The sequence below is a fragment of the Triticum aestivum genome, chromosome 2B (assembly GCF_018294505.1).
Source record: "Triticum aestivum cultivar Chinese Spring chromosome 2B, IWGSC CS RefSeq v2.1, whole genome shotgun sequence".
Lineage (NCBI taxonomy): Eukaryota > Viridiplantae > Streptophyta > Magnoliopsida > Poales > Poaceae > Triticum > Triticum aestivum.
Window position 1 is genome coordinate 256042599 of NC_057798.1, and position 72089 is coordinate 256114687.

The window sequence follows — 72089 nt, forward strand, 5'->3', positions numbered from 1 at the left end:
AGGTTCGGTGATGCTAGGGTTATTAGGAAGACTTGTATGTGATTACCGAATGTTGTTTGGAGTCCCGGATGAGATCCCGGATGTCACGAGGAGTTCCGGAATGGTCCGGAGGTAAAGATTTATATATGGGAAGTTGTCATACGGACACCGGAAGGTTTCGGGGGCATATCGGTATTGTACCGGGGCCACCGGAAGGGTTCCGGGGGTCCACCGGGAGGGGCCACCCCTCCCGGGGGGGCACATGGGCTGCATGGGGAAGGAGCCAGCCCCTGGAGGGCTGGGCGTGCCCCCCCTTGGGCCCATGCGCCTAGGGTTGGGGGGGGAACCCTAGAGGGGGCGCCCCCCTTGCTTGGGGGGCAAGTCCCCCCTCCCTAGCCGCCGCCCCCCCTCTAGATCCCATCTAGAGGGGCCGCCCCCCCTTGCCCCTTCCCCTATAAATAGAGGGTTGAGGGGAGGGCTGAACATACAAGCCAAGGCGCAGCCCCTCCCCTCCCCAACACCTCTCCTCCTCCGTACGTGCTTGGCGAAGCCCTGTCGGAGTATTGCTGCACAAACAACACCACGCTGTCGTGCTGCCGTTGGAGCTGTCTTCCTCAACCTCTCCTTCCTCCTTGCTGGATCAAGATGGAGGAGACATCGTCCGTACCGTATGTATGTTGAACGCGGAGGTGATGTCCGTTCAGCACTTGGTCATCGATGATCTGAATTACGGCGAGTACGACTCCATCATCACCATCCCCTTGAACGCTTCCGCACTCGATCTACAAGTGGTATGTAGATGCAAACTCACTCCCTTGACTCGTTGCTTAGATGAACTCATAGATGGATCTTGGTGAAACCGTAGGAAAAATTTTAATTTTCTGCAACGTTCCCCAACACAAATTTCCCTCAAGTGGATGACCTAAGGTTTATCAATCCATAGGAGGCGTAGGATGAAGATGGTCTCTCTCAAGCAACCCTGCAACCAAATAACAAAGAGTCTCTTGTGTCCCCAACACACCCAATACAATGGTAAATTGTATAGGTGCACTAGTTTGGCGAAGAGATGGTGATACAAGTGCAAAATAGATAGTAGATATAGGTTTTTGTAATCTGAAATAATAAAAACAGCAAGGTAGCAAGTGGTAAAAGTGAGCGTAAACGGTATTGCAATGATAGGAAACAAGGCCTAGGGTTCATACTTTCACTAGTGCAAGTTCTCTCAACAATAATAACATAGATAGATCATATAACAAGCCCTCAACATGCAACAAAGAGTCACTCCAAAGACACTAATAGCGGAGAACAAACATAGAGATTATGGTAGGGTACGAAACCACCTCAAAGTTATTCTTTCAGATCGATCTATAAAAGAGTTCGTACTAGAATAACACCTTAAGACACAAATCAACCAAAACCCTAATGTCACCTAGATACTCCATTGTCACCTCAAGTATCCGTGGGCATGATTATACGATATGCATCACACAATCTCAGGTTCATCCAACCAACATAAAAGTACTTCAAAGAGTGCCCCAAAGCTACTACCGGAGAGTCAAGAACATGTGCCAACCCCTATGCATAGGTTCATGGGTGGAATCCGCAAGTTGGTCACCAAAACATACATCAAGTGGCACATGATATCCCATTGTCACCACAGATAATCACGGCAAGACATACATCAAGTGTTCTCATAAAAGACTCAATCCGATAAAATAACTTCAAAGGGGAAACTCAATTCATCACAAGAGAGTAGAGGAGGAGAAACATCATAAGATCCAACTACAATAGCAAAGCTCGGGATACATCAAGATCGTGCCATAGAGGAACACGAGAGAGAACACGAGAGAGAGAGAGAGAGATCAAACACATAGCTACTGGTACATACCCTCAGCCCCGAGGGTGAACTACTCCCTCCTCATCATGGATAGCGCCGGGATGATGAAGATGGCCTCCGGTGATGGTATGCCCCTCCAGAAGGGTGCCGGAACAGGGTCCCTATTGGTTTTTCGTGGCTCTGGAGGCTTGGCGGCGGCGGAACTCCCGATCTCGGTTCTGTTCTAGAAGTTTTAGGGTACAACGGTATATATGGGTGAAAGGAGTACGTCGGTGGAGCTACGGGGGTCCCACGAGGCAGGGGGCGTGCCTAGGGGGCGCGCCCTCCACCCTCGTGGACAGCCCGGGGCTCCCCTGGCGTGCACTCCAAGCCCATCAGGTTGGTTTCCTTCCAAAATTAACTTCTCCAGTTGATTTCGTTTCATTTTGACTCCGTCTGATATTCCTTTTCCTCGAAACACTGAAATAGGCATAAAACAGCAAATCTGGGCTGGGCCTCCGGTTAATAGGTTAGTCCCAAAAATAATATAAAAGTGGATAATAAAGCCCAATATTGCCTAAAACAGTAGATAAAGTAGCATGGAGCAATCAAAAATTATAGGTACGTTGGAGACGTATCACCTAACAGTCAAAGAAAATGGTATTTAGGACAGGTACCTTAGGTACGACGGTCATCGCAACCTGGGACTAGAAACAGAGGATTTCTAAATTTCACTAAGAATTTTCCCTTTCATGACAGTTGCGAATTAACATACATACTCGGAATCCAAAACAATATCTTAGATGATAGTGTGTTCATTGCAACTCGTCTAGCACACCATCAAATCAGATACCATATCATGACTAGAGCTTCAGAACATGAACCATGAGCCGTGGTACAGCTAAATTGATGTTAGAATTTTCTACTGGCAATGCCTTGAGGACCCACAACCATGCTACTTAGAGGAAATTTCGGTTTTCATGAAGAAGCTCCTCGCCATCTCTTCAGTCACATCGCTGCGTGCAAATAGACGGGGAAAATTAATGGTAAGAATAGGAAGCATAGGATCATGTTAACCGGATTATCTGCAGTAGAGGCGTAGGGGTTTCCGTACCTGTCAGGCGCTTCTTCTTTGTATATAAGCAAAACATTCTTGGATGAAAGAAGTTGAAAGAATTTCACCACATCATCCACCTTCTTCAGTCTCTCGTAAAGCTTAGTCACAAATTGGATATATTCCTCCAGCTCCTAAGAACAAATGACAGATTAGATACGTCCCCGGCCCCCGCCTCGTCGCCGACGCCCAACGACCGAAGGGCGTCCATGCGCCCCGCGAGGGAGGAGGCGACATCACAAATGATGAGGAGGACTCGCGCCACCGCGGAGGCCAAGGGATCGGCAAGGAGCTGGATCTCACCGGTCCAGCGCGGCGGGGATCCGGCGATCCGTCTCGCCACATCCGTACATCTCAGGAGGGAGGGAGGTCGCTGGTGGGGGTGGTAGTCGGCCAGCGGCGGGATTGGAGAGGAATCGGGGGAGCGAGAGGAATTGAGTGGATCTCCAACCAGTGAGGGAAGGGGAGGTGGAGGTCATGGTTGTGGTCGCCGACGGTGTTGAAGTAGTGAGTGCCGCCACGGGAGAGAGAGAGGGGACGCTAGAGAGAGGTGGCCATGTCATCGATCTAGGGTTTCGGCATGGAGAGAAGGAGAGGGTGGAGTGGAAGGCGGAGGTCGCCGGCGGGTATGAAGTAGAGGATGTCGCCAGGGTAGTCAAGGAGTGGGAGAGGAGGTCGCCGGCGGGGCTGGGTTTGCGGGAGTGGAGATCGGCGGCGGGGCCGGGTTTGGTTTGCGGGAGAGGAGAGGATAGATTTGGGGGACCGAGGGGAGGGGGAGTGGGTGAGTGGGGGTGGCGGCGGGTGGGGATCTAGGGGATCGAGGGGAGGGTGGGTGGGTGGGTTAGGGTTTTTGACTCTCGGGAGAAGCTCCACCGTTGGATGGATGCGTGATGGATGGCTCAGATTGCGTCCAATTTGGTGATCCGCGTGAAAGCGGTTCCTCGCGTCTCATTGGCCGGCTATCTCGCACTTGAATCTCAAAATTTTGGACCCAAAACTTTGAATTTTTTTAAAACATAACAATGGCATAGTTTGTCAAAATGATCTCGTTTTTTTCATAAGTGTGCATCTTAGAATGGCAAACGATGCCATAGTTCGACGGCTTTCATTTTCTTTGCACAAAAAGATGATTTTCCATTTTTCAAGTGCATAAAAAGGTTTTTTTTCTGAAGAAGCTACCAAATATTTGTTCCAAAATAGCACAACTCCATTTTTCAAAAATATTAGACCATATTTTATGTAAAATTGACCAAATAGTTACATGTCAAAAGCTTTTGATCCACCTCTTATAAAAAAACAAACTTCACCCATTCAGTAGGAAGTGGGGAAAATTTGAACAAATATTTGTTCAAATGATTTCATATTGTGCACAAGGGTGCATATTGGAATGGCAGACAATGTTGCCTAAGGAAGTTTTCATTTTCTTTGGACAAAAAAATCATTTTCCATTTTTCGAGTGCCCAAAAAGAGTTTTTTTAAGGACGTACCAAATAATTGTTGCAAATTTGGAGCAAATCATTTTTGTAAAATACTAGGCCATATTTAATACATAATTGACCAAATGTTTGGGTGTCACAAGCTTTGATCCACCTCCGGTGAAAAAGACAAATTTCTGCCAATTCAGATGGAAGCGGGTCAAATTTGAACTACAGTTGCCTCGTAGTTTGCTCTATATTTTTTCCAAAAATCATTAATAGGTACAAAAATATCTATTTAATCAGAGAAACACCAAAAAAATTCAAGATTCAACCACTAGCTAGGAACTGTCATTCTCGCCGTTTTGACCGCATTTTGAAACGGGCATAAAAAATTCAAAAAAATCAAAAAATTGGAAAACCTTTGCATTGTGTTATTATATGTGGCCAAGTTTCCAGGAAAAATAATAAACTTGTAATACGGAAATTAGTTTTAAAAAGTGTTCTCAGAAACGAGCTATCAAGTGTGAAGATTCATGGCTTTCAAGCCAAATGATCAATCTTATGGCCACATTCATGGCATAGTTTGTTCAAATGATTTCATATTGTGCACAAGGGTGCATTTTGGAATGGCATACAATGTTGCCTAAGGAAGTTTTCATTTTCTTTGGACGAAAAAATCATTTTCATTTTTCGAGTTCCCGAAATGAGGTTTTTTTGTGAAGGACCTACCATATATTTGTTGCAAAATTGGACCAAATCAATTTTCTAAAATAATAGGACATATTTAATGCACAGTTGACCAAATGGTTGGGTGTAAAAAGTTTTGATCCACCTCTCGTGAAAAAGACAAATTCCTACTGATTCAGTTGGAAGCGAGTCAAATTTGAACTGCAGCTGCCTCGTAGGTTGCTCTTTATTTTTTCTAAAAATCATTTCTAGGTGTATAAGTATCTATTTAATCAGAGAAACACCAAAAAAATTTCAAGATTCAACCACTAGCTAGGAACGGTTATTCCCGCCGTTTTGACCGCATTTTGAAACGGGCATAAAAAATTCAAAAAAAATCAAAAAATTGGAAAACCTTCATATTGTGTCATTATATGTGGCCAAGTTTCCAGGAAAAATAATAAACTTGTAATACGGAAATTATTTTAAAAAAATGTTCTTAGAAACGAGCTATCATGCGTGAAGATTCATGACTTTCAAGCCAAATGATCAATCTTATGACCACATTCATGGCATAGTTTATCCAAATGACCTCATATCATGCACAAGGGTGCATCTTGGAATGACAAACAATGTTGCCTAAGGAACTTTTAATTTTCTTTGGAGGAAAAATTCATTTTCCATTTTTTTCGAGTGCCCAAAATGAGTTTATTTGTGAAGGACCTACCATATATTTGTTGCAAAATTGGACCTAATCAATTTTATAAAATACTAGTCCATATATAATTCACAATTGATAAAATGGTTGGGTGTCAAAAGTTTTGATCCACCTCTGCTGAAAAAGACAAATTCCCGTCGATTCAGTTGGAAGCGGGTCAAATTTGAACTGCATGTGCCTCGTAGTTTGCTCTTTATTTTTTCTGAAAATCATTTCTAGGTAAATAAGTATCTATTTAATCAGAAATACATGGTTTGATGGCGAGACATCGAGGTTTGGACGGCGGCCGAGGGCCCCAACTCTAGAGCGCATACGCTTGCATGCCGCCGCGTGGTCACCGCGTGACGGCGTTGCCATGCGTTCTGGGTGGCCTAGGAATGTCTAGTGGGTTGGGCACTCCCCAGGTAGGTGCTAGGAAGAAAATTATAACATAAGATTCTCATGAGGAGACCGAACTATGCTCAAACATGAATTAGCAGCCAAGTGTTTGATTAGTGGTACGGGAAATGCACATGGCTAATGGGCGTGAGTTTTGGCTGAGGATGATCATATACTAAGAAGAATGTCTTCACTAATTTTTAGGGAAATGAAGAATATATAAATAACGCTTCCTTCACAAAGTGCTGCTCTGAACAGAATAGGAAAATGAATATTGTTGAGTTGTTTTTGAACTAGGCAAGGAAGGTTTTTGACATATTGATGAAGATATGATCCAAACAATTTATGAGAATTTTTTGGGAATTTTTGGAATAACAGAAATATAGGTTGCTTCACAACCCAGGGCAAAAATTGACACATGGACATGACACATAGGCAAAACTGATGAGATGTCGCCTAGTCATCACAACCCACCATAATCTACAAGGCTATGACCATCTATATTGGTAGTTAACAACTAGAAATAAGGGAACGGACCAGCCCTGTTTGCTTTGTGACCATTTCGTGTAAGGAAATTACGACCTTTCTGACCAAAATGGTCGCAATGGTTTAGGGTTTGGAGCCCCCCGAATAGCTTTCGATCAATTGGTCTCAAATGGTCATAGATCTATGACCAATTCTTCCAGGGTCACTGACAAAAGGTCACTAGTTGACATATTTCTTGTAGTGTTGGCACATTTTGTAATTTTCTTTGGAACTGCACGTCTAGAGGACTCAACGGATTTACCATCGCCAATGTTCCACACAACACTTTGACCCAACAACCTTTTTGCCAAACATAATGCTACGCCAAGTATAAGAAGTCTATCTGGGGCAAGATGCATGCCGATCTAGGCAAGATGCTCCATCATTTGTTCATCGTCCTCTAAGCTCTCCTCCGACCATCTTAGATGCAATCTGACCTCTATTCGTTGCACACATCAGGCCTGCAAACCGTTCCCAAGGGCCGCCATCTCATGCTTTTGCGCCAATGAGAGCCCCTTTCAAATATCGTTGCCGCTCCCCATCATTGCGCCAGTGGTTATCATGGAAGGAGGATGAAGGGAAGCGGGGTGCATCAGCGGTCGTGGACAGAGGAGAAAGGAGAAGCGGAGGTGGTCGGTTTTATGCCGTGCATGGCTGTGTTTATATAGCTGGTGGACGGTATGCGACTCCAATGGAGTAGGAGCCGTCACGTCGCCTAGTCGGTCGCGTCGCCCTGAGCCGGCATTGGACGCGGCGCGGTGAGCGAGCAAGTAGAAGCGGCGCGGGTGACGCTCTTGGCTAACATGCCCCGTCAATGTCTGGCATGTTGTAGAGCAGTCGCGTCTGCTATGGACCGACATGAATGTGGCACCTCTTGCCGGAGGAGATGCGTGGGGAGCAAAGCGATCACACAGGAGAGGTTTTTAAATGGACGCATACGTGGTGAAGGTACGGACGCCCGGAAAAACTCCTCTAGATTTGATGCAGATTTGCGAGAATTTGACTTTTTTTCTTTCAAAAAATGAGGTTAAAATCCCATCCATCAATGCATACATCCATCCAGAGGCCAAGCCACGTTGTGGCCATGTAGTCAAGCGACTACACAGGAAATCGGTAAGTTAACTACCGACAGGTATAGCTTTGCGTGACATTTGGCTGGGCTAAAAAAAATCAATGGGAGCTTTGGACGGCCCAATTGCATTAGTGCATGTGGTTTGCCAACGTGTAAGCCTGGGCTCCCGTGATCTCATCTTTGACGGTTCGACTTTGTTTCCATCTCCTCCTTCGGTCCTCCACAGCCTCCATGACCTTTGTCCGTGCACAGCCGCCGGCCGCCGCATTTTCTCCAATCGTCATGTTCTCCGTCAGGCGTCAGCGATCTTAGCCGTGAGGAGCGAGTGACACACCGTTCCCGTCGACACCGGTGGCGTCCGTCGGCATTCGGTATTGTCGCTATAACTGTACTGATTGTGATTGGCACCGCATTCAACACCAGAACGAGAACCCCTCCAGTTTGTAAGTTTTTTTCTCTTCTAATTATTATCTTTTACGAGTTGTATAGGAACTATGATATTATAGATTTATAGACTGCTCTTCAATCTTCATTAAGAAAAATGGATCTTGTTAAATCCAAAACAGATGAAAACAAAACTTCCAGAAAAAATAAATAATGGATCTCATTTTTCATAGCACAATCATTTTTTTGTCAGGTCGTCAGGTCAGTAAATGGATAAATTCGTAAAAAAGTGGCGGTCTGAATCAGATGTAGCAAATTCTTCATGGCAACCACTGGAAAATGAGAAAGAACAGACACCTATTGATGCTAGAGCTGCTTTGGAATGGGTACTAGTTAACAGCAATGCAAGACCACGCTCAACTGAAGAAGAAGAAGAACATGTTGATATATCCAATCTTCCGCCAAATCCTGCAGACCGTAAGCCAATTTCCCAATACAAAACTGCCAAAGTTTGTGATGATGTGCGAAGAGCTTACCTCCTAAGAGGCCCATGCCAACCTGATGGACATGTTTTCCGTCAAACTGATTTCAGTGGAATTCAACGTCGTTTTAATAAAGAATGGTTCAAGACATACAAGCCTTGGTTGGAGTATAGTATAAAGGAAGATGTTGCATTTTGTCTTGTCTGCTACTTGTTTCAAAATGAAAGTATAGGACGAGGTGGTGGAGATGTATTTTCATCTAAGGCCGGAGAAATTGGAATAACCTAAAGAGATTGGATGTCCATGTTGGCGGTCCTTTGAGTACTCATAATCAGAATATGAAGCGACGTGATGACCTAATGAACCAGAATCAATCAATTGCAGCTAATGTATGCAAGAAAAAAAAATCCAAGATAGAGTACAAAACTCGGTTAATTGCATCAATAGATATTGCAAGGTTGCTTCTTGTTCTGGGCTTGCCGTTTTCGAGGTCACGATGAAAGTGGGACTTCTTTGAGGAAGGGTAATTTCCTAACTTTTTATGAGTGGTATGTTGCACGCTGTCCATATGTGGCTGTTGTTGCTTTAAAGAATGCTCCTAAGAAATTAAAGTTGGTTTCTTCTACAATCCAGAAAGATATTGTGGAAGCTTGTGCTATAGAAACAGTAAAGGCAATCATAGATGACCTTGGAGATGAATACTTTGCTATACTGGTTGATGAATCTCGTGATGTATCTCACAAGGAACAAATGGCTCTTGCTATAAGATATGTTGATAAAAGGGGGTTTTCAGTGGAGCGTGTTATTGGACTTTCTCATGTTACTCAAACAACTTCTCTTGCTCTCCAGGAAGCTATCTATACAGTGCTTAAACATCATAATCTTAGCCCTTCTTGGATTCGTGGCCAAGGATATGATGGAGCTAGTAATATGCAAGGACACTTGAATGGTTTGAAAACATTAGTAATGGAAGATTCCAGGTCAGCTCACAGCATCCACTGTTTTTCTCATCAACTTCAGTTGACACTAGTTGCAGTTGCAAAAAAACATGAAGATGTGGTATGGCTTTTTGAGTGGATGAGTGTTGTTCTGTCCACGGTGGGAAATTCTTTTAAGAACAGGGATATGCTTAGAGAAAAGCAAGCAAAGAGAGTTCATAATGCACTACAAAATGGTGAACTTGAAACTGGGAGAGGTTTGAATCAAGAACTTGGACTTAAAAGACCCGATGATACTCGTTGGGGTTCTCATTTCAATTCTCTATTGAATATGATTGTTATGTTCCCCTCTGTAATTGAAGTTATTGATGATAATGCACAAAATGCCAGCAAAGCTCTAGATAGGCTTAAAGCAAAAGGAGTTCTTGATGCTATTCAGACATTTGACTTTGTTTTCATGATGCACTTGATGAAGGTTATACTCGGGATTACTAATGATTTGAATCTGGCTTTGCAAAGGAAGGATCAAGATATTGTGAATGCTGTGTCATATCTTTGTACAACAAAAAGAAGGCTACAAGAAATGAGAAACCAAGGTTGGGAAGGTATGTTTACAAAGGTTACTCATTTTTGCCTCGAACATGATATTCAACTTCCAGATATGAATGATATGCATATTCCTCGAGGATCAAAATCAAAGCATAAAGCTCAGATTGATGGCATATCGAATAAGGATTACTACCAAAGTGTAATGTATGCTGTTATCGATCTATTACGTGTAGAGCTTGATGACCGCTTTAGTGAGAGCATCACGACATTGCTTCTTGGCATGGCTTGTTTGGATCCTTCTGATTCGTTCTCTAACTTTGATAAGGATAAAGTATTAGCAATGGCTCGTTTGTATCCTGATGATTTTGAAAGTGAAAGCAAGATTGAAGATCTTAGCGTCCAACTTGACAACTTCCTTGAAAATGTTCGTGATGATACAAGACTCTCAAATTTTAAAAGGGGTTAGTGATCTTTGTAGAAAACTAGTTGAAACAAAGAAGTATACTAGTTTTCCTCTGGTGTTTCTTTTGGCGAAGCTAGCATTGATTTTGCCAGTTGCAACGACGACAGTTGAGAGAGCATTTTCTGCAATGAAATATATCAAGTCTGATTTGCGTAATAGAATAGGCAATGATTTATTGTATCATTGTCTCATTACTTATGTTGAAAATGATGTATTCCAGTCTATTAGTATTGATGCTATTATGCATACATATCAAAGTATGCATGATCGTGGAGAGCTGCTACCATAAATATGTTTTGTACTTTTGTAATAAAGTATGATCTTCCTCGTTCATTTTAAATTGTATGTAAAAAAATTATAAGTAAAGCTTGACATCACAAGGTTTGAATCCTGGCACCGCCACTGCATCCATCTTTATTAATTAACAAAGGCCTGACAAGAACATACATAAAGCCATCCGAAACCATCACTCACACCTACAAACTTGATAATGTAGAGTGCTCTCACTCCCCATATCTAAAATTGGTGTTGTCGCCAATTCATCCACATAACGTATCGAAACCAATAGCCGGTGCAGTAGACCTAAAACGCACACCACATGCACATGTTTAGAAGCCGCCATCGTCGTCGAAACACATTTTCAGGAGAGATATCCACACATCATTCTTGCCAGTCCGGCCACCCGTCAATGCCACCACGGCGGCCAACGTCACCACCACCCTGCGCTCATTCATCCAGACACGAAGACTCTGGAAGACACGAAGACTCTGGAAGATCTGTTGTGCATAGCACCTGCCGAACATGCATGCCACAGTGTAGCACATGTCGACCAGACATGACTTGACATCTCCACCAAAGCTCCGTGCAAGACGAAGCCTCTCCACCTCTTGCCTCTGTCTTTCGGCGCCGCTCCACAAATGTTGCTCCCAAGATAGAAACGACACCGCAGTGTCTTCATCGTCCTATCTAGAAGACCAAATACTAGGGTTTCCCTCGGAGCAGCACGAGTGGGTCGACATTAGTTACATGATGATGCCTTCATCAAGATAACGACGCAGAGCGCCGCCATCGCCCGTCGTCGACTCGGTTTTCACCGGCAATTATGTCTCCCGTCCCTGACTCACATGCGGGACTAGATGACGGATCTTGAGATTCGACCAACAAAAGATCGGTTTGCTCTTAAGGAGTGTGGCACGGGGATACATGATGAGAAGAGCCACAAGTATGGTGGCTGGTTGTATGTAGAACCTTTGAAACATGTGGAAGGGGAACTGGAGCAACAACATGTTAAAAATTCCCAGGCCAGTCCTCCGAAAGCCAAAGATAAGGAGGTTGCTATTCAGGATCCGGAGCTGACTGGTACAGCGACAAGCCCGGTTAAGTGTGGTACAGTTTTGATGGAATGTGACAAAGGTGTCCGCAAGAGGCTCTTGCTGGTGGGAGAGGAGAAAACTGATGATCAAACCCCACTCCCAGTGACAACTGCCATGTTGGCTATTACAGATGGTAGTGGGAAGGATACGGAGCAAGGTTCTCCGACTAGCAGCACTAACAGTAAACATGCAAAGGTTGATGATGTGTCACAAAATGAGATATCGGCGGCCTCCCTGGAGGAGGACCGCCGAACGCAATGAATGTTTTAGCTTGGAACTGCCGGGGTGGGGGGAACCGCCGGACAGTTCGCGAGGTGTTGGCCCTCTCAAAAGCCAATTCCCCCAAATTTGTCTTCCTGTCGGAGACAAGACAAGATGTATCAAAGATGGAGAAGCTATGTTGGCGGTTGGGCTTAAAAGGTTTCGCTGGTGTTAGCTGTGATGGTTTGAGTGGAGGCTTAGCGTTGTACTGAGATAATTCCCTTTCGGTGGTAGTGTTGGATTCTTGTAAGTGATACATTGATGTTCAAGTGAAGGACATGAGTAACAATACATGTTGGCGGGGTACTTTTGTTTACGGCGAACCAATAGTTGAGAATAGGCATGTCATGTGGGATAATCTTACAACTCTACGTGCAACTTCAGCAGATCCATGGTTGGTTTGTGGTGACTTCAATGAGGCTATGTGGCAGCATGAACACATCTCACGTACTGCTCGATCTGAAGTACAAATGCAAGCCTTTCGGGACTGTCTAAACATGTGTGATATTGTCGATCCGGGGTTCTCGGGTGTGCCGTTCACTTATGATAACGGCCACACAAACGATAGCAATGTCAAAGTCCGGCTGGACAGGGCATGCGCGGACCAGGCTTGGCGGGATCTTTTCCCGGCCTCCCGTGTCCATCATGTGGTTTCATCTTGTTCGGACCACTGTGCTCTAGTAATTGAGTTGATCGCTTTACCGGATAATCCCAAACAGAGTGTGCCAAGATACAAGATCATGTGGGAGAGGGAGTCGGCTCTACCAGAGATAATCCGAAATACGTGGGCTGCTCATAAACCGGAGGCTAACCTGGGTGCGGTATCCGGTTCGCTTAAGGAGATGATGAAGCAGCTTCGCGCGTGGAGTAAGGAAAAGTTCGGCAACATTAATAAGAAACTCGAGAAGCTGAGGTTAGAATTGGCGAATCTGCACCTCACTAATGCTGATAGAGTTTTGTTATGTACCAAGATGAATGAGTTGGACGAACTCCTATACAGGGAGGAAATGATGTGGTTGCAGCGGTCACGTATCAGCTGGCCTAAGGAAGGCGAACGTAATACTAAATACCTGCATAGAAGAGCAGTTTGGCGAGCGCGGCGGAATTTTATTCAGCGCTTGCGCAAGGAGGATGGTACCTGGATCACCGCCCCATCTGATATGGAGTTAATGGCGCGGTCTTATTTCCAGGAGGTATTTACCAAAGATCCAACACTTTCACCGGAGGCAGTGCTAGAGTGCATACAACCCAAAGTGACGTTGGATATGAATGAGGCTCTCTGTGCTTCATACTCAGAGAAGGAAGTGTCAGACGCTCTATTCCAAATTGGTCCACTCAAAGCACCAGGAGTAGATGGCTTCCCAGCAAGGTTTTATCAGCGGAATTGGGGCTCCATGAAGTCTGAAATAGTGCCTGCTGTTCTTGAAGTCTGAAATAGTGCCTGCAGGAATTAATCTTCGAGAATCAGAGTGCCTTCATACCCGAAAGACTTATTTCTGATAATTCTATAATTGCATTTGAGTGCATTGATTATATCCAAGCAAAACGGTCTTCGGACTCTCCTTGTTGTGCCTACAAGTTAGATCTCTCCAAGGCCTATGATAGAGTTGATTGGGATTTTTTGGAACAAGCACTGTCCAAGTGGGGGTTTTCGGAGGTTTGGATCAAAAGGGTGATGGCATGTGTGTCCTCAGTGAAGTATTCGGTGAAACTCAATGGGAAGTTGTTGGAGGCTTTTACCCCTACGCGGGGTCTTAGACAAGGTGATCCATTGTCCCCCTTTTTGTTCCTTTTCGTTGCTGATGCTCTTTCCGCTCTTCTGCATAAATCAGTTAATGATGGTCAGCTAGAGGGTCTAAAAATTTGTAGCAGGGCACTAGTTATATCTCACTTGCTCTTTGCGGATGACTCTTTGCTTTTCTTCCGAGCTTCGACAAACCAGGCAGAGGTGGTGAAAGATTTGTTGAGCACTTACACACGGTCTACGGGTCAGCTCTTGAACCCTTCCAACTGTTCCATTCTTTTCTCCACAAACTATCCGGGGGCTGTTTCAGAGTCTATAAAGCATACTTTGGGTATCTCGCGGGAGGTTTTCGAGCCTAAGTACTTGGGGCTGCCAGTGCCGCAAGGAAGAATGCATAAAGGCAGATTTGAGAGTACCCAAGAAAGGTTGAGTAAGAGGCTCATGGATTGGAGCGAGCAATATACTTCCACTGGTACTAAGGAGATTCTTATAAAGTCGGTGGCGCAGGTGATCCCCACCTACGTCATGAGCGTGTTCAAGCTTCCGGCTTCCGTTTGTGATGACTTAACTCGGCTTATGAGGCAATACTGGTGGGGCGTGGAAAACGGGAAGAGGAAGATGGCTTGGTTGAGTTGGGAGAAGATGATCTTACCCAAAGCTAAAGGGGGGATGGGCTTTCGTGATATGTGTGCGTTTAATCAAGCCTTGTTGGCCAAGCAAGCTTGGAGGCTTATTGACACAACGGAAAGCTTATGCGCTCGTCTGCTGCGTGCAAAGTATTATCCCAACAGAAATATTCTTGATACGGTGTTCTCTGGACGAGCTTCGGAGGTCTGGAAAGGAATCAACCATGGGTTGGAACTTGTGAAGAGAGGTATAATCTGGCGAGTTGGAGACGGGTCTAAAATCCGAATGTGGCGGGACCCTTGGATCCCAAGGGGACACGATTGTAGACCAATCACTCCTAAGAGGAATTGTCGTTTTAATCGTGTGTCAGACTTCTTGGAAGAAACTGGAGCATGGAACTTACAACGGCTCAGGGATCATTTCTGGGAGATGGACATCAATGAAATTCTAAAGATCAAAGCTTCACCAAGAAGAAGGGAGGACTTCATTGCTTGGCATCCTGGAAAACATGGCTCTTTCTCTGCGAAGAGTGCCTACCACCTGGCGACCTCGGCTCGGGAGGAGAGCGTTGCATGTGGGGCGTCCAGCTCATCCCTAGATGGTGAGCGAAAGTTGTGGAAACTACTCTGTCAGTCTAAGGTCCCTCTTAAGATGCGTATCTCAGCGTGGAAGGCTTGCTCGAGAGCTTTGGCGACAAACGAGTGCAAGGTTTATAGACATATCAGCAGGCGGGGCACTTGTCCTATGTGTGGTATTGAAAGAGAAGATTCATTCCATGCTCTTATCTCCTGTGCACATGCGATATCATTATGGGAGGCGATGCAGAGCGTGTGGAATCTGCCACCTCGTGAGTGCCTTGTCAATTCGGGTCCTGATTGGCTTCTTCACGTACTTGCTGCGTGCTGAGCACAAGCACGGGATATGGTTATCCTTCTTTGCTGGCGTATATGGAATGTGCGCTCAGATGTCACTCATGGCAAACAATATTCACCAGTGGAGGCGTCGGTCGCTTTTTTGGACAGCTATCTGAGGTCGCTCGGATTATCGAAACAGTTCACTACTGAGCAAATGATCAAGGGGAAGATGAACGTGGTCCAAGAACCGGATGTCCGGCCTGAATCTGCTCCAGTGGAAGTGGAACCCTGGCCCCCACCGCCGGCTGGTTATGTTGCACTGTCTGTCGATGGCACCTTTCAGCCAATGGACGGTTCGGCAGCTACGGGTTTGCTGTTGCGTCGACATGATGGCTCTATCATCTTCTCGACCTACCGGGTTCTTTTCCACTATAAGGATGCCTTGGAGGCGGAAATTCATGCAATTATGCAAGGTATGGCGCTGGCACTCCAGCATTCCGCTCTACCGGTATGAGTACAATCAGACTCTTGAGTAGCATTATCTTCACTCGTTGATGCAAGTTTGTCCAGATCCGTCTATGCCCATCTTGTTGCTGCAATCAAGTCTCTTATGGAGGAAAGGGAGTTCATTCGAAGAAAATTACTAGAAGTCAAAATAGGGTTGCAGATTGTTTGGCCTCTTATAGCCGCACCGGGTCTTGTAGTGCAGTGTGGTTGTTAGGAGTTCCGCCATGTATAACGGAACTTGTGCCACGTGATTGTATCCCTATGTTCATGGAATAAAACTCACTTTTTTCCTGAAAAAAAAAATATCGGTTTGCACGTGGTGAGAATTCGAATGCACGAACGAGTCCGCGGACTTTTACAACGCTGCGTCGAATGAAGAAAAAAAACGTTCGAACGCGTCGGTCCGGACTTTCGCGGGAGCGTTTGAGGGGTTGTCGGTCTGCTTAAGACAGAGACAGCAGAGTAAACCGATGCCGCACTATAGCACGTGTCTGATAGCAAAAGTCTGTCTCGCGTCATGCATGACATGGAGTATTGAGGAATCACATGGTCATATAGCACGTGATCAAAAACCAACTATATAGTACCCCAGTAGTACCGTGAAAAGTCTAGCTGCCATTTATCAGTGGTCACCACTACTCGCTGGTAGGAGTACTACACCAGTCGGCATGGAGGAGGAGCTGACGCTGGTGGGATACTGGTCGAGCCCGTTCGCGCTGCGCGCGCGCTTCGCCCTCAACCTCAAGGGCCTCCCCTACGCGTACGTGGAGGAGGTGGGCCTCTTCGACGGCAAGAGCCCGCTCCTCCTCGCCTCCAACCCCGTGCACAAGAGGGTGCCGGTGCTCATCCACAACGGCAAGCCCGTCCCCGAGTCGCAGCTCATCGTGCAGTACGTCGAAGAGGCTTTCCCGGCCAGCTCCCCGCGCTTCCTCCCTCCCGACCCGCACGAGCGCGCCGTCGCTCGCTTCTGGGCCTCCTACGTCGACGGCGAGCTGCTCAGCGCGTGGCTGCCCGTCTACGGCGGACGCACCGGCGAGGAGAGGGCAGAGGCGGCGGGGCGGGTCGGCGCCGCCCTGGAGACGCTGGAGCGAGCGTTCGGGGAGTGCTCCAAGGGGAAGGGCTTCTTCGGCGGGGACACGGTGGGGCTCGTGGACGTCGTGCTCGGCGGCTTCGTCGGGTGGCTGCAGACGTCCGAGGCCATGTGCGGCGTGAGGCTGCTCGACGCCGCCGCGACGCCGCTGCTGGCGGCCTGGGCGGAGCGGTTTCGCGCGCTCGACGGCGTCAAGGAGGTGATGCCGGATGCGCAGAGGCTGCTCGAGTACAACCTGATGAGGCGAGCTCGCCTCGGGCTGCCGCTGACCCAGCCGCCGCCGCCACAGCATCAATAGAATCAGGGCTGGCTAATACACCACGTGCAAATAGCCTGTACCAATAACTGAGCACGTATACCTACCCTGTGTATGTATTTCTACCTTCTGTAATGCACTTTCTCTACCGTAAAACGTGAAATTTAGTGAATACCTTTTGCCCCTAATGGTGTACGGGTTGAGATTCTCTGCTGTAACAACATAACAATTGGCTCTCATGTTAGCAACTCTTCATCACGTACTGAGTTTGATCTCAATCCAGCAATTATGCACTATCGTGTGCTCGATCAAAGAAAAGGCAGCCGCCTGGGGTTAAGCGGCCGCTGGTTTTGCTGAATAATACTGTACCACTCAAGTTTGAATAACGGCAAAAGAAAACGAAGTGCAGGCGAGTCATGTTATAAACAGCCCTATATCTTTACTCTTAGAAGATGCCTTATAGTACGAGACAGGAAATCAGCTTGGAGAATAGGGTCCCTACAAAGAGGGTTGGACAATATGCTGACATGATGTGTGAATAATAAGCACTAATCAGTCGTTTGTCAAATCAGCTTAGAGTGGAAAATATACATCCCGAGGGGAAACTGCGAGTGGGAATATATGCGACCGGCATAAAACATGTACTCCCTCCGTTCCAAATTACTCGTCGCAAAAATGGATGTATCTAGAACTAAAATACATCTAGATACATCCATACCTACGACAAGTAATTCGGAACAGAGGGAGTACTCCCGAAATCATCTAGATACAGTGAAGAAAATCATCTCATCTTGAAAGGAGAAGACCACATATAATAAACAACACGACTGCAAAATTCTCTCAACTTTGAAGACTTGCAGTGGACGGTAGATACATCTAGATACAGTGCTCCAGATATCCTCTGTTATACCAGTGGCAGCACAATACATGCAACTGAACATGATAAGTACAAAATCAAAAGAAAACAATGTCGGCACCAAATATCAGTTTCAAAGTGGTGACTGAGATTTATAATCTACAAGGGACTTTTGAATAATTCTGAACAAGCTACATATCCTCGATGTCTTGCTCAGATGACATGGGGCGACCTTCATACCCCAATTTTGCTCCTAAGCTTCCCGTGATAATGCTGAATTTCAGTCTTATCTCCCTCATCATGCTTTGAAGTTGCTCATCCTCTGGATCAGACAAAGGATAGTTGCTCACAAGTGCAGCTAGTTGCTCCATGTATTTCCTCACCCGAGCTGAGAATGCATCTTGATCAAGGCGAATTACTGACATCCACACATCCAAGCAGCCCTGATAGAATCCCAGTTCTTCGCCTGCCTGGAAACCATTCTTTAAGCCAACCTGCCTCCCCTCTTCCTTTCCAGATACCAGGCCATCATCATACCCATTTGTATAACCCTCTTGATAATGTGTCTCATCTAAGGCTAATGTTGGTTCAAGAAAATCCATGGTATGAATCAAAGTCTAATATCGTCAAACAATATTCAGTTTGCAGAAAGATGTAATTCCAAGAAATCTGCTACATCAACAAAATAAAGGTTGCAGCAGTAAGTAGCTATATGAGTACATGTTCAAGGCAAAGAGAAGAAACTCATGATTGCAAGGAACATTATAGATCAAGGGAAATCAAACTTTTGCTAAAATATAACCTAAATGTTGTTGCAGATTGAATGATTGATTAAAAGCTCAAAAATCAAAGAACTTTGAAACATTACACATGAAAAGTGAAAGTAGTCCTAAATTCCATCCCCATTCTTCCTTTGCCCTGACAGGGATAAGCACGTTTTTTTTTGTGTGTGCGTGAACAATTTTAGTTATTTTTTAACAAATGAGTAGGGAATTTATCCTTGCTCTGTCTAATACGATTTCAACACAAAGAGATACATTTTATTTTGTTCTAATAACTAAGGCTCTATATTCTGCAGGTTATACGGTACTAATGGCTATGGGCCACAAATAAAAACAGCAAGGACTACATTCTACAGCCACTTCATATCATAATTCGTTCATCAGAGATCCCTCTTATTAGATTAACCTATCGATTTATATGGCCTCAAAACAAAATAAGTTGTCTAAAAGTTCCTATTTCATCAGCATCATGATTATCATCATGATTATCAGGACGCAACATTCCTATCTCAGAGTCATAGTCAGTTAGTCACAATCATGTATCCCGTGTTTGACAAAAGAGGGGATACACATAATCAAAATCTGGTTACTCTGTCCATCAAAATAGTAACACGCCAAAACCTAGGTCCCCAATCTTATCATCAGAAGGAAGGATTTCCTCCAAATTGATTTCTAAACCGTGTTACAGTTCAATGAACACCCGAATCCCTACAATCCAAACTTAAACAAAACTTCTATGATTAATTTCATCGGTACAGCAGTGCGTACACCAAATCCAAAAGGGGGAGGAAGTAGGGGAGCGACTGCCGACGGGCCGCAGCCAGCAGACTGACGGCGAAGATCAGAGAAGTATCGTAGTACAAATCAGAGGAGGGAGTTCACCGCACCTTCGTCTTGCGATAGCCAGCCGCTCCGCCTCCGCAGCCGCACAAGGGTTTGGGTTTCAGAAGAAATCAGGTGTCTTTCGTTCTTAAAATATCCTGCAGGGACCTGTTTGTATTAAGGTTATTTGTCAGGGGTAAACTGTAAACAACCTGCGCGCCGCTCGGGCCCTCCTCCTTCGTCTTCCTCTTGACCACTTGACCGCTCTTTCTCCCGTGGCCATGTTAAGCTAGGGTTTAGTCTTGAAGGAGATACAGGGTTTAGGATCCGGGAGCAGCCCAGCTCTCCTCCCAGACCTCTCTCATGTCGTCTTCCTCCCGAGTAAGTCACCCCATCCTCCCCCTCTCCGGCTCCCTCTCTGTCAGCGCTCGCGCGCGAATTCATGTCGGATCGTCATTGTGGTGAAGCCGTTTATCGGAAACGCATCGAACTGCCTTCTAATCAGATTTTTCCTGTGCATTTGGGGTCGGATGGGTTCCGGTTGCACATTTGGCGTGGTTGGTGTGTGCATTCTGTTCATGTGGCATGTTGGTTCTGTGTGTAGGTAAGGGTTGGGACTCTGGTTCCCTTTGCTGAAGGCAAATCTGGTTCGCCGAATGCGTCGCCGCCAATGCCAAGCATTCCCATCCTTGAGGGCTCCAATGTCGTCGGGAGGAGTAATTTGGTGGCTGTTGACAAGAGGGTCAGCCGCAAGCATTTGAGCTTGCGCGCCTTGCCTGATGGCTCCGTCGAAGTCGTCGTGGTGAGGACGTCAGAAGGATAGTGGATGATTCCATGGTTGCTTTTGATTGGAAAAATAAGCTGTTGTAGTCTGATGTCGATGCGTTTGCAGGAGGGGCCAAATCCCATTGTTGTCCGATCAGAGGGTCAGAGAAGAAAAGTTTGTGCTCAGCAGAAAGCCAAGGTTATGCACGATGATGTCCTGGAGCTGATTCCCGGTGAATATTTTATGAAGTATGTCAATACGAGCGATGAGCGTAAAAGTTCCACATCAGTCGAATCACATGACTTAAAAAAAGGGAAGAGGCATAGCGAGGAAGATAGTGTAGCTGCAAAGAGAAATCGACAAGTTATGGAAGATGAGGCTTTGGCAAGAACTTTGCAGGTTAGTTGACTCTATTTGTTGTCATGGCTCTCGTGAAACTTAGGTCTGGATGATATTTATGAAATTTCGTTTTGAGTGATTTCTTGTTGTTCTAAAACAATTATCGTGTCTGACAGTGCAAACTAGAAAGATGGAACTTTTCAATGCCTACATAATCTTACAGCGCAAACTAAAGCAAATTAAGCTAGGACTAGGTTTACATGCAGATGAGTTCTTACCTTATATAGCTGCAGACTACCTGACAACCAGAGGTAGTGATTCTTAATCTGTTGTTTGTGTTTGCTCATGAGCCTCTATTTTTCACTCTTTCTTTTCTTGTGATTTGGAATTTTGGATCATCATGTTGAGTTTCAGAAAAATAATTTACATAATGTGTGGTAATCTTCATATTAATAAAGATACACCAATACCAGCTGCAGAAATCACTCATGCCATTCAGCTGCTTTACTCATGTAAAGGAAAATAAAATGATGCCCTAATCCATAGTGTGAAATAAATATTAGTATTTCTTTACTCAGCATCAAAACCATAATTCATTCAAGACTCGAGTGTTATGTTGTGGAGATTCAGGATGTCGCTGACACAACATGTATAGGTGGATGTTGTATCCATGTATTATTTTGCCTTCTTTTTCACTGAATATGCTTCTGTGCTCTGCTGCTATTGTAGTATTGTTACTGTTCTTTTGATTTGCAAGTTCCTGAGAAATCTCTTGATAGGAGGATAGACAATAGTTTAGCTATCCACATGTACATAAAAATACCACATATTATTTTGCATGTCCTTGAAGGGGAGCCTTGGTGCAGTGGTAAAGCTGCTGCCTTGTGACCATCAGGTCACGGGTTCAAGTTCTGGAAACAGCCTCTTGTAGAAATGTAGGGAAAGGCTGCGTACAATAGACCCAAAGTGGTCGGACCCTTCCCCAGACCCTGCGCAAGCGGGAGCTACATGCACTGGGGCTGCCCTTTTTTATTATTTTGCATGTCCTTAAAATGTCGATGAATTGCAATTGCATATACAGGGTAATGATGGATTATTCCACTGTGGTATAAAAACTCTTCTTTGTGCACTTCATGAACATAATTTCCATGTTCCTGTACTTACCCTATAAACAGAAGGGAAAGTGAAAACATATGAAATAAGTCAAGTTTTTGTTAGCTTAAAGGTGTTTTTTGGTATGTACCATAGAGTGATGAATATTTCTTAGTTGAACACTAAATATAATTCCTACTATGAGGTTCACCCTTGCTTTTTGTTTGGAAAATCTGCAAATACATGTGGTGCAAAAGAGTGCCAAGTGGAGTTTGATTTTCATGCAAACTTTCATGTTGACCACATCGTTGAACTCTAATCAGGAAAGCTTTGCAGAAGAGAGTACATCTGTTACTGAAGTATTAAGTTCACTTGATAGTGTTGGTTCTTCCGAGAGAAACAAAGAGAGAACGGATTCTGTCGGTCCTTTGAAAGATGTACTTCCGTTGACTTTTCGACTCATGCGTGTCCAAGGTCTTCCATCATGGACTAACACTTCAACAGTTACCATTCAGGATGTCATACAGGTATTGCTCATTCCATATGATCACTTTAGTTGAAGTTGTATGAGTGATCGATTATTTTTTTTAGCATGCCGTATCACAATATTGTTTAACATATGAGCTTTTTAATGAAAATTATGAAAATGTTGCATAAGAATTAATTCCTTGACCTATTATAAGCATGTGTGGACGTTCTGGTTATTATTCAGTGAACCTTTCTTCCATGTCATTGTACAAAAAAAAAAAGAACTCGAATGAATATTGTTTATTGTTTTCACACTCTATTTCTGCATTGTCGGATTTGATCGAGAAGTATGCTAGTAGTTCTTACATGATCAGTGAATTGTCAGGGTGAAGTGCTTCTTGCTGTACTCTCAAATTATATGGTGGACATGGATTGGTTGCTTACTGGTAAGTAATTTATCATGAAAGTAAAGTTGTTGATGTTTATGTTATGGTAGCTAATTTTTATCAAGCCTGAAGTTTTTTATTAGAAGACTGCCGCCACTTGGTACATTCGGAACACTAAACGGTGAATCAAATTATACCCTGTGGTATCTTATATTGTTTGGCTCTACTGTTATGTGCATAATTACATTATTGCAACTCATTGGATTTTTTGGATATCATATTTCTATTTCAGCACTTAAGTTTAATGTATTTATTCTTCATTATCTGCATTATTTTGTAATAATGTAATCAGATATTACATGTTGCAGCATGTCCAAGTCTAAGGAAAGTTCCACATGTCCTAGTTCTTCATGGAGAGGATGGTGCTTCATTGGAGCACTTGAAGGTGGCAAAATTGCTTAAACAATCCGTTATCTTGTTTATTTAGTTTTCTCATTGCATATTCATTCTTTTGTGACAGAAAACGAAGCCTGCAAATTGGATCCTTCACAAGCCCCCGCTCCCAATATCATTTGGAACACATCATTCGAAGGCCATGCTGCTTGTATATCCTCAAGGAATTCGCGTTGTTGTTCACACTGCAAATTTGATACATGTTGACTGGAATAACAAAAGTCAGGGACTATGGACACAAGATTTTCCCTGGAAGGAAGCAAATGATATGAGTACAAATATTGGTTTTGAGAATGACCTGGTTGATTATCTCAGGGCACTTAAGGTAGCAGGGTATTCTCTCTTTGCTTCTAGAATATATAATCATCTGTTAGTACAATTCACCCACGGTGTTTAATAAAATTATTTTTATTCTCCTGTGTATTTAAGTTTTAAATTTATTATCAACATTTTGAAGAAATAAACATCAGTCACTTGAACCTACCTGCAGAAGAATGGACTAAATAACTATGTGCAGCTTCCAAAATGTTATACATTCACAAAGGACACTAGAAACTTGTGTTTTTATCCATTGGTGCACTACTACTACAGAACAAATGTAAAATTATTAGTTTAGCAATTATAGTGTAACTAATATACTGTTGGATGGCGAAATAAGCACTTCCACTTTTAGTCAGATATAAAGGTCTAGGAATTGATGATAAGATAATAGATGGTTCTTATCATATCTCTTACCAGATCAGTGAACCATGTATGACATATGTCATGTCTAAGATTCAATGCAAAATATCCTAAATAAATTAAAAGGATTTTCTACAGATCATGAAACATGATCTGGTTTTCCGTGGAGTTTTCTTCTGTAAAAAGTTCTATACTGTTATCTGATCAATTCTGGGAACTACCTGGCTTTCAGAAGCCTTATCCGATAGTTCATCTTGAAACTGTCTAGCTTTTAGCCTGTCAGGAAACCCTTCCCTTATAGTTCATTTTGTCTGCTACTTTTTTATTACTTTGTTTCCTTGAAGCTAAAATTTGACCAATTCTATCTTGTCTGTGACCGTTGTGAACTAAAATGTCCTCTTGATTAAAATGCAGTGGCCTGAGTTCAGGGTAAATCTCCCAGTTGCTGGTGATGTCAACATCAATGCAGCATTCTTTCGGAAATTTGATTATAGTAGCTCAACGGTTGGTATATTTCTGTAATCTCACGTTTTCTTTAAGCTTTATGAGACATGCTGAATCATAGATATGTTTTTTTATTTTAAAGTAGTGGTCTGACATAAAATGAAAAGGGAAAGAAAAACAGACCATCAGGCTTATCAAATGAAGTTACTGTCTGGCTAGATGTAAGTTATTGACTCGGTGTGGCATGATTGTACTAACTCTAGCTTCGCTTGATAAAGCATGACAATTTCTGAAACATGTAGCCATTAGATTATGTTAATCTGTGTGCAGAGTGAACCATAAACTGCTTAATCTGAAAGTTTTCTGTTGTCCCAAATGAGTCACGGATTCTGTCATTTTGACCAGCTTTATCGTGTTCATGCAGAATGACTGCATTGTTCTATTTGTTGTCCATTTTGAGATCATGTGATTGGGGGCACCTTGTACCATTCTGGCAGTTCTTGAAATGAGTCTTAGCATGCATTTTGCTAGAGTGACTGCATTGCGTGTTTGAGAGGGCAAGCGGGGCGCAGTGGTGAAGTCCTCCCCACTTGTTCCAAGAGGTCCTGGGTTCGAACCAGCCTATCTGCATTGCACTTTGCAGGGGTAAGACTAGGTTCCTATAATCCCTCCCCAGACCCCACCTGTGTGGGAGCTTCTATGCACTGAGTCTGTCGTTGACTGCATTGCGTGTTAAAGGTGTGATATGTTGTTTTTCTTCCTCCCTTGCATGTTTTATTTTTAACTGAAATTGTAGGGAGGCCCCGACAGTAATCCTTGCATGTTCAAGCACCCATTTCCTTACACAAAAGGCTTGCCGCTATTTAACCATGATTATGTGGCTACTTGTGTATGGTTTGTACTTTGTACTTAAATGTACAAACCTGACTGGACACTTTAATTACACCCAGGCCCCAGTGTTTTACTGTAAATTAGTCTCAGCTAACTTTGCATCGTTTGCAGGTCAGGTTGATCGGATCTGTTCCTGGTTATCATGTCGGACCCAATATGAAAAAGTGGGGCCATATGAAGCTTAGGAGTGTTCTTGAAGAATGCGTATTTGAAAAGCAGTTTTGCAAGTCACCACTTATTTATCAGGTACCTTCCATTTTCATCCATCTATCCATTTGTTAGCACATGCAATTTTGCAAGCTGTGGTAAATAAACTTAATAACATCTTATCTTAAGAACTTAAATTGATATGCTGATAAACTTGATGCCTAGCAAGCAGCTTTTTCATGTAATTACTTTAGAAAAGCCAGTTCCTGACCCGCAAATTTGATTGTTTGCTTATATCATCGATATAAGCTGTCATTTATGTTGCACTGGTGGACAAAGAAGTACTCCCTCCGTTCCTAAATATTTGTCTTTCTAGAAATTTCAACAAGTGACTACATACGGAGCAAAATGAGTGAATCTACACTTTAAAATGTGTCTATATACATCCGTATGTGGTAGTTCATTTGAAATCCTAAAAAGACAAATATTTAGGAACGGAGGGAGTACAACAGTATACTAAATTTTTATGTTGTGCTGTATTACAGAAGAGTGCAGGATACATCTCTAGTTAATGGCTTACACTCAAATATGGCATTCAGATTTCTTTTCATTTGACTGGGAAGTTGATAATGCAATGTGTCATTGTTTATTTCTTATTATGTCTGAACTTCTTGAAGGATACTTAGCATTAATTTCTTCTTGCATACAGTTTTCGTCCTTGGGGTCACTTGATGAGAAATGGATGAGTGAATTCGCATGCTCGTTATCAGCTGGTAAAGCAGATGATGGATCACAGTTGGGTATCGGGAAACCACTGATTGTCTGGCCAACAGTGGAGGATGTTAGGTGCTCAATAGAGGTATAGATTTGAGCTCTGTAAAAGCTTTACAGTTATACTTGCTGTGTCATCACAAAATTCATGATTCGTTTGTTAATGGCCCCCCGTTGCTTGTGCTTCCTTAACCTGTCTGAGACTTCAGAGCTTGGTAATAGGTTGTGATATACTAATAATTCATGAGATCAGTGCTGGCCCCAAAAGCATGCAAGCCTGTAAATAAATGTGTGTTGACTTTTTAGATCAATGTTGGCAAGATCCATGATAAGAATTGGACTAGTGCTTTTTACTTGAATTCACCATCTTACGTTTTTTCTGTTTAATATTTCATTTTAGGGTTATGCAGCTGGCAGTTGCATTCCAAGTCCTCAAAAGAATGTTGAGAAAGATTTCTTGAGAAAATATTGGTCCAGGTGGAAAGCAGACCACGTAGGCCGTTGGTATGCTCTCCCTTTTCCTGCAGCTACCTGAAAAGCTATCACGTTGGTCAAATGAAATTTCACAGTGCTTTCTAATCTAGTACTCCCTCCGTCCCAAAAAGCTTGTCCCAAGTTTGTTCCTCAAATGGATGTATCTAGCACTAACTTGGTGTTAGATACATCCATTTGAGAGACAAACTTTTTCGGACGGAGGGAGTAGGATATTACGTACCAGTGATTGACCCATTCTACCTGCTGCCATCCACTGTACATTTCTCTAGTTTTTAGGACATCAGTACAGCACGTTGGGTAATGTAGCTAATCTTTTGTGTGTGGTTATTTATGCCATGTGTCACAAGAGGATTTACTTGGCTGTTTGGTTTTGCCTCATGGTATCCATGATTAGAAGGCTAGCAACTCGTCAGCACTTTATGTTTTTTGGCCTTCATTTATGTGATGTAGCATTAAAATCATAGCAACTCGTCAGCAATTGTAACACTGATACACTCAGGTTTTTTGACCTTCATTTATGTGCTGTAGCATTAAAATCTGTTGCCAAAATATAGCATTTGAAAGAAAGCTCTCTATTCTATATTTCCTAGTTATTGTGCAGTATAACTAAAAGAGCTAGGATAGAGACGTGTCTCTTTTAATCCTGCCATATTCTGTCATGACAGTGCTAAAGCAAGCAGATTGGTCTGCATGGCTGTGGAGGTTTACTAGTTTAATCTCATCTTGAGTCGTTGGTAACATAAGATTTTAAAAATCCTATACCATGTAGATTTTACCTTGGTTGGAATGAATAACCCTGTTATGACCAACAGCAACAACAAAACAACAACAAAGCCTTTATAGTCCCAAACGACCCTGTTATGACCTAAATAACAAAAACTATTTGTATTAGTATGTAATGTAACCTTGGCACAGAAGTACAGCTGTTGCCTTGTGACCATGAGGTCACGGGTTCGAGTCCTGGAAACAGCCTCTTGCAGAAATGCAGGGAAAGGCTGCGTACAAAAGACCCAAAGTGGCCGGACCCTTCCCCGGACCCTGCGCAAGCGGGAGCTATGTGCACCGGGCTGCCCTTTTTATGTAATGTAATTATCATGACTGTATAATGTATATTGATATATCCTGCAAAAGATTGACATCCTCGTACCCTTTAGATACTTCAGTGTTTCTTCCTTGGAACATGTTCTTCTATTACTGACCCAAACTAATATTCTGATCTTGATTTTTTTTATCAGCCGTGCTATGCCGCACATAAAAACTTTTACTCGCTACAATGGTCAAAATATTGCGTAAGTACTTATAGCAAGTTATTCCTGTTGATGACTCAATATCTGTAATTTATCACTTCATGAACCCCTCCCCCACCCCCCCCACCCCACACACACACAGACATTCTTGAAAGTCCAACTTAGATCATCTACTATGAAACTGGTTATTCAACACTGTCAACTTTGAAATCAGTTCGATTTTCACAGCACCGATAGTAATGGTAACAGTTTTTGTTACATGACATTTGACTTAGCTAGATTCACCTTGTCAGAAAGATTTTGAGTCATGTCAACAAGTAACCTTACAAATGGCCAGTTCTTTTGGGTTGCAGCTTCTCCAGAGCTGCCCACGGTAACTTGAAAACCACTTATCTTCCTCTTCTCTCCTCTCTATTGGCTTCTAGTCCCTCCGTCCCATAATATAAAAACGTTTTTGACACTACACTAGTGTCAAAAAGGTTCTTATATTATGGGACAGAGGGAGTACTTTAATACATTGACGGGGATGCCACATAAGTAGCTAGGACAGCAACAAGATCCATAGGGTAGGTGATTTGTACTGATTCTCAAAGTTGAGCCGGTTAAATAGCTGAATTTGTAGGGTAATCTGGACTCTGATGAAAGTAGAGGGGGCTAAAACGTTTTTACTTAGCTAAAATCTCTCTATCCCCACAGATGGTTTCTGCTTACCTCATCAAATTTAAGCAAAGCTGCTTGGGGAGCACTGCAGAAGAACAATTCACAGCTGATGATACGATCATATGAGGTACCCAATTGTGATGCTTGCTGCATTTCTATGATTTTCTGGACGCACTAGATTACAGAACTAAAATAAGAAGCACTACGCATCTGAAGCATTCAGTGTTAGTTGACTAATAGAGCAGGGACATGACTTTATACCTTGTCATTTGGCCTCTTTTCAGTTAGGTGTATTGTTCTTGCCCAAAACTCTCCAGTCTGTTCCACAATTTTCATGCACAGAGAAGAGCCGCTCAAACCTGGTAACAGCAAATCTTTCCTTATCATTCGAGTATTATTGCTATGCAAATCTGTTCATCTGATCATCCTTTATTCCTCTCATGTATACCCAGGATAAACTTGCCCTTGGTAAGAACATCAAGACCAAGCTGGTGACACTTTGCTGGAAAGGCGATGAAGAAAAGGATCCATCTGCAGAAGTTGTGAGATTGCCAGTGCCATATCAACTCCCTCCACAACTCTACGGCCCGGAAGGTTAGCCGATGTCATAATGATTGCCGTACTTTTGTCCGTAAAACCTGAAATGTTGTTTTACTTTCAGATGTCCCATGGTCGTGGGATCGGAGGTACACGAAGAAGGATGTGTATGGTTCAGTCTGGCCACGCCATGGCTAGCTTAGCTAAGCTGCGTGCCTATGATTATTAAGCGTGTTCAGGTCCACGCGAACCTGGAGTATGTTGATTGATCACTGGTGGAATCATCGGTTGATAGGACCTGATTGCTCGTGCATCCTGTTTCTAGGCCTCTCGCTCTCGGCCAACTGTCGGAGAAAGCAGAAGCAATGGAACGAACATTTGGTTAACAGAATTATTTGGAACGTTGATATTTTCAGCTTATTGGAACTTGCACTGAAGTTATTTACGGCTTTGCTGATGTGATGTTTATGCATCGTCATTGTTTGCATCTGTTCTACGCCGTGCTAAACGTCGTACTACTCGACCATGATTAAATAAGGGAATGGCAACGCATAGGTTGGACCTGAGGTCGGGTTTCACTGGCGATTGCCTTGCAAAGTTTACAATGCGTCCAACTCGATTCTCGCTTTCCTTTTTCGTTTGCTGAGCACGTTGTCCCATCGTGGAAGTAGTAGAATCAACCACTGGTTTGGTCCACTGGTCATTCTATGATTCCATTGGATCGGAGCAACACTTGTATGTAAAGGGAAACCGTAGATGCATGAAATGTGTACTTACAAACTGAAAACTTGAGAACATGACTCTGCAAAACACAAATAAAAGAAAATAATTATTTTGCTTTTGAAGGACAATATATAGATGAAAGGTTGAAATATGACGATACTTTAGGGCTTCTTTGATTCAAAGGATTCTCAAATGAATTTTGAAGGATTCTAATCCTTAGGATTTTTTTTCTTTGTGGGTTGTTTGATTCGTAGGATTGTAAACCATAGGAATTTTTTCATAGGATTCGTTTGCACTAGATTTCATAGGGGATTTTCATCCACTCAAACCTCTTTGAAAGAATCCTACGTTGCATAATCAAACGCTCATACAATCATGTAGGATTCAAGTTGACATGCCACCTCAATCCCACGTTTTTCCTATTCCTGTGTTTTGAAAATCCTATGAATTAAAGAGACCCTTAATATTGACAAGGTCAGGTTTAAAGGGATATAGACTATTCCAACATTTCATTATCATTTTGAACTTTAGTATTGATGTTTGCATGAATATTGGTTTTTTACCTGATGAATTTATATGCAGAAATAAAAATTAAAACACATATACAGATCAAAACGGGTTAAACAACAATTGTAGTCTACACTTTTAGCATAAAGGATAGTGCAACCGCTTTGCTTCCAACGGCATTAGAGAGGTGGCGCGATGGGAAAAGGGAAACCGCTACCACCTTCCTTCGTGTGTGCCGCCTGCCAGTACATGCCTCCTCCCTCGTCTGCTCTGGTAGCTTGAGGGGTTGGGGCGATCCCCGATCGACACACCACAACGACAAATGCTTTGTCGCCGACACGCTTATTCATTGACATGCAATGCCCTTCCGAGCTATGGCTCTCCTTTGAGTCTGATGTCGATCAACAATGACGATGACATTTGTAGGATACCCGAGAAGTCCTTTCTACGTTGCTTCTTTTGGCAGGTTTAATACAAAAAATTTGGCGAAATGTGTTACCTCTTGACCCTTTTCAATGGTTTTGCATGCGTGCTTGTATTCACCTTGTTTGGAGATAGCAGACTACATAATAGATTACTTTTTTTAGAAATACTATCTAGTTGAGAGTGTGTGAAGGGTGACTCGAACTCAAGACATCATGAAGGAAGGACGGGTTGGCTGACCACTTGAGCTGGAAGCGGGCTGTGAACATATGTGGTTAAACTTTGCTATATTGTTTGAAGCATAAATGTTTTGAATTCAATTTTTCATTTGAAATGTGAAAAAAAATCCAGAAAAATCTACATTAAAAAACAAAAATCCCTAATTTTTGGTCATGTGCCCACTACAAATCCCAGAAGTTGTCATGTTCTTTAGAGAACAATTTTTCTAAACTTGCCATGTGCATTTTTACAATTTTTGCCATGTTCCCATTACAAAGCCTGAAAGTTGCCATGTTCTTTAGAGGAGAACATTTCTAAACTTTACATGCATATGCAATTTTATTATAGGTAGCGTGGCAATTTCATTTTTTTAGAACATGACATTTTTATTAATTACACCATGATAGTACTATTGTAAGTATCATGGCATTATAATTATTTATTAGACCATGGTAGTTTTTTGTAGGTAGCATGACAATTTCATTATTTAGACCATGTCAATTTTTTCAGTTAGACGATAGCAATTTTTTCACTTAGACCATGGGAAATTTATTAGTTGGGCCATGGTAATTTTATTGTACGTAACATGGTAATTTATTTTTTTATACCATGAAGTTTTTATTATGTAGACCATGACATGATAAAATCTAGATAAACACATCACATTTATTTTGATTATACCATTTATAAATTTAGAGAAATGACCCCTTTGTAAAGTATAGCGCAATAGTAAATTTATGTTCCTCAACCTTTTTTATAAGATATTTTTTGTTCGGGGCATTTTTTTAGGGATGTTTGGGACAGTTAGAAAAGAACAATTAACTGGGCCAACCGGGGATCGACCTGGACCTCACCACAACGGACGCTCGAGGGAAAGGGTGAAACGTTCACTGAAGAGTTCCTCCCAGAGCCGAATCATGCGCCGGAGACAACACCTTGATTGACGTATGCCAGCTATTGGGGTATTTTTATTCAGTGAACATTTAGCGAAGAACACAAGTACTTCCTCCGTGAAGAAATATAAAAGCGTAGTGATCTAAAGACTCTTATATTTCTTTACAGAGGGAGTAATAAATAAGCAATGTCGTCTCTTTAGGTTAGCAAAGGCGAAGATCAAATCGCATAGCTAGATGTGATGCGTGCTTACTTTGGCGTGAGGCATGGCCTGGTCTTGGAATTTATTCCCTAGATTTACCACGACCACCGCACGCAATCATTGAGCGAGAGCATCTGGAATATCGTCGGTGCGGTTAATAAACCATTTACAAGAACAAACACCCCTCCCTCAGCGCCGACGCACAGGTTCCGCGCATGGTTGGGTCGGCAGCATCCATCCGCCTCAGCCGCAGGCCCGCCGCAGCTGTAGACGGTCGTGTGCAAAGTACAGCACCAGCACAGCAACACCCAGGTCCAGCCAACGACGCCCACCGTGCCGCGTGGTCCGTCCGGCCAGCATTTCACGGGAATCCCGTCCCTTCGCCGCGCGGCACCACCACCACGCGCATTCTGCCTCGTCACTTCGTCAGTCGGCCGCCCACACACGGGGTCCGCATGCAGCAGCGCGCCGGCCGGTACGTGCTCACTTTTGCTTCCGGGGGCCGGACGCAACTACGCGGTGCTACCCAACCAGACGCCGAGACGAGAAAGGCGACGTGCGTACGCCGTGGGGTGCGCGCCCCCGCGTCCCTGTCGCGTCCGTCCGTCCGTCCCCACTCCCAGCGCGTCCGCCCCACGCCAACCCCGCGGGGGAACACGATGCGCAGCGACGGCGCGTGGCGTGAAGCCTTTTGTACTCCGGCGGGGACGGGTCGCTGGCAGAGGGGTCCGCACGCGGGTCGGCCCCGCGTGGCGGTCGCCCACGGGACGGGACGCGTTCCCGTCACGAATCTCGAATCAGGTCCGTGCGGGACGAGGCGACGGTCTAGAGAGATTGGTTGCCTCGTCGTCGGGCCCCCCTAGAGATCGGTTCCCCGATCCGAGGGATAATTGACGCGATTTGCATTGCTGTTGGATTAATTGGGTTTTTTTCTCTGTTAAAAAAATTGGTTTTTAATAGCCGGTAGACCGCGTCCAGGCCGGCGTGAAATGCCACCGGCGCAGGATGTCGGTCGTGTGTGGTCGGGATTATCTGCGAGTCTGCGAGTCGCATTTTCTTCCTGAAATCTAAAAAGTGGCCGCGCATTTTTTGGTCGAACCGAGCGGCCGGCTCTCACAGCGCATGTATGTGGTACTTTATTTGTCTGCTAGTGCATATAGGCGTGGCATTAAATACGTTTACATTGCTCCTTTAGTTTAAGAAAGACAAATCCATCTGCATTTATTTCGGGTTTTTAAAAATTCAAAAAGCTATATCTTTCAAACCGCGCGTCGGAATTCAAATCTGTTTTCACCATTGAAATCCTCGCGACGAGATCTTTGAAACTAGATCCCGCATGGGTATATTTTGACGAATTTTTTTCGATGCCAACTTTGGAGCTATATAGTGCAACTCTATTACTGCATTGTGCAACTTTATTACTACATCGTGCAACTTTTTTCCAAAACTAATGTTTGGAGCTGCGCCTTCGTATGAGGTTACAACCTAGCAACCACGACAACTTTGATGTGCGACTAGTCTATTGCCTCGACGAAAGTCGATGTGCAACCTCCTCTTGTAATGTAGTCTAGTCGCACACACATTGATGTTTAGTTGGCTTGTAATGTAGTCTAGTTGCACATACATTGATATTTAGTTGGCTTGTAATGTAGTCTAGTTGCACACACATTGATGTTTAGTTGGCAGAAAGACTAATTGCACACGCATATGCTTAGTTGGCTTGTAATTTAGTCTAGTTGCACACACACTGATGTTTAGTTGGCAGGACACTAGTTGCACACACATATAGTCAGTTGGCATGGTAATCTAGTCTAGTTGCACACACATTGATGTTTAGTTGACAGAACTTTTTTGGCACACACACATATGTCCAGTTGGCGCGGCAATCTAGTCTAGTTGCACACACATTGATGTTTAGTTGGCAGGAAGACTAGTTCATCGAAACATCCCCATGCGGGATATAGTTTTGAAGAGCACGTTGCGAGGATTCCAGCGGTGAAAACGGATCTTAATTCCGACGCGCGGTTTGAAAGATATAGCTTTTTGAAAATTTGAAAACCGAAACAAATGCATATGTGATCTGTTTTTTCCAACTGATTGTGACCGATGTGAATGTATTAAATGATAAAAAATACATGCGCTAGCGGACAAAAACTACACACATGCATGTCTATGCAGAGCAGACGCTAGTGGATAAAAGAATTTCTATTTTAGGCCGGCCGCTCGCGCATGCCAGCGAGCAGCCGGCCGCTACGTAGACTCGTCCCATTTTCTTGGGCACATGTGCCTTGCACTTATCCTACCGTGTAGGAGGGCAGCGTGGTTGCCTCGATGGCTTAGGAAGGGGGCCCTCCTACACGGTCGAATAAGTGCAAGGCACATGTGCCCTTCTACACTAGCATGACCAGCGTGAAATTAGATTGAATTTTGAAAAGTGCACCTTTTCTTGATTAATGGGTTTTTGAGTTTAGTACTGTACCAAATTGATTTCGGAGTGTTGAAAGCAAGCAGCAACACTCTCTGGCCCGTTTTAGAACAACCAGGTGTTTTCCTCGTGCTCCATTTCCGACCTTCGGCACACAAACATCGACAAAGTGGTTGCCACAAAGTAACTAACCCGAATAATAATCAGCCAACTGACGGTGGAGAAGGGCAGGCATTGCGGCCAAAAGAGGCGAGAGGAGAGGAGAGGAAAAGGGGGGCAAGAAACCCAGAGGCGTCCTCCTCCGCCCGTCTATAAATTCCCCTCCTTCCCTCGTCTTTATATAGGAGGCATCAAACCCAAAGAGGAGGAAGAACACCAAGGACTCACTACCAGCGCCTCTCCGCGATCCAAATCCTCCCGGGAAAGATCTTGGTTGATCTCTTCCTCCTCGACCGCCTCCCAGGGTATGCCCCTGCTCTGATTCTTGGTTGATCTCTATGGTCTGTTGTTGTTATGTATTAGGGTCCCCTTCTATGGAGAGGATCTGTATGATAATGGATTCATCTTGACTTGCGATCCTGTTCGTCTTCCATGGTTCTTTCTGAGGCCGTTTAGGGTCGATCCGTGTAGGTATTCTTGGATCTCATTCTCTTTGGACCCGTATTGATAAGGTCGTCTGTTCTTATATGTACTGTACAATCGGGTATTGATTGCGATATCTATGATACACTTTTTAAAGAAGGTTAGGGATTCCAATCCTGATGCTATTTTTCTGTACAAACATAGTATGATTAGCTCTATACATCTATTTTCATTTCGAAGAAAAAAAAACTTTTTGAGCGAAGGGGATAAATTTGTCAGGACAACAAAATTATGTTTGAGACCAGCACTGCACTTGCCTGTACATATTAAGACATGCTGTGATCTTGAAGTTGAAAGAAAACCTCTTTTTAGGAAATTCCAGTCCGGACTCCGGACTACCTAAGAAAATTTGAAGAAAACAACAATCATAAAGGATGATAAAAATCACATGTATAAACATTAAACAAACTGTAAAGAATGGTAGAAGACATCAAGCTCGCCGCACGAATCGTGCAGGTTGCTCCACTAGTTTTGTGAAATAGTTCCTCCATAATCATTTAGGTCCAATTGGAACAGTGATGATTGCTTGTGGTGTAAGTGTGTTGTCATCAGTTTGGCTTTGACTGTTGTTCCTTGGTTTCGGTATAGAAATACCTCTCTGATATCTTGATTTTATCTTTCTTTAATTTAACTGTATGAAATAAGTACCTCTGATGCAAATTATTTAGTCAGTGGTCAAAGCCATGGCCTGCTTGGTTGTACAAATGAGAAATTTCGAAGCTGTCATTCACCTCTCTATACTGCATGCCCTAATGATTCATTTTCTTACTGTGTACAGTTCTTGGTGCAGCTTTTGCCAGTCTCAGCAGGAGATTTCATGTCTGATCTTGACGTTCAGATCCCAACTGCCTTTGGTATGCCTGTTGTTTTCCATCCCAATTATCATTGAAATTGCTTGCATTGTTTGGAGTGTCCTGCTTATTTATTTTGCTTCTACATACAGACCCCTTTGCCGAGGCGAATGCTGGGGACGCTGGTGCAGCTGCCGGATCAAAAGACTACGTTCATGTACGCATCCAGCAGCGTAATGGTCGCAAGAGCCTGACCACTGTCCAGGGTCTGAAGAAGGAGTTCAGCTACAGCAAGATCCTCAAAGACCTCAAGAAAGAGTTTTGCTGCAATGGTACAGTTGTCCAGGACACAGAACTTGGACAGGTGTGTTGAAACAACAAGCAAACTCGTCCTTTATCATGTCCATTTGTTTCGCAATTTTCTCATGCAAGCTAGTTGTCCTGATCATTGCTGCTCTTTTCCACTCCAGGTCATTCAACTCCAGGGTGATCAGAGGAAGAACGTCTCAAACTTCCTTGTCCAGGTAAACATCTTTCTCTTCATCTTATGCTCGGTATGGTTGCAGTTCACAAACATGGATGAAGATGTCTAATATGATATGTGTCTGACGCAGGCCGGCATTGTGAAGAAGGAACACATCAAGATTCATGGTTTCTGAGCAACTGCCAGCTCCATATCAGAGTCTACATGCAAAGCAGCTATATATTGGTGGTGCAGTATATTTAGTTGTGTGCTAGCGCTAGCAGGCGTTACCAGCTTGCGCGCTCTGAGTATACAGAAAATCTAGCATAGCCCACCTCTCTGCGTGTATGCTTGTTACCGTTGTGTTGAAACTTTGTAAGGAGCACCATCTTTAGATGGCTTGTTACCCTCTCCCATCAAGGTTGAATAATATATGCTTTGTTAAGCGTGGTATCCTTCGTATCATCCATTTTGGTTTGACATTCGCTGTTCCAGCCGGTGTCGATACATCTAGTTTTGAACCGTATCTGCTTGATGACTGAATTAAGTTGCCTGCTTGACATGCACCAATTCTTCTGGACCCAGTTGCACTTGGTTCTTCTGGGTCTACTGAATACTGTAGCCTCATTAATGGCAATTTACGACCGCAGCTGAAACCAGTGCCTGGTGCAGTGGTGCTGCGGCTACTCCAAGCTGCGAATGGCTTGGATCTCATTACTGTTTGAGGCACGGTTTAGCTTTATTCTGCACTGTGCTGCTCTCTAAAAACAGGGAAGCGCTTCCTATCTTACGTCAGACCACTCATTGACCGTTGATGCACTTTTGATCCACGGAGGGCATCAACATTTTTGGATAGCTGGTCCAGCAAGGCATGTTTTGCAGGGACTGCCGGACCGAGATATTTTTGTGATCAGACATCTACTCCCTCTGTTCGGAATTACTTGTCGCAAAAATGAATGTATCTAGACGTAATTTAGTTCTAGATACATCCATTTTCGAGACAAGTAATTCCGAACGGAGGGAGTAAAACTATAAACATCGGTCTCGTTTTGGTTGTGATCGGTTGCTACAGGGTGATATGCATTTGAATTTCATATTGGTCTGACCTCGACGACGGGATGTGATTGGATGACCGGCTCCCGTATCACTGTCCGGACAGATACCGTGTTCGTTTTGGAAGTCAACGTTGGAAGAAGGAAAAACACTTCACCTAAAAAATTGAGGAGTTAATATTTTTACCAACGACAAAATCACTTTCTCATCGATACCGATAAAATCATTCTTCCTCGTTGACACCCCCAGCCCACCAAAAACTGAGGCTGAGCCCATGCATTTGGAGTTGGCGGCACTATTTTCACGGCAAAATCTCTCTTTGTCAACCCGATCCTCTTCCATCACACTGCTCTCCATCCCAATTCCCGCCCTTTTTCACAGCCACCGCAACATGGAGGATCCGTACAAAAAGCTGCTGGAGACAGTGGTCGAGGATCCGGTGAAGGTGACCGCCCACAAGATCAACTCGGTGACACGGCAAGATCGCCGGCTCAGAAGGCAAAGGTGGCGCCACTCGAGAAGCAGAAGGCTAGCGGAGGTGGTGGTCGTGGCAGGGACATGCAGGGGCGGTTGTGGTGCAGGGTGGGGCCAAGGACGGGGGCGCCGCTGCCATTGTCGTCCGTGCAGAGGTCGTTTTGGTTGAAGCAATACAAGGCTCCATAATCTACGCTGCACAACAGCTCAGTAGGCAGTTCCCGACATCTGTCCTTACATTATCGACGTCAACACAGTGCTGCTACTTTTCTTGGAGTTTGCATCATCGTACCTTGTTCGGTCGCGGATGCCGGGGGTGGAGCAACTCGGTGCCCGCACGCTGTTCGCCAGTATGCCTCAAGCGGGCGAGCAAACATAGGACGACGCGGACCTACAGATGTTTGACATGATCCATGACGGAGGCGGAAGCCGAGGCTGCTACGAGGATGGGCAAGTGGATGACTCGGAGTCCACACAGTCGGGCACATACACCCAGTCCAACACGAACACCCAGCAGGGCACGTACACCCAGTCGTATGGGAGTACTAGTTTTAATATTTTCTATTCTATTCTATTACTAGTTTTTATATTTTCTATTCTTCTATTGCTATTTTTTACTGAAAATTTCTATACCTAAAACATTACTGAATTAGGTAGGAGATGAAGGAAATATGCCCTAGAGGCAATAATAAAGTTATTATTTTATATTATTTTATTATTCATGCAAGAATTGTATTGATCGGAAACTTAAATACATGTGTGAATACATAAACAAATACCGTGTCCCTAGTAAGCCTCTACTAGACTAGCTCGTTGATCAAAGATGGTTAAGGTTTCCTAACCATAGACATGTGTTGTCATTTGATAACGGGGTCACATCATTAGATCAAGACCCATCCGTTAGCTTAGCATAATGATCGTTCAGTTTATTGCTATTGCTTTCTTCATGTCAAATACATATTCCTTCGACTATAAGATTGTGCAACTCCTGGATACCGGAGGAATACCTTGTGTGCTATCAAACGTCACAACGTAATTGGATGATCATAAAGATGCTCTACAGAATTTCCAAAGGTGTTTGTTGAGTTGGCATAGATCGAGATTAGGATTTGTCGCTCCGAGTATCGGAGAGGTATCTCTGGGCCCTCTCGGTAGTACACATCATAAGCTTGCAAGAAAATGACTAAGGAGTTAGTCACAAGGTGATGTATTACGGAACGAGTAAAGAGACTTGCCGGTAACGAGATTGAACTAGGTATGAAGATACCGACGATCAAATCTCGGGCAAGTAACATACCGATGGACAAAGGGAATTACGTATCTTGTCATAACAGTTCGACGGATAAAGATCTTCGTAGAATATGTAGGAGCCAATATGGGCATCCAAGTTCCGCTATTGATTATTGACCGGAGAGGTGTCTCGGTCATGTCTCTACATAGTTCTCGAACCTGTAGGGTCCGCACGCTTAACGTTCGTTGAAGATATAGTGTTATATGAGTTATGTATTTTGGTGACCGGATGAGATTACGGACATGACGAGGAGTCTCAAAATGGTCAAGAGGTAAAGATTCATATATAGGTCAATGGTATTTGGACATCGGAAGTGTTTCGGGACGTACCGGGAATGAATCGGGTCACTGGAAGGGGTTCCGGGCACTCCCGACAAGTTATGGGCCTTATGAGCCAAAGGAGGGGACAGACCAGCCCACAAGGGGGCTGGTGTGCCCCCTCCCTTGTTTGGCCAGCCCTAGGGAAGGAAAAGGGGGAGGGATAGCCCCACCCACCTTTCGCTCTCATGGGAGAAAGTAAAAGGGTAGGGGCACCCTCCCCTGCCTTTCCCCGCACTCCAAATAAGGAAAGGGGGGCGCAGCTTGGGAGGGACCCCAAGTAGGATTCCTCCTACTTGGGCGCCTCCTTTTCCTGCTCCTCCCTCCCTCCCACCTATATATATGTGGGAGGGGGCGCCTAGCACACACCAGATCAATTGTTAGCCGTGTGCGGCGCCCCCCCTTCATCGTTTACACCCTCGGTCATATTTTCGTAGTGCTTAGGCGAAGCCGTGGGCAGATCACTTCACCATCACCGCCACCACGCTGTTGTGCTGACGGAACTCATCTAATACCTCGCCGTCTTGCTAGATCAAGAAGGCGGAGGACGTCCCCGAGCTAAACATGTGCTAAACGCGGAGGTGTCGTACGTTCGGTACTAGATCAGTTGGATCGCGAAGAAAGTTTTGAAGGAAATATGCCCTAGAGGCAATAATAAAGTTATTATTTATTTCCTTATATCATGATAAATGTTTATTATTCATGCTAGAATTGTATTAACCGGAAACATAATACATGTGTGAATACATAGACATACATAGTGTCACTAGTATGCCTCTACTTGACTAGCTCGTTTATCAAAGATGGTTATGTTTCCTAGCCATGGATAAAAGAGTTTTCATTTGATTAACGGGATCACATCATTAGGAGAATGATGTGATTGACTTGACCCATTCCGTTAGCCTAGCACTTGATCGTTTAGTATGTTGCTATTGCTTTCTTCATGACTTATACATGTTCCTGTAACTATGAGATTATGCAACTCCCGTTTACCGGAGGAACACTTTGCGTGCTACCAAACATCACAACATAACTGGGTGATTATAAAGGAGCTCTACAGGTGTCTCCAAAGGTACATGTTGGGTTGGCATATTTCGAGATTAGGTTTTGTCACTCCGATTGTCGGAGAGGTATCTCTGGGCCCTCTCGGTAATGCACATCACTATAAGCCTTGCAAGCAATGTAGCTAATGAGTTAGTTACGGAATGATGCATTACGTAACGAGTAAAGAGACTTGCCGGTAACGAGATTGAACTAGGTATTGGATACCAACGATCGTATCTCGGGTAAGTAACATACAGATGACAAAGGGAACAACGTATGTTGTTATGCGGTTTGACCGATAAAGATCTTCGTAGAATATGTGGGAGCCAATATGGGCATCCAGGTCCCGCTATTGGTTATTGACCGGAAACGTGTCTCGGTCATGTCTACATAGTTCTCGAACCCGTAGGGTCCGCACGCTTAACGTTTCGTTGACGATATAGTATTATATGAGTTATGCATGTTGGTAACCGAATGTTGTTCAGGGTCCCGAATGAGATCATGGACATGACGAGGAACTCCGGAATGGTCCGGAGATAAAGTTTGATATATGGGATAATAGTGTTTGATCTCCGAAAGGGTTCCAGAATTCACCGAAAGGGGTTCCGGATGTTTCCCGAAATGTTTGGGTACGAGAACATGTTATTTGGGCCAAAGGGGAAAGCCCACAAGGTTTTTGGAAAGCGCAAAAGGAAGTTTTGCGGAGTCCAGGGGCCAGACGCCAGGGTCCCTGGCGTCTGGGTCCAGACGCCGGGAACCCTGGCATCTGGCCCTGGAGTCTGAGAAGGACTCTTGCCTTTCGGGTGAAACCGACTTTGTGGAGGCTTTTACTCCAAGTTTCGACCCCAAGGCTCAACATATAAATAGAGGGGTAGGGCTAGCACCAAAGACACATCAAGAAACACCAAGCCGTGTGCCGGCTACCCCGTCCCCTCTAGTTTATTCTCCGTCATAGTTTCCGTAGTGCTTAGGCGAAGCCCTGCGGAGATTGTTCTTCGCCAACACCGTCACCACGCCGTCGTGCTGTCGGAACTCATCTACTACTTCGCCCGTCTTGCTGGATCGAGAAGGCGAGGACGTCATCGAGCTGAACGTGTGCAGAACTTGGAGGTGCTGTGCGTTCGATACTTGGACCGGTCGGATCGTGAAGACGTACGAATACATCAACCGCGTTAATAAACGCTTCCGCTTAGCGATCTTCAAGGGTATGAAGATACACTCCCCTTCTCGTTGCTATACATCACCATGATCTTGCGTGTGCGTAGGCATTTTTTTAAAATTACTACATTCCCCAACAGTGGCATCCGAGCCAGGTTTTATGCGTAGATGTCATATGCACGAGTAGAACACAAGTGAGTTGTGGGTGATACAAGTCATACTGCTTACCAGCATGTCATACTTTGGTTCAGCGGTATTGTGAGATGAAGCGGCCCGGACCGACATTACGCGTACGCTTACGCGAGACTGGTTTCACCGTTACGAGCACTCGTGCTTAAAGGTGACTGGCGGGTGTCTGTCTCTCTCACTTTAGTTGAACGGAGTGTAGCTACGCCCGGTCCTTGCGAAGGTTAAAACAACACTAACTTGACGAACTATCGTTGTGGTTTTGATGCGTAGGTAAGAACGGTTCTTGCTAAGCCCGTAGCAGCCACGTAAAATTTGCAACAACAAAGTAGAGGACGTCTAACTTGTTTTTGCAGGCATGTTGTGATGTGATATGGTCAAGACGTGATGCTATATTTTATTGTATGAGATGATCATGTTTTGTAACCGAAGTTATCGGCAACTGGCAGGAGCCATATGGTTGTCGCTTTATTGTATGAAATGCAAACGCCCTGTAATTGCTTTACTTTATCACTAAGCGGTAGCGATAGTCGTAGAAGCAATAGATGGCGTAACGACAACGATGCTACGATGGAGATCAAGGTGTCGCGCCGGTGACGATGGTGATCACGACGGTGCTTCGGAGATGGAGATCACAAGCACAAGATGATGATGGCCATATCATATCACTTATATTGATTGCATGTGATGTTTATCCTTTATGCATCTTATCTTGCTTTGATTGACGGTAGCATTTTAAGATGATCTCTCACTAAATTATCAAGAAGTGTTCTCCCTGAGTATGCACCGTTGCGAAAGTTCTTCGTGCTGAGACACCACGTGATGATCGGGTGTGATAGGCTCTACGTTCAAATACAACGGGTGCAAAACAGTTGCACACGCGGAATACTCAGGTTAAACTTGACGAGCCTAGCATATACAGATATGGCCTCGGAACACGGAGACCGAAAGGTCGAGCGTGAATCATATAGTAGATATGATCAACATATTGATGTTCACCGTTGAAACTACTCCATCTCACGTGATGATCGGACATGGTGTAGTTGATATGGATCACGTAATCACTTAGAGGATTAGAGGGATGTCTATCTAAGTGGGAGTTCTTAAGTAATATGATTAATTGAACTTAAATTTATCATGAACTTAGTCCTGGTAGTATTTTGCAAATTATGTTGTAGATCAATAGCTTGCGTTGTTGCTTTCATATGTTTATTTTGATATGTTCCTAGAGAAAATTGTGTTGAAAGATGTTAGTAGCAATGATGCGGATTGGATCCGTGATCTGAGGTTTATCCTCATTGCTGCACAGAAGAATTATGTCCTTAATGCACCGCTAGGTGACAGACCTATTGCAGGAGCAGATGCAGACGTTATGAACGTTTGGCTAGCTCAATATGATGACTACTTGATAGTTTAGTGCACCATGCTTAACGGCTTAGAATCGGGACTTCAAAGACGTTTTGAACGTCATGGACCATATGAGATGTTCCAGGAATTGAAGTTAATATTTCAAGCAAATACCCGAGTTGAGAGATATGAAGTCTCCAACAAGTTCTATAGCTAAAAGATGGAGGAGAATCGCTCAACTAGTGAGCATGTGCTCAGATTGTCTGGGTACTTCAATCGCTTGAATCAAGTGGGAGTTAATCTTCCAGATAAGATAGTGATTGACAGAATTCTCTAGTCACCATCACTAAGTTACTAGAACTTCGTGATGAACTATAGTATGCAAGGGATGACGAAAACGATTCCCGAGCTCTTCGTGATGTTGAAATCGACGAAGGTAGAAATCAAGAAAGAGCATCAAGTGTTGATGATTGACAAGATCACTAGTTTCAAGAAAAGGGCAAAGGGAAAGAAAGGGAAACTTCAAGTAGAATGGCAAACAAGTTGTCACTCCCGTGAAGAAGACCAAAGCTGGACCAAAGCCTGAAACTGAGTGCTTACACTGCAAAGGAAATGGTCACTGGAAGCGGAAATGCCCTGAATATTTGGTGGATAAGAAGGATGGCAAAGTGAACAAGGGTATATTTGATATACAGGTTATTGATGTGTGCCTTACTAGTGTTTATAGTAGCCCCTGAGTATTTGATACTTGTTCAGTTGCTAAGATTAGTAACTCGAAACAGGAGTTACAGAATAAACAGAGACTAGTTGAAGGGTGAAGTGACGATGAGTGTTGGAAGTAGTTCCAAGATTGATATGATCATCATCGCACACTCCCTATACTTTCGGGATTAGTGTTAAACCTAAATAAATGTTATTTGGCGTTTGCGTTGAGCATGAATATGATTTGATCATGTTTATTGCGATACGGTTATTCATTTAAAGTTAGAGAATAATTGTTATTCTGTTTACATGAATAAGACCTTCGATGGTCATACACCCAATGAAAATAGTTTGTTGGATCTCGATCGTAGTGATACACATATTCATAATATTGATGCCAAAAGATGCAAAGTTAATAATGATAGTGCAACTTATTTGTGGCACTGCCGTTTGGGTCATATCGGTGTAAAGCGCATGAAGAAACTCCATAAAGATGGATTTTTGGAATCACTTGGTTATGAATCATTTGATGCTTGCGAACCGTGCCTTTTGGGCAAGATGACTAAAACTCCGTTCTCTGGAACAATGGAACAAGCTACTGACTTATTGGAAATAATACATACCGATGTATGCAATCCAATGAGTGTTGATGCTCGTGGCAAGTATCGCTATTTTCTGACCTTCACAAGATGATTTGAGCAGATATGGGTATATCTACTTGATGAAACATAAGTCTGAAATAGTTGAAAGGTTCAAAGAATTTCAGAGTGAAGTGGAAAATCATCGTAACAAGAAAAATAAAGTTTCTACGATCTGATCGTGGAGACGAATATTTGAGTTACGAGTTTGGTCTTCATTTGAAACAATGTGAAATAGTTTCACAACTCACGCCACCTGGAACACCACAATGTAATGGTGTGTCTGAACATCGTAATCGTACTTTATTTGATATGGTGCGATCAATGATGTCTCTTACTGATTTACCAATATCGTTTTGGGGTTATGAATTAGAGATAGCTGCATTCACATTAAATAGGGCACCATCTAAATCCGTTGAGACGACACCGTATGAACTATGGTTTAGCAGTAAACCTAAGCTGTCGTTTCTTAAAGTTTGGAGTTGCGATGCTTATATGAAAAAGGTTTTCAACCTGATAAGCTCAAACCCAAATCGGAGAAGTGCGTCTTCATAGAATACCCAAAGGAAACTGTTGGGTAATCCTTCTATCACAGACCCGAAGGCAAAACATTCGTTGCTAAGAATGGATCCTTTCTAGAGAAGGAGTTTCTCTCAAAAGAAGTGAGTGGGAGGAAAGTAGAACTTGATGAGGTAGCTGTACCTGCTCCCTTATTGGAAAGTGGTTCATCACAAAAACCGGTTCCTGTGACGTCTACACCAATTAGTGAGGAAGTTAATGATGATGATCATGAAACTTCAGATCAAGTTACTACAAAACCTCGTAGGTCTTCCAAAGTACAGTCCGCACCAGAGTGGTACGATAATCCTATTCTGGAAGTCATGTTACTAGACCATGATGAACCTACGAACTATGAGGAAGCGATGATGAGCCCAGATTCCGCGAAATGGCTTGAGGCCATGAAATCTGAGATGGGATCTATGTATGAGAACAAAGTGTGGACTTTGGTGGAGTTGCCCGATGATCGGCAAGCCATATTGTATAAATGGATCTTCAAGAGGAAGACAGATGCTGATAGTAGTGTTACTATCTACAAGCTCGACTTGTTGTGAAAGTTTTTCAACAAGTTCAAGGTGTTGAATACAATGAGATTTTCTCACTCGTATCGATGCTTAAGTCTGTCCGAATCATGTTAGCAATTACCACATTTTATGAAATCTGGCAAAAGGATGTCAAAACTACATTCATTAATGAATTTATTAAAGAAGAGTTGTATATGATGCAACCAGAAGGTTTTGTCGATCCAAAAAGGTGCTAACAAAGTGTGCAAGCTCCAGCGATCCATCTATGGACTGGTGCAAGCCTCTCGGAGTTGGAATATACGCTTTGATGAGTTGATCAAATCATATGGTTTTATACAAACTTTTTGAGAAGCCTGTATTTACAAGAAAGTGAGTGGGAGCTCTGTAGCATTTTTAATATTATATGTGGATGACATATTGTTGATTGGAAATGATATAGAAATTCTGGATAGCATAAAAGGATACTTGAAAAAGAGTTTTTCAAAGCAAGACCTCGGTGAAGCTGCTTACACATTGAGCATCAAGATCTATATAGATAGATCAAGACGCTTGATAAGTTTTTTCGATGATTACATACCTTGATAAATTTTTGAAATAGTTCAAAATGGAACAGTTAAAGAAGGAGTTCTTGCCTGTGATGCAAAGGTGTGAAATTGAGTAAGACTCAAGACCCGACCATGGCAGAAAATAGAAAGAGAATGAAAAGTCATTCCCTATGCCTCAGTCATAGGTTCTATAAAGTATGCCATGCTGTGAACCAGACTTATTGTATACCTTGCTCTGAGTTTGACAAAGGAATACAATTTTGATCTAAGAGTAGATCTGTAACGCCCCGAATTCGATGCACCAGGTGTCTGCCAGATATTCGCCGTCGTTGCCATGTCATCTGCTTGCATGTTGCATTTTATCATGTCATCATTCGCATTGTGTCATCATGTGCATTGCATTGCATCGCATATGTGTTCATCTCATGCATCCGAGCCTTTTCCCCGTTGTCCGTTTCGCAATCCGGCACTCCTATGCCCTCCGGCGTTCCCCTTTTGCCTCTTGTTGTGAGTGGGTGTTAAACCTTCTCGGAATGGATTGAGTCTTGCCAAGCGGCCTTGGTATAGCACGAGTAGACCGCCTGTCAAGTTTCGTGCCATTTGGAGGTCGTTTGGTACTCCAACGGTTAACCGGGTAACCGCAAAAGCCTCTTTCGTCTTGCAGCCCAACTGAAGGAAATATGCCCTAGAGGTAATAATAAAGTTATTATTTATTTCCTCATATCATGATAAATGTTTATTGTTCATGCTAGAATTGTATTAACCGGAAACATGATACATGTGTGAATACATAGACAAACATATAGTCACTAGTATGCCTCTACTTGACTAGCTCGTTTATCAAAGATGGTTATGTTTCCTAGCCATGGACAAAAGAGTTGTCATTTGATTAACGGGATCACATCATTAGGAGAATGATGTGATTGACATGACCCATTCCGTTAGCCTAGCACTTGATCGTTTAGTATGTTGCTATTGCTTTCTTCATGACTTATACATGTTCCTGTAACTATGAGATTATGCAACTCCCGTTTACCGGAGGAACACTTTGGGTGCTACCAAACGTCACAACGTAACTGGGTGATTATAAAGGAGTACTACAGGTGTCTCCAAAGGTACATGTTGGGTTGGCGTATTTCGAGATTAGGTTTTGTCACTCCGATTGTCGGAGAGGTATCTCTGGGCCCTCTCGGTAATGCACATCACTATAAGCCTTGCAAGCAATGTGACTAATGAGTTAGTTGCGGGATGATGCATTACGTAACGAGTAAAGAGACTTGCCGGTAACGAGATTGAACTAGGTATTGGATACCGACGATCGAATCTCGGGCAAGTAACATACCGATGACAAAGGGAACAACGTATGTTGTTATGCGGTTTGACCGATAAAGATCTTCGTAGAATATGTAGGAGCCAATATGAGCATCCAGGTTCCGCTATTGGTTATTGACCGAGAATAGTTCTAGGTCATGTCTACATAGTTCTCGAACCCGTAGGGTCCGCACGCTTAAGGTTTCGATGACAGTTTTATTATGAGTTTATGTGTTTTGATGTACCGAAGGAGTTCGGAGTCCCGGATGAGATGGGGGACATGACGAGGAGTCTCAAAATGGTCGAGACGTAAAGGTCGATATATTGGACGACTATATTCGGAGTTCGGAAAGGTTCCGAGTGATTCGGGTATTTTTCGGAGTACCGGAGAGTTACGGGAATTCGCCGGGGAGTATATGGGCCTTATTGGGCCATACGGGAATAGAGGAGAGAGGCCAAAAGGAAGGAGGCCTGCGCCCCCCCTCTGGTCCGAATTGGACAAGGGGCGCAGCCCCCCTTTCCTTCTTCCTCTCCCCCTTCTTTCCCCCTTCTCCTACTCCAACAAGGAAGGAGGGAGTCCTACTCCCGATGGGAGTAGGACTCCCCTTGGCGCGCCCCCTCCTAGGGCCGGCCTCCTCCCCCCTTGCTCCTTTATATACGGGGGCAGGGGGCACCTCTAGATACACAACACAAGTTGATCTACGGATCATTCCTTAGCCATGTGCGGTGCCCCCCTCCACCATATTCCACCTCGGTCATATCGTTGCGGAGTTTAGGTGAAGCCCTGCGCCGGTAGAACATCATCATCGTCACCACGCCGTCGTGATGACGGAACTCATCCCCGAAGCTTTGCTGGATCGGAGCCCGGGGATCGTCATCGAGCTGAACGTGTGCTGAACTCGGAGGTGCCGTACGTTTGGTACTTGGATCGGTCGGTTCGTGAAGACGTACGACTACATCAACCGCGTTGTCATAACGCTTCTTCTAACGGTCTACGAGGGTATGTGGACATACACTCTCCCCTCTCGTTGCTATGCCATCACCATGATCTTGCGTGTGCGTAGGATTATTTTTTTGAAATTACTACGTTCCCAACAGTGGTATCAGAGCCAGGTTTTATGCGTTGATGTTATATGCACGAGTAGAACACAAGTGAGTTGTGGGCGATACAAGTCATACTGCTTACCAGCATGTCATACTTTGGTTCAGCGGTATTGTGAGATGAAGCGGCCCGGACCGACATTACGCGTACGCTTACGCGAGACTGGTTTCACCGTTACGAGCACTCGTGCTTAAAGGTGGCTGGCGGGTGTCTGTCTCTCTCACTTTAGCTGAATCGAGTGTGGCTACGCCCGGTCCTTGCGAAGGTTAAAACAGCACCAACTTGACGAACTATCGTTGTGGTTTTGATGCGTAGGTAAGAACGGTTCTTGCTAAGCCCGTAGCAGCCACGTAAAATTTGCAACAACAAAGTAGAGGACGTCTAACTTGTTTTTGCAGGGCATGTTGTGATGTGATATGGTCAAGACGTGATGAGATATAAGTTGTTGTATGAGATGATCATGTTTTGTTGAAGTTATCGGCAACTGGCAGAAGCCCTATGGTTGTCTCTTTGTTGCATAAGATGCAAGTGCCAAATAATTGCTTTACTTTATCGCTATGCGATAGCAATAGTTGCAAGAGCAATAGTTGGCGAGACGACCATGTGACGACACATTGATATAGATCAAGATGATGAAGATCATGGTGTCGTGCCGGTGACGATAGAGATCATGACAGTACTTTGGAGATGGAGATCAAAGGCGCAAGATGATCATGGCCATATCATGTCACATATTTTGATTGCATATGATGTTTATCTGTTATACATCTTATTCTGTTTTGTTTGACGGTAGCATTTTAAGATGATCTCTCACTAATTATCAAGAAGTGTTCTCCCTGAGTATGCACCGTTGCGAAAGTTCTTCGTGCTGAGACACCACGTGATGATCGGGTGTGATAGGCTCTACGTTCAAATACAACGGGTGCAAAACAGTTGCACACGCGGAATACTCAGGTTAAACTTGACGAGCCTAGCATATACAGATATGGCCTCGGAACACGGAGACCGAAAGGTCGAGCGTGAATCATATAGTAGATATGATCAACATAGTGATGTTCACCATTGAAACTACTCCATCTCACGTGATGATCGGACATGGTTTAGTTGATTTGGATCACGTGATCACTTAGAGGATTAGAGAGATGTCTATCTAAGTGGGAGTTCTTAAGTAATATGATTAATTGAACTTAATTTATCATGAACTTAGTCCTGGTAGTATTTTGCAAATTATGTTGTAGATCAATAGCTCGCGTTGTTGCTTTCATATGTTTATTTTGATATGTTCCTAGAGAAAATTGTGTTGAAAGATGTTAGTAGCAATGATGCGGATTGGATCCGTGATCTGAGGTTTATCCTCATTGCTGCACAGAAGAATTATGTCCTTAATGCACCGCTAGGTGACAGACCTATTGCAGGAGCAGATGCAGACGTTATGAACGTTTGGCTAGCTCAATATGATGACTACTTGATAGTTTAGTGCACCATGCTTAACGGCTTAGAATCGGGACTTCAAAGACGTTTTGAACGTCATGGACCATATGAGATGTTCCAGGAGTTGAAGTTAATATTTCAAGCAAATACCCGAGTTGAGAGATATGAAGTCTCCAACAAGTTCTATAGCTAAAAGATGGAGGAGAATCGCTCAACTAGTGAGCATGTGCTCAGATTGTCTGGGTACTACAATCGCTTGAATCAAGTGGGAGTTAATCTTCCAGATAAGATAGTGATTGACAGAATTCTCTAGTCACCATCACCAAGTTAGTAGAACTTTGTGATGAACTATAGTATGCAAGGGATGACGAAAACGATTCCCGAGCTCTTCGTGATGTTGAAATCGACGAAGGTAGAAATCAAGAAAGAGCATCAAGTGTTGATGATTGACAAGACCACTAGTTTCAAGAAAAGGGCAAAGGGAAAGAAAGGGAACTTCAAGTAGAATGACAAGCAAGTTGTCACTCCCGCGAAGAAGCCCAAAGCTGGACCAAAGCCTGAAACAGAGTGCTTACACTGCAAAGGAAATGGTCACTGGAAGCGGAAATGCCCTGAATATTTGGTGGATAAGAAGGATGGCAAAGTGAACAAGGGTATATTTGATATACATGCTATTGATGTGTACCTTACTAGTGTTTATAGTAGCCCCTGAGTATTTGATACTTGTTCGGTTGCTAAGATTAGTAACTCGAAACAGGAGTTACAGAATAAACAGAAACTAGTTGAGGGTGAAGTGACGATGTGTGTTGGAAGTGGTTCCAAGATTGATATGATCATCATCGCACACTCCCTATACTTTCGGGATTAGTGTTGAAACCTAAATAAATGTTATTTGGCGTTTGCGTTGAGCATGAATATGATTTGATCATGTTTATTGCAATACGGTTATTCATTTAAATCAGAGAATAATTGTTGTTCTGTTTACATGAATAAAACCTTCGATGGTCATACACCCAATGAAAATAGTTTGTTGGATCTCGATCGTAGTGATACACATATTCATAATATTGATGCCAAAAGATGCAAAGTTAATAATGATAGTGCAACTTATTTGTGGCACTGCCGTTTGGGTCATATCGGTGTAAAGCGCATGAAGAAACTCCATAAAGATGGATTTTGGAATCACTTGGTTATGAATCATTTGATGCTTGCGAACCGTGCCTTTTGGGCAAGATGACTAAAACTCCGTTCTCCGGAACAATGGAACGAGCTACTGACTTATTGGAAATAATACATACCGATGTATGCGATCCAATGAGTGTTGATGCTCGTGGCAAGTATCGTTATTTTCTGACCTTCACAAGATGATTTGAGCAGATATGGGTATATCTACTTGATGAAACATAAGTCTGAAATAGTTGAAAGGTTCAAAGAATTTCAGAGTGAAGTGGAAAAATCATCGTAACAAGAAAATAAAGTTTCTACGATCTGATCGCGGAGACGAATATTTGAGTTACGAGTTTGGTCTTCAATTAAAACAATGTGGAATAGTTTCACAGCTCACGCCACCTGGAACACCACAACGTTATGGTGTGTCCGAACGTCGTAACCGCACTTTATTAGATATGGTGCGATCTATGATGTCTCTTACTGATTTACCACTATCGTTTTGGGGTTATGCATTAGAGACAGCTGCATTCACGTTAAAAGGGCACCATCTAAATCCGTTGAGACGACACCGTATGAACTATGGTTTAGCAGTAAACCTAAGCTGTCGTTTCTTAAAGTTTGGAGTTGCGATGCTTATATGAAAAAGTTTTCAACCTGATAAGCTCGAACCCAAATCGGAGAAGTGCGTCTTCATAGAATACCCAAAGGAAACTGTTGGGTACACCTTCTATCACAGATCCGAAGGCAAGATATTCGTTGCTAAGAATGGATCCTTTCTAGAGAAGGAGTTTCTCTCGAAAGAAGTGAGTGGGAGGAAAGTAGAACTTGATAAGGTAATTTGTACCTTCTCCCTGATTGGAAAGTAGTTCATCACAGAAATCAGTTCCAGTGATTCCTACACCAATTAGTGAGGAAGCTAATGATGATGATCATGAAACTTCAGATCAAGTTGCTACCAAAACCTCGTAGGTCTTCCAGAGTAAGATCCGCACCAGAGTGGTACGGTAATCCTGTTCTGGAAGTCATGTTACTAGACCATGATGAACCTACGAACTATAAGGAAGCGATGATGAGCCCAGATTCCACGAAATGGCTTGAGGCCATAAAATCTGAGATATGATCCATGTATGAGAACAAAGTATGGACTTTGATTGACTTGCTCGATGATCAGCAAGCCATGTTAAATAAATGGATCTTCAAGAGGAAGACGGACACTGATAGTAGTGTTACTATCTACTAAGCTCGACTTGTTGCGAAAGGTTTTCAACAAGTTCAAGGTGTTGAATACGATGAGATTTTCTCACTCGTATCGAAGCTTAAGTCTGTCTGAATCATGTTAGCAATTGCCACATTTTATGAAATCTGGCAAATGGATGTCAAAACTGCATTCCTTAATGGATTTATTAAAGAAGAGTTGTATATGATGCAACCAGAAAGTTTTTGTCAATCCTAAAGATGCTAACAAAGTGTGCAAGCTCCAGCGATCCATCTATGGACTGGTGCAAGCATCTCGGAGTTGGAATATACGCTTTGATGAGTTGATCAAAGCATATGGTTTTATACAGACTTTTGAAGAAGCCTGTATTTACAAGAAAGTGAGTGGGAGCTCTGTAGCATTTCTAATATTATATGTGGATGACATATTGTTGATTGGAAATGATATCGAAATTCTGGATAGCATGAAAGGATACTTGAATAAGAGTTTTTCAAAGCAAGACCTCGGTGAAGCTGCTTACACATTGAGCATCAAGATCTATATAGATAGATCAAGACGCTTGATAAGATTTTTCAATGAGTACATACCTTGATAAATTTTTGAAATAGTTCAAAATGGAACAGTCAAAGAAGGAGTTCTTGCCTGTGTTACAAGGTGTGAAGTTGAGTAAGACTCAAGACCCGACCATTGCAGAAAATAGAAAGAGAATGAAAAGTCATTCCCTATGCCTCAGTCATAGGTTCTATAAAGTATGCTATGCTGTGAACCAGACCTATTGTATACCTTGCTCTGTGTTTGGCAAAGGAATACAATTTTGATCTAATAAGTAGATCACTGGACATGGGTCAAGAATATCCTTAGTGAGGACTAAGGAGATGTTTCTCGATTATGGAGGTGATAAAAGAGCCCGTCGTAAAAGTTACAACGATGCAAGCTTTTACACCAATCCAGATGACTCTAAGTCTCAATCTGGATACATATTGAAAGTGGGAGCAATTAGCTAGAGTAGCTCCGTGCAGAGCATTGTGGACATAGAATATTTGCGAAATACATACGGCTCTGAATATGACAGACCCGTTGACTAAGCTTCTCTCACGAGCAAAACATGATCATACCTTAGTACTCTTTGGGTGTTAATCACATAGCGATGTGAACTAGATTATTGACTCTAGTAAACCCTTTGGGTGTTGATCACATGATGATGTGAACTATGGGTATTAATCACATACAGATGTGAATATTGGTGTTAAATCACATGGCGATGTGAACTAGATTATTGACTCTAGTGCAAGTGGGAGACTGAAGGAAATATGCCCTAGAGGCAATAATAAAGTTATTATTTATTTCCTTATATCATGATAAATGTTTATTATTCATGCTAGAATTGTATTAACCGGAAACATGATACATGTGTGAATACATAGACAAACATATAGTCACTAGTATGCCTCTACTTGACTAGCTCGTTAATCAAAGATGGTTATGTTTCCTAGCCATGGACAAAGAGTTGTCATTTGATTAACGGGATCACATCATTAGGAGAATGATGTGATTGACATGACCCATTCCGTTAGCCTAGCACTTGATCGTTTAGTATGTTGCTATTGCTTTCTTCATGACTTATACATGTTCCTGTAACTATGAGATTATGCAACTCCCGTTTACCGGAGGAACACTTTGGGTGCTACCAAACGTCACAAGGTAACTGGGTGATTATAAAGGAGTACTACAGGTGTCTCCAAAGGTACATGTTGGGTTGGCGTATTTCGAGATTAGGTTTTGTCACTCCGATTGTCGGAGAGGTATCTCTGGGCCCTCTCGGTAATGCACATCACTATAAGCCTTGCAAGCAATGTGACTAATGAGTTAGTTGCGGGATGATGCATTACGTAACGAGTAAAGAGACTTGCCGGTAACGATATTGAACTAGGTATTGGATACCGACGATCGAATCTCGGGCAAGTAACATACCGATGATAAAGGGAATAACGTATGTTGTTATGCGGTTTGACCGATAAAGATCTTCGTAGAATATGTAGGAGCCAATATGAGCATCCAGGTTCCGCTATTGGTTATTGACCAAGAATAGTTCTAGGTCATGTCTACATAGTTCTCGAATCTGTAGGGTCTGCACGCTTAAGGTTTCGATGACAGTTTTATTATGAGTTTATGAGTTTTTATGTACCGAAGGAGTTCGGAGTCCCGGATGAGATCGGGGACATGACGAGGAGTCTCAAAATGGTCGAGACGTAAAGATCGATATATTGGATGACTATATTCGGAGTTCGGAAAGGTTCCGAGTGATTCGGGTATTTTTCAGAGTACCGGAGAGTTACGAGAATTCGCCGGGGAGTATATGGGCCTTATTGGGCCATACGGGAATAGAGGAGAGATGCCAAAAGGAAGGAGGCCTGCGCCCCCCCCCTCTGGTCCGAATTGGACAAGGGGTGCAGCCCCCTTTCCTTCTTCCTCTCCCCCTTCTTTCCCCCTTCTCCTACTCCAACAAGGAAGGAGGGAGTCCTACTCCCGATGGGAGTAGGACTCCCCTTAGCGCTCCCCCTCCTAGGGCCGGCCTCCTCCCCCCCTTGCTCCTTTATATACGGGGGCAGGGGGAACCTCTAGATACACAACACAAGTTGATCTACGGATCGTTCCTTAGCCGTGTGCGGTGCCCCCCTCCACCATATTCCACCTCGGTCATATCGTCGCGGAGTTTAGGCGAAGCCCTGCGCCGGTAGAACATCATCATCGTCACCATGCCGTCGTGCTGACGGAACTCATCCCCGAAGCTTTGCTGGATCGGAGCCCGGGGATCGTCATTGAGCTGAACGTGTGCTGAACTCGGAGGTGCCGTACGTTCGGTACTTGGATCGGTCGGATCGTGAAGACGTACGACTACATCAACTGCGTTGTCATAACGCTTCCGCTAACGGTCTACGAGGGTACGTGGACATACACTCTCCCCTCTTGTTGCTATGCCATCACCATGATCTTGCGTGTGCGTAGGATTTTTTTTGAAATTACTACATTTCCCAACACCAACACCTCTTCCAAACTGGCCCAAAGGCCATCTAACTCCCCTCCATGCTCTCGGTCATTCGATCACGATCGTGTGGGCGAAAACCGCTCCTCATTTGGATTCTCCTAGCTCCCTCCACCTATAAATATGTGCATCTCCCCTGAAATCTCGGTCTAACCCTAGTCCTCTTCCTCCCTCCACGCCGCCGGACATGTCCGTCCCGCGCCGGACACGTCCAGCGCCGCCGTCCCCGATGAATCCGCCGCCGCCACATGTCCTCGCCTCCGTCCCGCGCCGCCAGGCCTGTCGGGGCCCGGATCCGACCCGCCGTGGGCCGAATCGGGCCCGCCCGAGCCCTCCGCGCCCCGCCGCCCGCGTCTCTGCCCCGGCCCCGCCGGCGAGCGCCGCCGCCGCCCGGCCTGGCCGCCTTCCGCCGCCGCTCCAGCAGGAGCTCGCCGAAGCCCGAGCTCCTCCCGCCTCCGGCACCTCGCCCCGCCGCCGTCCTAGCCTCCCTGCCACGCCCGCGCCCCGAGCGCCCGGCCCCGTGCGCGCCGTTCCCGGCCGGCCCTTAGCCAGCCCCGCCGCCGGCTCCCGTGGACCGCGCCGCCCCGCAGCGGCCCCGCGCACCGCCCTGTCGCCGCCGGAGCCAGGCCTCCCGCGCCCCGAGCTCGCCTCCGCACCCCGGCCCTCGTCGGCGTAGCCCCGGCCGCCGCGCCTCCTGCTTCTCCCCGTCCAACTCCGGCAGCCGCGCCGCCCTTCTCCGGCGATCCTCGAGCTCCATGCCAGGATCTGGATCTGAGATCCAAAACAAAGGTTGACCCCCGAAATCCCAGTCCCAAATATTTTTGCATAATCATGCCATGTTCATCGCATCATATCTCTGCATCCGTAGCTCCGTTTTGTGCGTGTAATATGTCAAATTGTTCATCTCGATGAGTACTTCATTTCATTCCATTGCTCATGTTCATTTGAGTTCATCTTGATGCCCGAAATGCTGTTGGAAGAGTGCATGTTGATGTTAATCTGCTGAAACTGTTATAACATGCTCTTTTGTCATTTTTGCCATGTTTGATGTGTGCATCCTATGAGGTTGATGTCTACATGTGTTTTGGTCTATGCCATGTCTTCTTTACAGAGGTTCTTACCATGTATTTTTGTGATCAATGTGGTGACTAGCACAAGCATGCAAACTAGGCTTCATGATATTGCTGATTTTAGTCCCTGTTCTGCTGTTATTTTGATGCCATGTAAACATGTCGCTACAGAGAGATCCATGCTTATTTTGAGATACTTCAGTAAGGATGTTTTTAATATATGGTTATGCTCTATCCATCCCTGCCCTTGGTTGCAATTATGGAGTAGTCTAGCATGTCTTTTTCGTGCTTTACTTTTGCTTCAAAATGTTTCCTGGCAGATTGTTTACATGTTATTCAATTTTGCCAAGGTTGTTGTAGTTGATCCTTGCATGCTATGAACTTGTTCTTGACTTGGTTTGTTTCATAAACATGTCTTCTTGCTGATGCTATGCTTATCTTGTCATGCAATGACTTGTGGTGAGTGAGTCGATCTTGTTAAGTAGGGTACTTGCTGTTACTATTTTGTTAGGCTGAATCTGTTATTTCGTGATACTATGTAAACCTGCTGCTACTAATCATTCTATGCATAATCTGGAGAGGTTCACTAAATGTGTTTTGTTCTACATGTCATGCTCTATCCATCCATGCCCCAGGTTGCAATTATAGCTTGCTGTAGATTGTTCATATCTTGCTCTAAACTTGCTAAATGATGTTGCTGTCAGCCTGTTAACATGAAGTTCAGTTTTGCCATGTGATTTCCTAGTGATCCATGCACCCTATGAGCTTGCCATTGCCATGCTTAGCTTCATAAACATGTTTTCTTACTGTTGGTTGCCTTTACATGCCATGTGTTGCTCTGTGGTGAGTGGTTCAAGCTCACCAACATGCCTACTTATTGTTGTTCCTGCCATGTATGAATCTGTCATATAACCTGCCATGTTTACATGGGTGCCATCATATCTTCTGATCCTTTTTGGCTTTTGGTCAGTAAGGGAATTTTGTTCTATGCAATTAGTAGATTCATTCCATCCCTTTGTTTGCCATGTTAAGTTCCTGTAACATGTTTCTTGATAGCTCTAAACATTGCAACCTGATGTTATTTCTGCTAAAGTCTGAAACTGTTATTATTTGCAATCTTTCCATGTCCTTTTGAGCTTGTTCTAGTGATTTCTGGAGATAGCTCAGTGTTCACGTTTTGTTATGCTTTACCTGTACATCATGTCCATGCCTTTTGTTTTCTTGTTGAGGTCTTGTAGCATGTTGTTTTGGTGTGCTTGCAATATGCCTAGTTGCTGTTTTGGACAGATTGTTGCTATAACTTGTATAGTGCGTATGTGTTGCACCGTTGCTCCGTTTTGAGCGTGCTCTATATGAAACTTGCTTGTTTTTGCATGTAGCTTCATATTATCATGTTGCATCCTTGTTTTGGTGTGTTTGATTGATGTTTGAATGCATTTTGCATCAATGCCATGTTTGACTTGTTTTACTCATATCTCCTAGGCCGTAGCTCTGAACTAAGTGAACTTTATATGTAACTTGACTAGAATCTCGTGTAGATCATCTTTGTGCATCTTAACTTGATGTTTAACAACTTGAACATAAGGCTTATTCAGATCTGGACCAATTTCGAAATATGCATATGAGGACTTACCGAAATTGTTATATGTTGTTCCCGGCCTCATTTAAACTTGCCTTGATGTGCTACTCTTGTTTGCATCATCTCTTGCCATGAGTAGCTTCATGTAGCTTTGTCATGCATCATGCTTGTTATGCATCATGCCTTGTTCTTGTGTGGTGTGTTTACCTTGTTGTGTGCTTCTTTTCGATAGTTCCTATTTTGTTGCGATCGTGAGGATTCGTTCGTCTACGCTTGGTTCGGCTTCATCCGTTCGTCTTCTTCATGGACTCGTTCTTCTTCCTTGCGGGATTTCAGGCAAGATGACCGCTACCCTGGATCTCACTACTATCATTGCTATGCTAGTTGCTTCGTTCTATCGCTATGCTGCGTTACCTATCTTTTGCTCATCAAGCCTCCCATATTGCCATGAACCCCTAACCTTTGACACCTTTCCTATGCAAACCGTTGTTTGGCTATGTTACCGCTTTTGCTCAGCCCCTCTTATAGCGTTGCTAGTTGCAGGTGAAGTTGAAGATTGCTCCATGGTGGACAAGATTTTGGTTGGGATATCATAATATCTCTTATATTATTAATGCATCTATATACTTGGTAAAGGGTGGAAGACTCGGCCTTTTGCCTGGTGTTTTGTTCCACTCTTGCCGCCTTAGTTTCCGTCATACCGGTGTTATGTTCCCGGATTTTGCGTTCCTTACGCGGTCGGGTGATTTATGGGACCCCCTTGACAGTTCGCTTTGAATAAAACTCCTCCAGCAAGGCCCAACCTTGGTTTTACCATTTGCCTCACCACCACCTATACCTTTCCCTTGGGTCGGCCAACCCAAGGGTCATCTTTATTTTAGCCCCCCCGGGCCAGTGCTTGTCTAAGTGTTGGTCCAAACTGAGCTGCCTGCGGGGCCACCTCGGGGCAACTTGAGGGTTGGTTTTACTCGTAGCTAGTCTCATTCGGTGTTGCCCTGAGAACGAGATATGCGCAGCTCCTATCGGGATTGTCGGCGCATCGGGCGGCTTTGCTGGTCTTGTTTTACCATTGTCGAAATGTCTTGTAAACCGGGATTCCGAGTCTGATCGGGTCTTCCTGGGAGAAGGAATATCCTTCGTTGATCGCGAGAGCTTATCATGGGCTAAGTTGGGACACCCCTGCAGGGTATAATCTTTCGAAAGCCGTGCCTGCGGTTATATGCAGATGGGAATTTGTTAATGTCCGGTTGTAGATAACTTGACACCAGATCCGAATTAAAATGCATCAACCGTGTGTGTAGCCGTGATGGTCTCTTTTCGGCGGAGTCCGGGAAGTGAACACGGTTTCTGGGTTATGTTTGACGTAAGTAGGAGTTCAGGATCACTTCTTGATCATTGCTAGCTTCACGACCGTTCCGCTTGCTCTCTTCTCGCTCTTATTTGCGTATGTTAGCCACCATATATGCTTAGTCGCTGCTGCAGCCTCACCACTTTACCCCTTCCTTTCCCATTAAGCTTTGCTAGTCTTGATACCCATGGTAATGGGATTGCTGAGTCCTCGTGACTCACAGATTACTACAACAACAGTTGCAGGTATAGGTTTATGTGATGATCATGATGCGAGAGCGATGCTTTCTTGCGTTGAGTTCTTCTTCTGCTTCTTCGATCAGGGGATAGGTTCCAGGTCGGCAGCCTGGGCTAGCAGGGTGGATGTCGTTTGAGTTTCTGTTTGTGTTTCATCCATAGTCGGATGATGCTCTAATGTATTGTGATGTTGTATTCGTGTGGCATTGTATGCCCTATGTATGTATCCCCATCTATTATGTAATGTTGATGTAATGATATCCACCTTGCAAAAGCGTTTCAATATGCGGGTCTATGCTTGGTGGGACCTTCGAGTTCCTTTTGGATAGGGTCGCATATTGGGCATGACAAGTTGGTATCAGAGCCTCGACCGACCCTAGGAGCCCCCTTGATTGATCGTGTAGTTTGGCCGTTGTTGAGTTTAGAAGAAAACTATTTTCAGAGTCTAGTTATATCGGAGAGTAGGAATTCTTTAACTCCTCAGCCCCTTAGTCGCTCTGGTAAGGAATCTTGACGTAGATGTTTTGTATTACTTCTCTTTCCTTTCAAATTTTCTTTAGGATCACGTAGTTGGTTTTTTTTGATTGTTGGTTCTCTCCTCTTTTCATCCGGTGCATTTCTCGTCAAGTCGACTCGAGCCTCTTCATCTTTGAGTTCAATCCTCAGTTGTTTTCTTTTCCCACCCGCCCACCCTTTTCTTCTCGAAGCCGGAGTACGTAATCGAGTATCCATCCTACTCGTGCGAAGTATTTGCCTTCTTTCCTCAATGATTTTAACCGGTGTTTTCTCTTCAAGATATTCATCGATTCCCCTTCCAGTCGCCCGTGTTTTTTCCGCCCTCCCACCCCTCTTCTTCCCGGAGTTTGAGTCTCATTCGACCATCAATTCCATTCGTGTGGAGCCTCTTCAGTCTTCCCTCAATTATTTCAACCGGTGATTTCTCGTCTCGTTCGTCATTCTTCATCCCTTTCTTTTTCCGGTGCACACAATTCAAGTTTTCTTCGTTGTCGATCATATTCTTTCCCTCGGCTCAAGTGTTTTCCCTGCTCATTCGCCTCTCGCCAGTTTATCCTTCCGGAGTGCTCAAGACATCTCAGGAGATTCGTCTGTGTTCTAATTAATTCGAGGTTGTCACCTCATTCAAATATTTCAATTGTTCCGGTGCATCATCTATCTGCTCAACATCCCTTTCCAACGGTGTTATCTCTTTAGTGGGCCCTAACCCACAGGTTTTTCCCAGGATCTTACCTGACTCTTCTAATTACACCGGAGTTATTCTCAATTCTTTTCAAGTGTGACGTAAGAATGGATTCCATCAGTCACATGCCTTGCCAAGATCGATTTCAAATCTTTTTCATTGTTGGCTCAACCCCTTCGCTTTTCGTTCTTCCGGAATATCACGATAATTTTGGTGGTGTTTCTCGTCATCATTTGAAGACCGAAGAAGAGTTCCTCTTAAACCTTGTCCGTTCTCTCGAAGTTCCGTGGTTCTAGCTTCATATTATCCTCTCAAATTATTCCATTTGTCAGATATTCTTTCTTACCCATCCGGAGTATTTCAGGAGTTGTGTTCCCGTTTCTTTTTATCGGAGGCCATCATTCCAGTAGAATTCTTCGTCCTCTCATTCCAGTTATCGTTCTCTATTTATCCCGGTGCTTCGTTCAAGTGTTCTTTAATCAGCTCATGATCTCTTTGTTCTTTTGCATCTAAATCCCCTCTAGCTTATTTGTTCTTCTAATTCTTCTCGGTGATTCTTTCTCTTTCGTCAGTCATTTCCGAATTCTTACGGTGGTTCGTTCAAGATTCTTTTCCTTGTTTATCATATTAATCCATTCGTTCTTTTCAATCCTACCGGTGGTTCATGAAGACCTTCTCAAGTTTGTGATATGTCAGTTCTCAATCCTTTTGAAGAAGAATAAGTAGTATGCTAAATCCATTGCTTGTCATCAATTTAATTTGATGAAGGATAAGCATACAATAAATCTTATTCTTATTTCATCCAAGTGAGTATTCCCTTCCTTCGGAGTTTGTTCTTGATGAATAAATTCTAGTTCCAAGTGTTCTCATCTTTTCTTCTCCGGAGTTCAAATTTCCTCGACCATCTCGTCAGAACCTCCATCTAAATCATCGCAAGGCTCATCTTATTCTTTCTTCCTTCAATTTTATTTCGTCATCCTTTTGTTACCGGAGTTCTTCATGGTGGCTCTTCATGATTTAATCTTTTCTTCAAGAGTTCATCAAGATTTTGTTGCTGGAGTTCAAGTATCTCTTCTTCTCGCATCTCGTAGTGCAATTAAATCTCTATATTCTTTTGAAGTGGAGTTTTGCATTTCTTTGTTCTTCTCAGATATTCAAATTCATTCAATCCTTCCTTTTAAATTCCTTTCATTCTATTTCAATTCTTTCCGGACGTTTTGTGTCATGTCTTCATCAAGTATCATTCCATCCTCTCTAGTTTGTGTTCTATTCCTCCATGTTTTAACTGGAGTGCTGCCTAAATCCTTTAAGTCTTATTCGTTTCTTATCTCGTTCTAACCGGAGTGGTTTCATAGTCTATCTGATTCTGTGAGCTTTTGATTCTCGTCATTCTCGTCGTTCCTCTCTTCTTCTTGAGTGCTCTTGATTCTTTGCTTCTTCTCTTCAGTTCTTGCTTCACCTCATCCCTTTTCCCCTTCCGTCTCGGTCCTAATATCTCGGGACGAGATCTCTTGTTAGTGGAGGAGTGTTGTAACGCCCCGGATTCGATGTGCCAGGTGTCTGCCAGATATTCGCCGTCATTGCCATGTCATCTACTTGCGTGTTGCATTTTATCATGTCATCATTCGCATTGTGTCATCATGTGCATTGCATTGCATCGCATACGTGTTCGTCTCATGCATCCGAGCCTTTTCCCCGTTGTCCGTTTCGCAATCCGGCACTCCTATGCCCTCCGGCGTTCCCCTTTTACCTCTTGTTGTGAGTGGGTGTTAAACCTTCTCGGAATGGACTGAGTCTTTCCAAGCGGCCTTGGTATAGCACGGGTAGACCGCCTGTCAAGTTTCGTGCCATTTGGAGGTCGTTTGGTACTCCAACGGTTAACCGGGTAACCACAAAAGCCTCTTTCGTCTTGCAGCCCAACACCCCTTCCAAACTGGCGCAAAGCCCATCTAACTCCCCTCCATGCTCTCGGTCGTTCGATCATGATCGTGTGGGCGAAAACCGCTCCTCATTTGGATTCTCCTAGCTCCCTCCACCTATAAATATGTGCATCTCCCCCGAAATCCCGGTCTAACCCTAGTCCTCTTCCTCCCTCCACGCCGCCGAACATGTCCGTCCCGCGCCGGACACGTCCAGCGCCGCCGTCCCCGACGAATCCGCCGCCGCCACGTGTCCTCGCCTCCGTCCCGCGCTGCCACGCCCGTCGAGGCCCGGATCCGACCCGCTGTGGGCCGAATCGGGCCCGCCCGAGCCCTCCGCGCCCCGCCGCCCGCGTCTCTACCCCGGCCCCACCGGCGAGCGCCGCCGCCGCCCGGTCCGGCCGCCTTCCGCTGCCGCTCCGGCAGGAGCTTGCCGGAGCCCGAGCTCCTCCCGCCTCCGGCACCTCGCCCCGCCGCCGTCCCAACCTCCCTGCCGCGCCCGCGCCCCGAGCGCCCGGCCCCGTGCGCGCCGTCCCCGGCCGGCCCTTCGCTAGCCCCGCCGCCGGCTCCCGTGGACCGCGCCACCCCGCAGCGGCCCCGCGCGCCACCCTATCACCGCCGGTGCCAGGCCTCCCGCGCCCCGAGCTCGCCTCCGCGCCCCGGCCCTCGTTGGCGTAGCCTCGGCCGCCGCGCCTCCTGCTCCTCCCCGTCCAACTCCGGCAGCCGCACCGCCCTTCTCCGGTGATCCTCGAGCTCCGTGCCCGGATCTGGATCTGAGATCCAAAACGAAGGTTGACCCCCGAAATCCCCAAGTCCCGAATATTTTTGCATAATCATGCCATGTTCATCGCATCATATCTCTGCATCCGTAGCTCCGTTTTGTGCGTGTAATATGTCAAATTGTTCGTCTCGATTAGTACTTCATTTCATTCCATTGCGTCATGTTCATTTGAGTTCATCTTGATGCCCGAAATGCTGTTGGAAGAGTGCATGTTGATGTTAATCTGCTGAAACTGTTATAACATGCTCTTTTGTCATTTTTGCCATATTTGATGTGTGCATCCTATGAGGTTGATGTCTACATGTGTTTTGATCTATGCCATGTCTTCTTTACAGAGGTTCTTACCATGTATTTTTGTGATCAATGTGGTGACTAGCACAAGCATGCAAACTAGGCTTTGTGATATTGCTGATTTTAGTCCCTGTTCTGCTGTTATTTTGATGCCATGTAAACATGTTGCTACAGAGAGATCCATGCTTATTTTGAGATACTTCAGTAAGGATGTTTTAAATATATGGTTATGCTCTATCCATCCCTGCCCTTGGTTGCAATTATGGAGTAGTCTAGCATGTCTTTTTCGTGCTCTACTTTTGCTTCAAAATGTTTCCTGGCAGATTGTTTACATGTTATTCAATTTTGCCAAGATTGTTGTAGTTGATCCTTGCATGCTATGAACTTGTTCTTGACTTGGTTTGTTTCATAAACATGTCTTCTTGCTGATGCTATGCTTATCTTGTCATGCAATGACTTGTGGTGAGTGAATCGAGCTTGTTAAGTAGGGTACTTGCTGTTACTGTTTTGTTAGGCTGAATCTGTTATTTCGTGATACTATGTAAACCTGCTGCTACTAATCATTCTATGCATAATCTGGAGAGGTTCACTAAATGTGTTTTGTTCTAAATGTCATTCTCTATCCATCCATGCCCCTGGTTGCAATTATAGCTTGCTGTAGATTGTTCATATCTTGCTCTAAACTTGCTAAATGATGTTGTTGTCAGCCTGTTAACATGAAGTTCAGTTTTGCCATGTGATTTCCTTGCGATCCATGCACCCTATGAGCTTGCCATTGCCATGCTTAGCTACACAAACATGTCTTCTTACTGTTGGTTGCCTTGCCATGTCATGTATTGCTCTGTGGTGAGTGGTTCAAGCTCACCAACATGCCTACCTATTGTTGTTCCTGCCATGTATGAATCTGTCATATAACTTGCCATGTTTACATGGGTGCGATCATATCTTCTGATCCTTTTTGGCTTTTGGTCACTAAGGGACTTTTGTTCTATGAAATTAATAGATTCATGCCATGCCTTTGTTTGCCATGTTAAGTTCCTGTAACATGTTGCTTGATAGCTCTAAACATTGCAACCTGATGTTATTTCTGCTAAAGTCTGAAACTGTTATTATTTGCAATCTTTCCATGTCCTTTTGAGCATGTTCTAGTGATTTCTGGAGATAGCTCAGTGTTCATGTTTTGTTATGCTTTACCTGTACATCATGTCCATGCCTTTTGTTTTCTTGTTGAGGTCTTGTAGCATATTGTTTTGGTGCTTGTAATATGCCTAGTTGCTGTTTTGGACAGATTGTTGCTATAACTTGTATAGTGCGTATGTGTTGCACCGTTGCTCCGTTTTGAGCATGCTCTATATGAAACTTGCTTGTTTTTGCATGTAGATTCATATTATCATGTTGCATCCTTGTTTTGGTGTGTTTGATTGATGTTTGAATGCATTTTGCATCAATGCCATGTTTGACTTGTTTTGCTCATATCTCTTAGGCCGTAGCTCCGAACTAAATGAACTTTATATGTAACTTGACTAGAATCTCGTGTAGATCATCTTTGTGCATCTTAACTTGCTGTTTAACAACTTGAACATAAGGCTTATTCAGATCTGGACCAATTTCGAAATATGCATATGAGGACTTACCGGAATTGTTATATGTTGTCCCCGGCCTCATTTAAACTTGCCTTGATGTGCTGCTCTTGTTTGCATCATATCTTGCCATGAGTAGCTTCATGTAGCTTTGTCATGCATCATGCTTGTTGTGCATCATGCCTTGTTCTTGTGTGGTGTGTTTACCTTGTTGTGTGCTTCTTTTTGATAGTTCCTATTTCGTTGCGATCGTGAGGATTCATTCGTCTACGCTTGGTTCGGCTTCATCCGTTCGTCTTCTTCATGGACTCGTTCTTCTTCCTTGCGGGATTTCAGGCAAGATGACCGCTACCCTGGATCTCACTACTATCATTGCTATGCTAGTTGCTTCGTTCTATTGCTATGCTGCGTTACCTATCTTTTGCTCATCAAGCCTCCCATATTGCCATGAACACCTAACCTTTGACACCTTTCCTATGCAAACCATTATTTGGCTATGTTACCGCTTTTGCTCAGCTCCTCTTATAGCGTTGCTAGTTGCAGGTGAAGTTGAAGATTGCTCCATGGTGGATAGGATTTTGGTTGGGATATCACAATATCTCTTATATTATTAATGCATCTATATACTTGGTAAAGGGTGGAAGACTCGGCCTTTTGCCTGGTGTTTTGTTCCACTCTTGCCGCCTTAGTTTCCGTCATACCGGTGTTATGTTCCCGGATTTTGGTTCCTTACGCGGTCGGGTGATTTATGAGACCCCCTTGACAGTTCGCTTTGAATAAAACTCCTCCAACAAGGCCCAACCTTGGTTTTACCATTTGCCTCACCACGACCTATACCTTTCCCTTGGGTCGGCCAACCCGAGGGTCATCTTTATTTTAGCCCCCCCGGGCCAGTGCTTGTCTAAGTGTTGGTCCGAACTGAGTTGCCTGCGGGGCCACCTCGGGGCAACTTGAGGGTTGGTTTTACTCGTAGCTAGTCTCATCCGGTGTTGCCCTGAGAACGAGATATGTGCAGCTCCTATCGGGATTGTCGGCGCATCGGGCGGCTTTGCTGGTCTTGTTTTACCATTGTCGAAATGTCTTGTAAACCGGTACCGAAGACACCACTCGGGTCCACCCAGAGGAGGTCGACAATGCCACACTGGAGAGGTGGATGACTGCCATCACAGAGAACAAAGATAACCCTCGTGGGGCTAGGAGGATCCCACCACTCGACCAGTCTTATGAACCCGACAAGGTATGACCACTTATCTCTGACTGTAATCATGTTCCGTTCATTCTGTTTTGCTGCAACTCAGTTGACTGACTTTTATCTTGTTTTGTTGTCTTTCAGATCACTACTGAGTTGTATTCGATGCCCAACGGGGCACAAGCACAGACCGAGGAAGAGGAAGGAAGTGGAGGCGAGAGCCCGGAGGAGTGGGAATCGGATGGTGATGAAGATGATGGCTCTGACGAGGAAGAGGAGGAAGAGGAGGAGGAGGAGGAAGTCGCACATCCCCATTTTGAAAGACGATCCAAGCTTGTGCATGACCCTGCATCCGAGCGCGGTAAGGGGGTCGCGCCTGTTGTGCAGTCGACCAAGCATCCTCGGACGACCTCTCCAGCGCCGACTGAGAAAGAGCCGAAGCAATCTCGAGTGGCGTCGTCGAAGCCGACGAAGGCCTTGCCGAAGATGAAGATGGCAATCCCCACCATTTCTGGGTAATGGTGTAACTTGTGTTTTCTTGTTTCACATGGATTTATTCTTGGTCGATTCGTTAGCTGACCGACTGACTTCTGAAACTGCAGTGCTGCTACTTCTGATACCTCGACCAGACCTGAAGATCATGAAATGGAGGATGCTGTCACTTCCAACCCTGGTATGACCTTTGTAGTTTCGTTTTCAGGCGGTAGGATCTTCAGTTTTAACTTTGAATCTTTTCTGCAGCTCCATCTAATATCATCATTGATCTTCCCGATGATGATGACGAGGAACCACTGAGGCAGAGGAGGAATAGGAGAGCGTCTGCTGGCAAGACAGCTCAGGTCGCATCAGCACCTGAGACGTTGGTTGTGGAGGGGGACAACGTCACTCGGCCTACCATATCCTTTGTGGTGCCGCTGACAAGTGCTCGCCCTTCATCGTCGAGTGCTGATCAGCCTTCACTTTTCTCCACCCACCACGTCCCAAGGACCAAGCAAGCGCTGCTAAAGAAGCCATACGCCAGGCGGGGGTCATGATGGAACAAGTGAAGGCGATCCGAGACGCCAGCCAGGTAGCTTACGACGCCAGTTCGGCCCTTCAGAGCAATGTTCAGGTTAGTCGATCACCGTCTGTTCTGTTAGGATATGATACCTGAAAACTTTTCTGAAAATCTTAGTATCTGCCGTACACCCACTGGGTGTGTCGATTGAATATCTAGGTTAGTGGGGGTACGCTGAGTGCACCCACTGGGTATAGTCCCCAAGGCTATGGTGGACTGCGGGCAGTCGACCATAGTCCTTATGTCTTGAACTTTTTCTCATTACTTTCTATGCTCGATCTGGTTGAATGGAATCATAGAACCGGTGGGGGCACGCTGAGTGCACCCACTGGGTGTAGTCCCCGAGACCGTGGTCGACTGCTGGCAGTCGACTACGGTCTGAAGAACACCTCTCTCTCTCTCTTTTACTGTGGCTAACTGCTGGTGGTTAGCCTTTTTGTCATTTTTGGTCGACTGATCGACTCTAGCTGATAGAACTAGTGGGGGCACGCTGAGTGCACCCACTGGGTGTAGTCCCCGAGACTATAGTTGAATGTTTAAATTCGGCTGTAGTCTTAGAGATACTACGATTTTTTCCTTAGTCACTCAGAAGTGACCTATCTTTGACGTCTGTCGATTGGTCCTTCGCAGAAATCTTGTGAGCTTGCAGCTCGTTATACTGAGTTGGAGAACAAGCATATCCAGCTCGAACTTGATCTGAAGCTTGTCCAGGAGAACTTCACGAAGGCGAAGGAGGAGGCAAAAGGTATGTTTGGTGAGAACCTTGACGACTGCTTTTGTCTCTTGTCTATTCCTGAGTCTGATCTCACTGTGATTTTACAGATAAACTAAGGGATTCTCTGAAGAAGAAGGACCTTGACCATGCTGAGGCGCAGAAAGCAGCTTCAGAGAAGACCAAGCTCACAGAGGAGAAGCTGGCTTCAATCGGCAAACTTGAAGAGGAGAATACCAATCTGAAAGCTGCTCTTGATGCGGCCAACAAGGAGGTCAGTCGATTGAAGAATGACAAGATTGCCTTGAGTGACAAGGCCAGCGAATTGGTGGGAAAGAAGAATGATCTGGAGGCTTATCTAGGAGGACTCGCCAAGAAGCTATTCCTCATGCTTGAAGGTAACCCTTTGTATCCGGCAGGCTTTTTAATTATGGTCCTACCACCAAACTGCTGCCTTAACTTTGGGGTTGTGTCTACAGAGTTCTGCCAAAACTTTGAGGAGGAGACTGGTCGACTAGAGACGAGCCTAGATCCCATCAACTCTCCTGTGAAGGATGAAGCCGCCATGAATGTGCTCCGACTCGAGTCTCGCGTTGCTGCTGTTGTCGACTATCTTGCAAGGTTGAAGGTTGCAATGTCACGCATCGACACGACACTCTGGCCAAGAGAAACACTTCAGAATGACCTTGAGTCTCTGATGACTCGACTGAACAAAGTTCCAAGTCGAGTGCAAGAATGGAAGAAGTCTTCTGCCAGGTGCGGTGCCGACGTTGCTCTATCTCTGGTCCGTGTTCACTGCAAGGACGCGCGAGAGGACAAGCTGGCGGCTCTCAAGGTGGCCAATACCAAGAAACATGACTTCCGATCCTTCATGGAGACTTTCATCGCTGCTGCCACTCGGATCATAGATGGAATCGACCTGGACGAGTTCGTTGCGCCTTCCAGCCCTCCACAGGAGGGGTAAAAAACTTTGATGCTTGATGCCTTAAATTTGCCTCGGTATGCCGAGTGGTTTTTGTAACCGATAAACTTTAACAGGCTTGGTGCCTGAGCACTTCTGGTTCCGTAGAACGCTATCTGAACTTGGATTTGATGTTAAATATGACTGCATCTGCCTCCGAACGAACATTGTCTTTCGCTCGGTCTATGTGCTGGTGTTTGAGATGCCTTTTTGCAGGTAGGGATGAAGCACAGATTGCAATCGACTTGTACTTCGTCATACTTAGGCTGGCACTGGGCCGCAGCTAAGCCCCCGAGTGGGAGGTCTACTCTCCACTCGGTAGGATTTTTACAAACTTAGGTGAGCACTGGGCTGCAGCTAAGCCCCCGAGTGGGAGGTCTGCTCTCCACTCGGTAGGATTTTTACAAACTTAGCGAGCACTGGGCTGCAGCTAAGCCCCCGAGTGGGAGGTCTGCTCTCCACTCGGTAGGATTTTTACAAACTTAGGCGAGCACTGGGCTGCAGCTAAGCCCCCGAGTGGGAGGTCTACTCTCCATTTGGTAGGATTTTCAAAAACTTAGGCGAGCACTGGGCTGCAGCTCAGCCCCCGAGTGGGAGGTCTGCTCTCCACTCGGTAGGATTTTCAAAAACTTAGGCGAGCACTAGGCTGCAGCTAAGCCCCCGAGTGTGAGGTCTGCTCTCCACCCGGTAGGATTTCTGAGGCGTACCTCTGAAGGAGAAGGTAACAGTCGACCTGCACTTCGTCCTCCTTGCGGGTCGCACATTGTATTTGTGGCGTAGCTCAGAAGGAGAGGGTAGCAGTCGACCTGCACCTCGTCCTCCTTGCGGAGCGCACGTTGTATTTGTGGCGTAGCTCGGAAGGAGAGGGTAGCAGTCGACCTGCACCTCGTCCTCCTTGCGGAACGCACGTTGTATTTGTGGCGTAGCTCGGAAGGAGAGGGTAGCAGTCGACCTGCACCTCGTCCTCCTTGCGGAGCGCACGTTGTATTTGTGGCGTAGCTCGGAAGGAGAGGATAGCAGTCGACCTGCGCCTCGTCCTCCTTGCGGAGCACACATTGTATTTGTGGCATAGCTCGGAAGGAGAGGATAGCAGTCGACCTGCGCCTCGTCCTCCTTGCGGAGCACACACTATATTTGTGCTTAGGCGAGCGCTATGCTGCAGCTAAGCCCCCGAGTGGGAGGCTGGCTCACCACTCGGCAGGATTTTTTTGTACTTAGGCGAGCGCTATGCTGCAGCTAAGCCCCCGAGTGGGAGGCTGGCTCACCACTCGGTAGGATTTTGTTGTACTTAGGCGAGTACTTGGACTACAGCTAAGCCCCCGAGTGGGAGGCTGGCTCACCACTCGGTAGGATTTTGTTAAACTTAGGTGAAACAGATTCGCAGCTAAGCCCCCGAGTGGGAGGCTGGCTCACCACTCGGCAAGGATTTTTTTACAAACTTAGGCGAAACGGATTCGCAGCTAAGCCACCCACTGGGGGACCTTTATGTGAACAATAGTAACAACAATCACTGGGAAAATTATAACACTATTGTCTTTGAAAAATGAACTACAGAAGTACTTTTATTACATCTCATCCGAGTGCATACTTAAGTATAAAAGGCGCGGAGCAGCTCTGCGTTCCAAGCTCGGGGCTCGTCAATCTGGTGCTCGACATTGTAAATGCGGTATGCTCCATTGTGGAGAACCTTGGTGACAATGAAGGGACCTTCCCAAGTAGGAGCAAGCTTGTGTGGCTTCTGCTGATCCACTCGGAGAACCAAATCTCCTTCCTGGAAGGCTCGACTATTCACGTTTTTGGCATGGAAGCGACGCAAGTCCTGCTGATAAATGGTCGATCGGATCAAGGCCATCTCCCTTTCTTCTTCTAGAAGGTCGACTGCGTCCTGCCGGGCTTGCTCTGCTTTAGCTTTGGTGTAGAGTTCGACTCGGGGTGCGTTGTGAAGCAGGTCACTCGGCAGGACTGCTTCAGCTCTGTAGACCAAGAAGAACGGAGTTCTCCCAGTCGACCGGTTAGGTGTGGTCCTTAATCCCCAAAGTACTGATGGAAGTTCATCGACCCATGCACCAGCTGCGTGCTTGAAATCGCGCATCAATCGGGGTTTCAGCCCTTTGAGAATTAAGCCATTTGCTCGTTCTGCCTGTCCATTCGACTAGGGTGAGCGACTGAAGCATAGTCGACTCGTGTGCCCTGAGATGTGCAGAAGGCCCTGAATTCCTCGGAATCGAAGTTTGACCCATTGTCGGTGATGATGTTGTGTGGAACTCCATATCTGAATATCAACTCCCTGATGAAGCTACAGCAGTGCCGGCATCAAGATTCTTGATGGGTCTAGCCTCAATCCACTTGGTGAACTTGTCGACTGCTACCAGCACATGGGTGAAGCCGCTTCTGCCTGTTCTCAGTGGTCCAACCATATCCAATCCCCATACAGTGAAAGGCCAGACAAGTGGAATGGTCTTCAAAGCTGAGGCGGGCTTGTGTGACATATTGGAGTAAAATTGACATCCTTCACACTTGTCGACTATCTCGTTTGCCATTTCATTCGCTCTTGGCCAGTAAAATCCCGCTCGGTATGCTTTAGCCACAATGGTCCGAGAGGACGCATGATGGCCACAGGTCCCCGAGTGGATATCGTCAAGGATTATCCGACCTTCTTCTGGCGTTATACACTTCTGACCAACTCCAGTCGCGCTTTCCCTATACAACTGTCCCTTT

General features: G+C 44.6%; 3 protein-coding genes across 3 annotated transcripts; 2 read left to right on the top strand and 1 right to left on the bottom strand.

Annotated features, from left to right (window-relative positions):
- Positions 1-17986: 17986 nt before the first annotated feature.
- Positions 17987-19837, bottom strand: LOC123044643 (protein LTO1 homolog). The gene is made up of 2 exons (XM_044467443.1): positions 19740-19837; positions 17987-18739 (listed from the first exon to the last, which is right to left on the bottom strand). The coding sequence occupies exon 2, from the start codon at positions 18670-18672 to the stop codon at positions 18262-18264; it is 411 nt and encodes a 136-aa protein (XP_044323378.1). The 5' UTR covers positions 18673-18739; positions 19740-19837; the 3' UTR covers positions 17987-18261.
- A 40-nt stretch (positions 19838-19877) lies between these two features.
- Positions 19878-29492, top strand: LOC123044642 (tyrosyl-DNA phosphodiesterase 1). The gene is made up of 16 exons (XM_044467442.1): positions 19878-20055; positions 20279-20476; positions 20567-20839; positions 22195-22398; positions 22725-22785; positions 23094-23170; positions 23246-23503; positions 24274-24363; positions 25306-25440; positions 26051-26200; positions 26513-26616; positions 27843-27896; positions 28551-28641; positions 28799-28876; positions 28967-29108; positions 29176-29492. The coding sequence occupies exons 1-16, from the start codon at positions 20038-20040 to the stop codon at positions 29247-29249; spliced, it is 2007 nt and encodes a 668-aa protein (XP_044323377.1). The 5' UTR covers positions 19878-20037; the 3' UTR covers positions 29250-29492.
- A 5996-nt stretch (positions 29493-35488) lies between these two features.
- On the top strand, positions 35489-36793 carry LOC543434 (protein translation factor SUI1 homolog). Its single transcript, XM_044467444.1, is given in 6 exon segments — positions 35489-35519; positions 35522-35619; positions 35877-35940; positions 36030-36241; positions 36348-36401; positions 36492-36793. Coding segments are annotated over 6 exon segments (489 nt in total). The 5' UTR covers positions 35489-35503; the 3' UTR covers positions 36537-36793.
- Positions 36794-72089: the final 35296 nt, after the last annotated feature.

Bases quoted from the DNA above. Each gene is read 5' to 3' on its own strand.
- LOC123044642 (XM_044467442.1), top strand. The intron at 23,504-24,273 runs GTAGCAGGGTAT...ATTAAAATGCAG, and splicing joins ATTATCTCAGGGCACTTAAG to TGGCCTGAGTTCAGGGTAAA. The intron at 25,441-26,050 runs GTACCTTCCATT...TCTTGCATACAG, and splicing joins AGTCACCACTTATTTATCAG to TTTTCGTCCTTGGGGTCACT.
- LOC123044643 (XM_044467443.1), bottom strand. From the start codon at position 18,672: ATGGATTTTCTTGAACCAACATTAGCCTTAGATGAGACACATTATCAA.